We start from the raw sequence: 60,948 nt of genomic DNA on the forward strand, positions 1-60,948 counted from the left end.
GCACGGAGTGGCGAAGTCTGGCTGGTCTCAGCTCTCAGCCCTCCTTCCTCCATTTCTTGAGAGACGGGATTGTAAACACACCTCTGCACTTGGCAGTTTCTATGCCTCCCTTCTTTCTTTTTTAAAAAAACAAGATCATAGAGTTGTTCCTGCGGTGTACTGGATAGGATCAGAGGCCAAGATAAAATCATAGGTCATAAGAACCAAAAGATTCTTTACTGTATTAAGTCACAAAAGACTAAGACATATTTCTTCCTTTTTGTTTGTTAGTTTGTGTATGAGACAGGGTCTCACAATGCAATCTTGGCTTGCCTAGAACTCAGAATGCAGTCCAGACTGGCCTCGAACTCAGCTCTGCTTGTCTCTTGCCTTCTGAGATCTGGAGTTAAAGGCCCGTGCTACCATGCATGTGCTTTGAATGTAATCGTGTTTGTGGGTGACTCAGAACATTACAGATTTGCATCTGGGAAAGAAAGCTGAGCTCAAAGGTCGCACACTCTCAGGCCTTCAGCGCAGTTCCTTCCTATTTTAACATTCTTTCTTTTTTTTTTTTCCTTTTGTTTTTTTTTTTTGGAGACAGGCTAGATCAGGCTAGCCTCGAACTCACAGAGGTCCACCTGCCTCTGCCTCCCCAGTGCTGGGATCAAAGACTTGCACTACCACTGCTGGGCTATTTTCACATTCGTATATGAAATATCTCTATATCAAATGAATTATTCAGGCAGTCACTCCTGTTATTTTAAAATATATTTACTTATATATTTTTTTGAGTTGTGTCTCTATCATCTTTGTTTTCCCTCCTTGCTGTGTAGCCCAGATAGGCCTTCAACTTGAAACAACCCTGCCTATGCCTCCTGAATGCTGGGATTATAGGCAAGCGACACGATGGTAGACAATCTCAACAGCAAACTTTGCATGCTGTGCCAGCAAGAGACTTCAACAAGATTACGGGATGGGGGCGGGGGCTTCTTTCCCTTCCCACATCTCCTTAATTTTCTGTCATAAAGCACAATAATGAAATATTAGGACAGGCAGCACGGAGGCAGGAGAGAATGTCTGACCCGTGGTAGAGCCTGACAGCGGAGGTTAAAGGTACACGGTAGGCTTCCCACAGCCCAGGCATCTGCTGCTGTGAAGAAGGCAGGATCTTACTTAGGCCCCGGTTTGCTCAGGTGGGTCAAACTCCCGACCCCAATTTGCCTTTCAATAAATGTCCCAACCCTTTTCCTCGGAGGAAGGGGTAGGTTCTGACCTGTATTGCTTCATTAACCGAACACACCTTCGAAATTAGCCTGCAGTAAGAGCCAAGCAGCACTGCTCTGCCCACTAACGTGGTGAGCAGGAGAGTTCTGGTGACCAAACACACCTGCGTGGCTTTCTGCTAGTGAACCCCCTTTCTGTCAAAACAAGCCCTCGGGCGGCCTCCTGTCCACCCTAGCCTGGCAGGTCACTCTTAAGAAAGGCTGAGTCTGTACTGCTAAGCCATCTGGGAGGATCTACGGGCGCAGGCGCCCCCTCCCTAGTCCCGCCCTCCCTCCTTCCTGGTCCCCTCCTTCATCCTCCTTTGCCTTCACCTCCTCCTCCAACTAGGAGCCTCCAACCATTTCTCTTGCCCTCCCTCCTCCCCTTCCCCAGCCCCGCTCCTCCTTCCTCCTGCGACCCCGCCCCTCCCCCTGCTCCGCCGGGCTCCTTCGCCGGGCGGCGGTGCGCAGACGCGGAGCCGAGTCCCGCTGGGCCGCAGCCGGTGGCCGGCTCGCCGTGGGCCCGTTCCCGGCTCTCCACGCTCGGTTCCTCTCGCTCTGCGGAGACTGGAGGACGGACCCCGCGGAGCTGTGGCGGCAGAATGGCGCAGACCGCCATGTCCGAGACTTACGGTAAGACGCGCGGGTTTGCGTACGTGTTTAGAGGGGCAGGCCTTGGGGTCCCGGAATGTTGGGGGCCGGGGTCAGGGTCTCCAGAGCCGGTGTCTAGAATATCGAGATATCCTGCAAACCTCGCGGTGTCAGGAACCAGGCAGAGATATTTAGAGTCTTGGGTGGTTTAGGGTTGGCTTGGGATCCTAGTAATGTCAGCAGCTGGGATCCTGAGAATCTGGGTGTTAGGAGCCAGGTGGAGACACTGAGAATCCTAAAGTGTCAGCGGCTGGGAGGGATCCTGATATTCTTGGGGTGTCAAGGTCGAGCTGGAACTTGAGAATGTCTGGGTGTTTCAGGCTAGGCTGGAATCTTGAGGCTCTAGGGGTATCAGGCGCTGGTCTGGACTCTCTGGCCAGCAGGTGCCCCCTGCTGTGATTCTACCAAGTTCCCTCCCGCTTTGACCCTGGTTTCACTCTACATTTTCCTCCTTGGATTGTTTAAATCTCTCAGGGTTGCAGGAGCCAATTTGTCGTCGATTCTTGTCCTCCTCCCTGCAGCACCAACCGCAGGGATGAAGGCTCAGGGCCACGCCTGCGTTTTGTGTCTCTAGGGGCAGGGTTGTGGGCCTCGGGAGGGTGGGGTGGGGGTGTTGGAATTCCTTTCTTTGCATTGAGATTATAATGAGTTTTAAGTGGATGAATGCTGTCTCTTTTCTGTAGACCCCTGGCCTCGTGTATTTTCCCTCCCTCCCTCTCTCCTCCCGTCCTCCCCTCCAGATATGGTTGCATTATATTACCTTTATAAATACAAATATATGGTCCTCTGATGACCACAGGCCTTGGATATGGAGACATGATTTTTTCATCTTTTTTTCTCCTGCAGCACCCAGCCATTCTCAATGCACGTGCTGGGTGCTCCCCCTCCCCCAGTCGAGGCAAGAATAAACAACCACTACTATGTATGGTTGGCCTGTGCCTGCCAGTCCCTCACGAGACTTGAAACTTTGACGTGGTCTGTGCTCGTCGTCCGAAGGAGGGACTCGCACGGAAAAGCATGACGATCTGTCAGGTTATCTGCAGTTTGTGCCCCTGCTTCCTTCCTGCCACAGGGTGGGGCCAGGGTCTGGCCTGGAAGGCTCTACTCGGTGTACGAGTGCCATGGAAACTTCCCCAAGAGTTTGCGGTCCAACGAGGAGTGGATTTTTAAATTCAGCTGTGACCTTAATGGATAAACAATTAAAAACCAGGCAGCAGGTTCTGAAGGATTCAGCATGGCTGTGTGAGAAAGAGCTGACCTAGATGGGTTAGAGAGGGGCAAGTGGACAGGCAGACCTGGGATGTAGGCCTGGGAGTGTGGATTGGGCATCCGGGCATCCGGGCATCCAAAGGGTGAGGACTCAGTTGAAGAACTTTGGAGTTTGAGAGGGTGGGACGCTGGAAAGTGTGTCATGAGGCACACAGCAGCCTGGTCCACTCTCTCCTGGTACCAGCAATCATCTCTTCCTGTGGCCATGAAGCATAATGCCTGCCCCTGTAAGTTTAAGGTACTCTCCAGGGGGTGACTGGCTTTGTCAGGGCCACAGGTGGTCTACACATGCCTCTGTGTGGTGTGTGTTTCTTCTGCAGAAAGCCACAGTAAGAAACCCCTCCAGCAAAATACACCCTGTAGCTGATTGTCATCCTTTTCTTTGAGTCGGGTAAGGAGTCCCAGGGCGGGGGAGTAGAGTCCTCAAAGAAAGCTTCTCACTCGAGGTGGTGGCCAAGTGAGGCATGGGGACAGCACAGGAAGCAGCTTTATCCCTTGGTTCTCTCAGGCAATGGTAGATATAAGACTGCACACACACACACACCTTGCTTCACCTCAGATACAGTTAATTACGGTTTGCTCACCATAGCCCTACTGATTAAACTTTGATCATGAAGCTGTGACTGTTAGTGTCCTTTCAGGGGCTGGAGATAAAACTCAGTGGCAGAGAGCTTCTCTAAGCAGGTGCAAGACACCAGGAGCCACACACAAAATGCGTGTGTCTGTTTATTCACTTACTTATTTTTATTTTATGTGCATTGGTGTTTTGCTTGCATGTGTGCTCGTGAGAGGGTGATCTTGGAGTCATAGACAGTTGTGAGCAGCTACATGGGTGCCTGGAATTGAACCCAGGTCCTCAGGAAGAGCAGTCAGTGCTCTTAACCGCTGAGCCACCTCTGCAGCACCTGTGTATATTTATCTCTTCCCTTATTTCAAGGTATTTTCCAAATATGCCTTTAGTTTCTTGTTTGTATGTTTTGAGACAGGTTCTTTATAGTTACAGATGGCTTAGAATTCACCATGTAGCCCAGGTTGGCCTCACACATACCCTGCCTCTGCCACCTGAGTCCTAGGTTTATAGACATGCATCCCCATTTCCAGGGTTTTTACTTTTTAATTAAGTCTGAATCTAATATTTGCTTTCAGTGGGGGAACCATATGTGTGTATATATATAATATATTAATATATAATGCATTACATATTAATAAGTAGAAGCTTATCTTTAGAAAGAGGCACAATCCCTAAGGTCCCTAAGGCTACCACCTTAAAAGTCACCCAAAATCAAGACAAAGACTGTTACTCTCCCTTGTCATTGGCTGTATTTACAAAGTATTGTTCCCCCAAATTAAAACAACCAGGTCCGCTCCTTCCGGACATTTGCCTGTTGGCTGGCGGAGGAATGTTTGCCTAACCTTTAAGCTCCTTGTGTTGGGACCAGGTTCTCTTTCTTCTGTGAAAGAGAGGCTTTGCGAAGCTTGGTGGAAGTTGATGCAAACTAGGGGGCAGTGCTTCTGGCTTCTGCTCACTGCTGCTAACTGCTGTAGACCGGCTGCTACCCCTCGCACTGGCTGAGGGATGCCCAGCACCTTCTTGACCCGAAGCCCCAAACTCCATGATCACTGCTTCAGATCACATAGTACCATAGTGCGAATTGGAAGGTTCAACAGGTAGGCTTCTGGTTACCTGGTCTCCTTGCTTCGACTGAGGCACCTAGGGTGTTAGTAAAGCATACCTCCTGGCTTGCCTGTGGTGGGTTTCTAGAGGGGGTGTGGGGGGGTCTCTGTACAAATCAACAGACTAATCGCTTGATAGACTCATGATCCGATGTTATTATTGCCAACCTGTCTCTTCTTGTACGCTCTTAGTTCTATCTGTTTCCTGGCCTCTATTTCCATCTTCCCTGTGAAACTAAGCAAAACAAATCCTCCTCCCTTCAGCTCTCTTGGTCCCAGCAAACAACGCGGACACTGAACTCACCACCTGAGCCCTCCTGTCTAGGGAGGGGGTCCTCCTAGCTATTGTTAGAGATACAGCGCACTGTGTTCAGTGAGCACCAGCAGGGTCACCCCAATGCTAACCCCATTGTCAGCAGCCTGAGACCCAAGAGCTTGGAAACTGGGCTGGAGAGATGGCTCAGCGGTTAAGAGCACTGACTGCTCTTCCAGAGGTCCTGAGTTCAATTCCCAGCAACCACATGGTGGCTTACAACCATCCATAATGAGATCTGACACCCTCTCCTGGTGTGTCTGAAAACAGCTACAATGTACTTACATATAATGAATAAATATTTTTTTTAAAAAAAAGGAGCTTGAAAACTATCCTTAAGTTAAACTAACCTTTACCAAACTGCTGCTCACAGAAATCGCTAAGCAGCGTATGTGGTGGGAAAACGCCAGGGAGCTTTTTTTTTTTTTTTTTAAACGTCAAGTGCTAGAAAAGACTGGCATTGAGGGAGAATTTGAGACAAGTGTGAACGCACTATGATCTATGCCATGTGCTGTGGGAATGTCTCCTGAGACAGAAGTCCGCTCATGTGGCTGGTCCCATGGTTGCTTCTGTCATAGTTTATGTATGCAACATAGACTATTTCACCTAGAAAAGGACACACAGCACTCTGATGTCGGACATGCAATGCTAAGATCAGTGTTTTCTGCCCATTATTCATCCTTACTCTTGTGTGTGTGAGGTTTCAATTGTGTCCTTAAAGTCACACTTAATTCCTAGCTCTGGACCTGTATGCAACCTTCCTTGGAATGTCTTTGGGATCTTTGGGATGTCGATTGAAGGTGGAGTCGTGCTGGAGTACTATGTCCCAAACTCAGGGACTCTGTCCTAATGAGACCAGGGAAGCCTGGCCACAGACACACCCAAGGAGAGTAGGTTGTGGTAATGAGCCTTGGGTTGGAGAGATCCAGTCTCCAGCCAAGGTACCCTAGCACAGATGGCAACTAACTACCAGGAAGAGGACGAGGCAGGAAGCACCCTTCCCTGAGCCTGCAGAAGCTCCATCCCTGCCACACCTCACGAGGCCTCTGGTACTTTCAGACAGCAAATGTCTGCCACGTTAATCCAGCTGACTTAGGGCCCTTTGAGATGCAAACCCTTGGAAGCTAACTCACAAGACATAGACATCAGAAGATGATTCCTGAAGACAGGTAGGCTTGATAAGGCAATTTGGATTGACAAGGATATCCCAAATTAAAATTTGTTTTCAAAAGACCTTCATTGATAAGGCAATATTAATTTTCTGTTAGAAGAATTACCTAATTGCCTTAAGTCACAACTGACAACACATTTAAACAGTTCAAGCAGACACCAAAAAAAAAAAAAGAACATTTATTCGATTCAATATTATTTTTATTTATTTTTTTGTGAGTGTTTGGTTTTGGGCTTTTTCAAAACAGGGTTTCTCTGTGTAGCCCCGACTGTCCTTGAACTCACTTTGTAGACCAGGGTGGCCTTGAACACATTATAGATCCACCTGTCTGTATGTTCAGAGTGCTGGGATTAAATGAGTGTGCCACCATGTCAAAGTTGTATTTTTCTTTTTCACATTCACTGAAAACTGGTGAACATTTCAAGGAGCAGGGCTGGGGCTGAGGTGGGAGGAACACCTGTGATCCCAGCACTTAGAAGGCAGAAAGAGAGGAATCAGAAGCTAAGGGTCATCTTCTGCAAGGTGCATGTGCATGCGTGTGTGTGTGTGTGTGTGTGTGTGTGTGTGTGTGTGTGTGCGCACGTGCATGCGTGTGTGCGCATGCGTGTGTGCGTGTGTGTGCGTGTGTGTGTGTGTGTGTGCGCACGTGCATGCGTGTGTGCGCACATGTGTGTGTGTGCATTGTGTGTGCATGCGTGTGTGCGTGCGCATGCATGCGTGCGCGCGCGCGTGTGTGTGTGTGTGTGTGTGTGTGTGTGTGTGTGTGTATGAATATGCTACATGTGTGGGTGCATCTGATCTCCTGGACCTGGCGTCACAGGCAGTTGTGAACTAGGTACTGGATTGAACTCTGGTTCTCTGGACGGGCAGGAAGTGTTCTTAACTATTGAGCCATCTTTCCAACCCTGAACATTTCTTCGAAATGAGAAAAGGCTTATTGTTTCTGGAATTTCTTCTCTGAAGCTCTCCGAGGGGAGTGGTCAAACTTGAGCTGGTCTGTTTTGATCATTCTCAGTAATTCTAGGAGAGCACTGCCCAGTTAGGGTGGTTTGTTGGAAGCCTTTGGAGGGCCCGAGTCCTGGCCTATTGCCTTAACCCCTGTTGCCATGACAGAATTTCTGAGATGGGACAATTTTGCTTGTTTGTTTGTTTGTTACGATTTATTTTTTTTTGTGTGTGTGTGTCTGAGTATTTGCCTGGATGTATGCGAATATTCCGTGTGTGCCTGTTGCCCGCAGAGCTCAGACGATCTGAGGGGATCTGTTTCCGCTGATGGACTGTCTTCTGTGCATTTGAAGGATATGTGACATTTGCTACTTGGTGACTGCAACTGTGCAGTAAAATATAAAATGACACAAGACACATATTACAGGGTAGAACTGGGTGTCATGGGCATTGCCAATGACCCCAACACCTCTGAAGTAGAGCTAGGAGGGTAACCTGGGCTCCGTGAAACCCTGTCTTTAAAAAAGATAAAAGAAAAGGAACCATGTTATATAACAGGACATAAGGGAAGGAAGCATGGTGTACTTATAGGTTGGTGGTTGGTTGGTTTTAGGTTTTTTTTTGCTCTTTTTTTGTTGTTGTTGTTTTGTTTTTTGCTTTTGTTTTTTGAAGCTTGTCTACGAGTTCTAAGGAGCTGGGTGTGTTGGCACAGCCTTTAATCTTAGAACTCCCAGGGCAGAAGCAAGCAGATCCAGCCAGATCTACATAGAGACTCCTGTCTAGCCAGGGCTTCAAAGTGAGACCTTGTTTCAAAAGCAAGAATTCCAAAGGTAGTTTATGTTGTGAAAGACTCGGTCAATACAAATTGGTGTGTGATGATGGTGAATTTGACACGTACTGCTGCGCCCAAACAAGTCCCGCCTCCAACAGCATGTCACAGCACCCATTGGCTGAGTCTTGTGGCTGTTTCTACTTCCTCTGGTTTTGTTTATTTTTGTTGTTACTTTGTTGTTTAAAGGCAGGGTTTCATACTGGAGAAATGGCTCAGTGCTTAAGAATACTTGCTGTCTTCCAGATAACCCAAGTTCAATTCCCAGCACCCATATCAGGTAGCTCACAACCTCCTGTCAGTCCAGTTCCAGGGGCACCCAACAGATCTGGCCTCTACAGGCACCATATTCATGTCCCACCCCACCAATACACACGTGTGCGAGCGAGCGCGCGCGCGCGCGCGCACACACACACACACACACACACACACACACACGTATGATTTAAAAAACAAAAAGACAGTGTTTTATGTAGCCCAGGCAGGCCTCAAACTGCTTTGTAGCCCAGGCTAGTCTTGATCCTGATCCTCCTGACTCCACCTCCTGAAACATATGACAAGATTGAGCCACCATACCTGGCCCCATCTTCTCACAGGTACAAGTGTGCTTTGGCTTTTTAGCCTTATGGAGTCAGTGATATTTAGATGGAAAAAAGGGACACTATTCATAAAGTGCTCATAAATTATGAATGGGAGGTCTATTTTAGAGAGATGTTTATCATTTTCTTTTCCAACATAAATTTTTAATCATGCAGAAAAGCGAGTGGAGGTTTAAAAACAAAGCATTTTGTCATAGCTGGCTCTGTACGTAGAGTGTGCATTTAGCAGCCCCCCTGGCTTCTGGTGTGCCTGCTATAGTGGTTTGCTGGATGCTGAGAAAGAAAACGCAAGTCTGAGCGCAGTCCATGGGTCCTCTGCTCTCGCTCAGGATCAAAGTCAAACCTTCTTTCAATATTAGAAAGTAAACTCTCGTCTTTGGGAACAGAGGGTCCAGGTGACCTGTCTCCGTCCTCTGTGCAATCCATGGACAGCCAGCCAAAACAGGCTTTGATGTGAATCCATTTGAGAAACAATGCTTTTGCTCTCAGAGAAGATGAAACAAAAAAAGCCAAAAATAAATAGACACTTGACGTGGAGGCCTGGTTTTATTATTGTGTTTGTGACAGAAATCAGACAGTCCCATTGTGGTGGTGGAAACGGAACTAATAAAACCTGTCCTGTAGATCGAGTTTCCTGGACTGGGGAGATCACGTGGGCACCTCATGTAGCCTGAAAATAGGCAAAACAAGTCTCCCTGCCGAGGACACAGGTCTGGAGCCAAGGGCCCTGCCAAGCCTTAGAGCAGAGCGTGAGAGGACCTGGTTCTGCAGCCGCCAGCTTCTGGGGTGCTCCTGGAGAGACTGTGAGAGTCAGATGGGGGCGGGGTGGCCGAAGAAGTAACAGGGTGACAAGCCAGGCCTTGGGTACTGATCCAGGGGCTGCGGGGCACATTTGTGCTCAGGATGCAGCTCAGAACCCCAGTGGAGAACACCAGTGCAGTCAGTCGCTGGCTTCATTGTTACTGTTTGCAGGATGACTCCCCTTTGTCCCAGCTCATGACAACCTGGTAGCCTCTCATTCACCCCGGTCTCCAACGCCCTGTGTAGGCAGGGGTGACCTTCAACTTCTGAGGCTCCTGTCCCTACCCTCTGAATGCAAGATTATAGGTGTGCACCACCCCGCCCAGTTTATGGATACTAGTTATCAAACCCAGTGTGTTGTGTAGGTAAGGCAGGCTTGCTACAGTCATAAAACATTACAAATGTTCTGGTCCATTCTTCAGGAACAGTTCCTGCTCCTTAGTTAAGAGTGCTCATGGACAGACTGTTTCTAGTTGTTGCCAGGCCTCAGCTTTCAGGTCTGGTCGAAACCCTTCTGACATGAATGATGGTCCTCTGACCACTGCTACACTGAGGACTTTCCCAACCTGAGAAGCAGGTATGTGCCTTAGTCATCTTATCTGTGGATGGGAGTGAAGCCATATACTTCTTGCCCAGTGTACTGATACCCAGAACTCAGACCCACTATGAGATATGCCTAGATCCCACATGCAGCTGGATGACCAAGAGGCTAGCCTTCATCACCCCTACTGATGTGACCAGATTTTGTCGACTAACGGTGAGCCATATGGATCCAAGGCTAACTATGCTCAATGGTGGGAGTGCACAGTGGTACCTCAGACCCATTAGGCCTCTAGAGCATGGACACGGTCCCTCTGTCCAGTATACTGTTTGGAGGACACATGCTTTCTGTGTGAGCCTGTGGTGGCCTGATCATAGAACTCATCACAATAGGAGGTCAGACTTTTCAAAGACGATGAGACCTCAAGTCCCTGCCCTCAGTGGGTCAAAGCTGACACCCCAGGAGCCAGCTCCCCGTAAAGGAAGAGCTGAGAGCCAGCTGACTGTTCTCTGTGTGGCATGTGTCAAGGCACCTCAGGCCAGCCCATTGACTCAGCCTCCAGTCAAGCTAGCTGTTCACACTGGGTGGGGTAACCCACACCTGTAATCACAATACTTGGGAGGCAGACGCAGAACCCCAGGCTACATAGTAAGACCCTGTCTGAAAAGGAAAAGCTATTCAGCTCTCTCCCTCTTTCTCTCCTCTCTGTCTCTCTTTTTAAGTGAACTATTCTGAAAATCATCTTGACAGATTATTTGCCCTTGTTTCTTTATAGAGTTTGCCAGGTTTCATCCTTCCGTTAACCTAATCAACTTCAACAGTCTACTCTTTTTTTTTTTTTTTTTATTTATTTATTATATGTAAGTACACTGTAGCTGTCTTCAGACACTCCAGAAGAGGGAGTCAGATCTCGTTATGGATGGTTGTGAGCCACCATGTGGTTGCTGGGATTTGAACTTCGGACCTTCGGGAAGAGCAGTCGGGTGCTCTTACCCACTGAGCCATCTCACCAGCCCCAACAGTCTACTCTTTAATACACTTAAGATTTGTTCCTGACTGAGGGCGTCCATCCGAATTGGGCGTCGTTATCTTTAGCTCACTGTGTCCTGCACTGGCGCTGACCTCTCTCCTTTTGGGCTGCCTTTCCCTCAGGAGGGCAGCAGACGCTGCATTTTCCTGAAATACGCGTGCCCTTCATGCCGAGCCCTGCCAGCTCTTTAGGTTGTTGCTGTCCGCAGACATTTGGGCTAGCCGTCATCAGAGTCATCTGCTGGCTATCTTATCTTGCTTTGTCCTCAGCTCCTGACTGACCTGGTGACTGATGCATCTGTACAGAGGACTGGCCAGTACCTCAGCCTCACAGCTGTGTGGGATCATTTCTGGCCACCTTCTCTTCTCCTGCTTCAGGTGTTCATTTCCCTGGCTTTACTCTGGGTGCTTTCTGCCCCCTTCCCATCCCTGACTGCATCCATCCTGAGGTCAGAGTTCCTGGCTCTTCAATAAGCCGTGGTCCATACCCTTCCCAGATACCCCGCCCTTCACTCCCAGGTCCAGAGTCTGCATTTGCTGCCACTGTGTCTCTGTGTTGCTAGAAGATGTGCTTTGCAACATCCTGGCCCAGTCTTCTACCAGATCTGCTGCTCTAAGGCTGCAAGCTTTGTAGGGGCTGGTGGTCAGGATTCTGCCCCACCTCAAGGGCACAGACTTCACCAGGGGGCCTTTCATGGTCAGCCTGTGAGGGAGGCTACTGTGGCCTCAACCTTGTTGGCTCACAGGATTTTCCAGCTGGATCTGCCACTCAGTATCTCAAAATAGACTCTCCTTGCATCCTTTGACATCCCTTCCATTGGTCTTCACATCTCAAACTCTAAGCATGAAAGCAAGGAAGCCCTAGATCTTCCATCCTGCCTACCCAAAGCCAAGCACCTGTTCGACCAGAAGAGGGACCCTGGAGGGTGCACAATTCAAGGGCCTCCATCCCTCTATGGCCTGCGGAAATCTCAACTTCAAAGTGGCAACCTGAAGGGAACACTAAGCAGGCATTGTAGAACTTGTGTTCAAAGCTCTCTACTGTGAGGCTGGGTGTCCTGGAAGGGGGCCACCATGTTTGTGTCTCCTTACTGCTTTCTCCTTCCTTGGAGGAAGTGGGCAGCATTCCTGGGAGGATCAGGTCATTGTCTCCTGAAGTCTAGTGCTGGCAGAGTGCAGGTGGTGAATACACGCTCTCTCTCTCTCTCTCTCTCTCTCCCCCTCTCCCTCACTCTCTCTCTCTCTCTCACACACACACACACACACACTTGCATGCACGCACACTTGCACATTGTGGCACTCCCTCATCTTGGGGGTTGGACATCCAGTTTCTGATCAGTTTTATCTTAGCATCGAGTTCCACTACGAGCTCAGAAAAAGAAAATAACAGGATCCCAAGATACAGAGTGGGGCCATGATCTGAGTCTGAGAACAGGACCAGAGTTAAAGCAAAATGGGGTCACAGCGGGCAGAGCTGCACAAGCAGAGGCACTGTTGACCAAGCAAGCCTGAGGTCGTGGGCGCTGGCTGCCGAGCACAGTGTGCAACGCCAATCCGTCATTTCTACTCGGCCCCGACTGCAGACCGTTCCGTGCCTTGGTTCATGGTCCTGCTGTGGGTCTGCTGAGGTCTGGGGAGGAGATGGGGCACTGAGTATCATGTCCTCTGGCTGCTGTGACTTTTTCTGCTCCGTGGAAGGGTGGCTGTGTCTACGCATGGCTGCTGATTGCTTGGTAGCTTTCCCATCATCCATCTGACATTTATCATATGGAAAGTTAAAAGCACGCTTAGCACAAGGCCCCATTTTAGCATTCCTATTTTGGGATACAGACTCTTCCCTGCCTTCGAGCTAATTCCTCCCTGAAGAAACCAGCATTACCTGTGAGTGTAAGAGCCGTGGGATTTTTCAAGAGGATCCTGGAAGGAAATACCCCGAGAATGGAAATTTATCCCACCATGACATGATTTGGGAGGGGACAGAGCTCTCTCTCTCTGTCTCTCTCTCTCTCTCTCTCTCACTCGCTCTCTCTTCTCTCCAGCCATGTAATAAATATTCATAAACTATAAAATTCTTCATCTCAGAACCCCTGTGCTGTTCCTTCCACAACCCCTTGCCACATTAGCAAACATACCCCTCTGCTCTCTGCCTCCTTTCTGTTGATTGGCCGGTAGGTGGGTGGGTGGGTGGGTGGGTGGGTGGGGGAAGGTTGTTTCATGTATTGTTGTTGTTGGTAGGGTCTCACAGATCCCTGGTTAGCTTCTAAAGCCTTAAATAGCTGAAGCGACCTTAAATTCCTGATTTTGCTGCATCCACCTCTGAGTGCTGATGGCTGTCCCATCCCGTTCTCTTTACAGCTTCTTGGTGATTGCTCGGGCACAGCATCGTGGTACTCGGTGTCACTGTCATACGCTGTGTAGTGTCATTGTCAGATGTACAGCGTCATCCGATGCACGGTGTTATTATTTTACTAGATAAGTGAACGGTAGACCCCTTCCTTGCTTTCCTGTGTATCTGCCTACCTTCCCCTGCTCTTAATGTCCCTTGCCTGTGGATTCAGCTGTGTGGCACATGTGTGCAGTGCCTTTGGAGGCCAGAAGAGGGCATCGGATTCCCCAGAAGGTTGTTACCGGCCTTAGGAGTTCCAGGAACTGAACACTGGTCCTCTGCAGAAGGAGCAAGTGTTCTTAACCCTCAGCCGTCTCTCCAGGCACCATTTTGTATCTCCTGAACATCCCCACTTCTCACTAAGTCACCTGAACGTCCCCGCTTCTCATTAAGTCATTCTAGTAGGATTTCTACAATCACATCAGGAAGAGTTGCCCTTTTCCTTTCTTTTTTTTAAAGATTTATTTATTTTATGTATATGAGTACACTGTAGCTGAACAGATGGTTGTGAGCCTTCATATGGTTGTTGGGAATCAAATTTTTAGGACCTCTGCTCATTCCGGTTAATCCCCTGCTTGCTCTTGTCAGCCCAAAGATTTATTTATTATTATACATAAGTACACTGTAGTTGTCTTCAGACACATCAGAAGAGGGCATGAGATCTCATTTCAGGTGGTTGTGAGCCACCATGTGGTTGCTGGGAATTGAACTCAGAACCTCTGGAAGAACAGTCAGTGCTCTTAACCACTGAGCCGTCTCTCTAGCCCACGAGTTGCCATTTTCCTAAAGCCTCCATGTGTAGTTTAGAGCCCAGAAGAAGGAAGGCCTGTTGTACTTGCTCATAACTATGTTATCAGACTCCAAAAACTTGTGACTTTTGAAGGAAGAGGGACACTGGGGTAAGTAGCTGCTGCAGCCATGGCTCTGCCCTCGCAGCTAGGATCTCCCCATGTCCCTGAGGGAGTCTTCCTTCCTGCTGACCGCACCACACCCTCTGTCCACCTTGTACTCGGGTATGCATGCAGCAACTCCCCTCCATGGTTCAAGGTTATGTTCATCCTGACAATTTCTTTGGTTGTTGCTGCTGTTTATCATCACTGTGTGTATATGCATGTATATGTGTATATGCATGTATATGCATGGGGGGAGGGCATATAACGTGTTTCCGTATTTGCACCTTTACCTGGACTCCGAGGATTAGACTTGGGCCATCAGGCTTAGACAGGAAGCACCTTTCTCTGCTGAGCCACCTTGTTTTGAAGCAGGGTCTTACACTGTAGCCCAGGCTAGCCTTGGACTCTTAGTGACCCTCTTGCCTCTGCCTCCCAAGTACTGAGAGCCCAGTTGTGAATTATCATACTCAGCTGATTCCTTTAACGTTAGTGTTCTAAAGACCTCAGTCACTGTGCCTTTTGGTGTTAACTTTCTCTCACAGATGTTTGGTTTCCCTTTGTCCACCTCACCTTTCAGGGTCCCCTTGTGTGTTTGTTTTGTTGGTGGTGGTTTGGTGTGATGAGGGTGTGTGTGTGTGTGTGTGTGTGTGTGTGTGTGTCTCGCTTTGTTGCCTGCTGGTAAGTTTCCTACAGTTTCCACTCCACTCATTCTCCCTTCCCTGTCATCTGTTCCTCGATCTGCCTTGAGTACTGATTTTATTGTTGTTTTTCCAGGCCCCTGTACATGGCAGGCATGTGCTACCACCTAGTCCACGATACATGCCCAGCCCTCTTCTCTCAGTTTTTAATTATGAAACAAAGTTGTCCAGGCTGGATTTGAACTTGTGATTCTCTTGCCTCATCCTCTCAAGTAGCTGGGTGAAAAGCCTGGAGCACCAGGCTCTGAGAGAACTTATGTTCAGTGGTTATCATTTTTCTTCCCAGGCCATCTAGACTATTCGACCCGTTCTCTCAAGCCTCCTGTTCCTTCATTTTTCACTGTGTCTTCATGTTATTTGCCATCCTGATGGCCCCTTACCAGGCTGCTCTTTGGCAGGGCCTGAAGGCGGGGTCTGCACAACAGTGAGGCACTGAGGTACATCCCCACCCCAGTGTCCCTGTTCTCTGTGTGTGAACGCCAAGAACTTCACACAAACGGGATCATTGTTTGGCTTATGTCTCTTATCATAATGTCCTCAGGAGGAGTTTTGTAGTTTTTGGTTGCAAACTTATCTCAGAGGGCTGTGTGTGTGTCGGGGTGGGGGAACCTCTGCGTCTCTAGTAAAGGTGTCGTCCTTCCGAAGCAGTCTGCATTGCTTTCGGGGTTTTTATTGTTGACTTCCTGACTCAGGCTTTACTATCTAGAGTAATTACAGTATTGGCTCATAATTCATTTTCCAAGGGGACAGTTCCCATCCTCCTGAGAGGAGCGAGTGGGTTTCCCAGTTGTCTGGGTACTCCAGACCCCAGCCCCACCCCAGGCTGCACCTGCACTGTTCCAGCAAGGCACCGTTACTCCTGGCTTCCTAAACACTCTTACCATTCTTGGATATTTGGCCAAAGTGATTTCAGACAAAATGCTTTCTGTTTATAATCTCTTAGCTTTCTGAGCTTCCGTGTTCTTGCATTGAGATCATGTATCTTTCCCGTCCTTTCTCCATCACGGCACACTAATGTGTCCCCCTCTGGCCCGGCGTGGCAATGGTACAGTCTGGTACAGACGGTAGTTTATGGAGGATAGTTCAGCAAATCTGAACCAAAGTCCATGCTCAGCTACGTGAGTCCAAGGTCCAGAGTCGGGGATTGTGTGCTGGAGTCTTCAGTGTCACAGTAACTCTGCCTGAATGTCGCCAGCCTCTGTGCCTTCTCCCACCACACTCAAGGCAACAAGACACCCAACATTTGATTCTTTTTTTTTTTTAATGTTCTCTTTACATCTTATATAACTTTATTTCCTAAGAGAGGAGAATGCTGAACAAAGACGAGGCATCCCAGTTCCCTTAGCCTGGCGATCGTAACCACCTCATCTTCAGTTTCTTGGGGTGAAAATGCTGTTTGGTGAGAATGATTAGGCTTGGTTTTCCTTGTTTTGTTTTTTTCCCCTGTGGATAGGAATACACACACTCTCTCCTTCCTCTCTTTCTCTCTCTCCCTCCTCTCCACCCCTGCCTCCAGGAGAACCCAAGTGCGATTCCTCCAAGCTCACGTAAAAGCTGAGTGTAGTAGTGTAACACACGTCTGGATCCTGGTGTTCCTACATGGAGATGGGAGGTGAAGATAGGAGGGAGAATCACTAGTTCTCAAGCCAGCTGGCCTGACACATGCTGCGTTAGATAAAAACCAACCCTGTCTCAAACAAAATAAAATGCAAGAGCCAGCACCCAAGACTGTCCTTTGACCTCCACAATGTGTGTCATGGCACAAGTATATCTGCATTCGTACGTACACATCACATATTTCATATGTATACTATAAAGACTGAAATTTTGTATATACATTTCAGTGGTGTTAAAGTACACTCACACTTCTTAATACAGAGGTGACCACCGCACATCTCTAGAACTCTCATGTTTCCAAACTGATGCTCATGCCATGAAATGAAGTTCTCATTTCTATCCCAGCCAGGCCCTGGAAACCCTCACTCCACTTTCCATCTACTGTAAGGGCCTCACGTAAATAGAATCATCAGTATTTGTCATTGTATGACTGGTTTATGTCACTTATGTCCTAAAGGTCATCTGGTATAGCAAGTTAGAAACATGTTCCTTCTTAAGGCAAAGTTCCATTCCATTGTATGGACACATTTCATAGACTCATCATATGGACACACTGCATGAACACATTGTATAGACACACCATGTGGACACATTGTATAGATACACTAAGCTTAGTTATTTTCATCTTATATGTGTGTCTTGCCTGTGTATATGTAAGTGCACACTGTCTGTACACCTGATGCCTCGGAGGCCAGATGAGGATGCTGGATCCCTTGGAACTGGAGTTACGGATGGTTGTAAACTGCCATGTGCATGCTGGAAAACAAACCTTGGTCCTCTGCAAACACAGCCAGTGCTCTTAACCAATAAGTCACTTCTCCAGCCCTTACTATAACTTGTTTTTGAAGCAGAATTAAAGTCTGTTAAAAGATACTTTAATATACATTTTATACATAATTATTAAGAGAAAAGCACTCGGGTAGAAAGAAGAGCGAAATCTCCATGTCATGCTTTAAAAACATATGGTGAGAGGCTAAAATTGTTCTAATGAACTATCCCATGGTTTTCTGCAACCATTTGGACATCATTGGAGACCAAATAGACGTAATCTCTGAGTGATGGTTATAGTTCTAGAAACTGGTGGCAGGGCCATGTCAAAAACTAGCAGCTGTCTCAGCTGAATGCAGGAGAGCAGGCATGGCTAGGGTCATCAGTACGTGGTCCCATTTGGAAGAGGATGTGCTCTGGAGAGAGGAATACAGAGCAGTTCTGGGCAGGGAGGGGCTTGCAGCAGATTAGGGTTACTTCTGGAACAAGGATCCAATGATGTGCAGCTCCCAGCCATGCAGAACTAGAGTTCTTACTAAAGAGATAGCAATTGTTTGGACAAGGTGGTAAGTGCCTTTAATCCCAGGTCTCATGTGAACAGGCAGATATCTGAGTTGAAGCCAACCTGCTCTACAGAGCAAGGTCCAGGCCAGCTAGAACGATATAGCAAGATTCTGTATCAAAAACAGACCACAAGCTACCTAACACGTCTTTAATCTCAGCACTTGGGAGGTAGAGGCAGGCAGATCATTGGGAATTTGAGGCCAGCCTGGTCTACATCGTGAGGTCCTGTCTTAGAGTAGGGGATGGATGAATAGAGAGAGGGAGGGAGGGAGGGAGGGAGGGGGGAGGGAGGAGTTGAAGTGCTGGGGATGTTGGCACACTTATAATGGTGTACTTAGGAGACAGAGGCAGGAGAATCAAGAGTTCAAGGCCAGCCTCTGCTACAATGAAAGTTTTCAACCCTGACTTTCTGAAACTATGTAATTAACAAATTCCATCTTGGAAATCTTTTATTCCAGTCCTGTAAAAAGAATACCCCAGGGGCTGGAGAGATGACTTAGCAGTTAAGAACACTGGTTGCTCTTCAGGGGTCCTGAGTTCAATTCCCAGCAACCACATGGTGGCTCACAACCATCTGTAATGGGGATCTGATGCCCTCTTCCGGTGTGTCTGAAGACAGCAACAGTGTACTCACATATATATATATAATAAAAAAATAAATCTCAGGAGCTGGAGATGTATCTGAGCAGTGGTTCTTACCCTGTGGGTCTCTGTCCCTCTGGGGGTCCATTGACTCTTTCACAGGGTCACATCAAATATTTATATTACTTTTCATAACAGTAGCAAAATCACAGTTATAAAGTAGCAATGAAAATAATTTTATGGTTGGGGGTCCCCATAACAGGAGGAACCGCACTATAGGACTGCAGCATTAGGAAGGCTGAGAACCACTGTCTCAGAGCGTAAGAGCATTGGCTGCTCTCGCTGAGGACTGGGGTTTGATTTCCAGCTTCTACACAGCAGCTCACAACCATCTGTAACGCCAGCTCCAGAGGGATCTGGTGCCCTCTTCTGACTTCTGCAGGTACTGCACACACGTGGTGCACAGACATTTAGGCAGACCACTAAATGACCCTGTCTGTATTGAGTAGTGGGCATGCAGCCTGAACTTGACCTCAGCTGCTTTCCAGGAACCACAGCCAAGGGATGAAGTGACACTCAGCCACGCGTCCGAGAACTCACACGTAAACGTGTAGAGAGGGAAGAAGCAGGCTTCCATCTCTAGGCTGATTATGCTTGCAGCTGAGAATGCGTGTTCGTAGTGGCTAGCAGGGACCAGTTTTATTCATTGTCACAGTTAATTTTTAAACATCACATTCATGAAGAAGTTATCAAAGGAACTGTTTGAAGGAGCTCTGAGCTTATCAGAAGCACAGGGACGTGAAACCGGTAAATAAGGAAAGGCAACGGGCGTCTCCACAGAAGACTCAGTTACCTCTTTTATCATATCAGCAACTGCCACTTCACCATAGTTTACGAATGCATTCGTGGCTCCCTTTAAAGTTATTTCTTATCTTTTCTTTGCCTTTCAGATTTCTTGTTTAAATTCTTGGTCATCGGAAATGCGGGAACTGGCAAATCTTGCTTGCTTCATCAGTTCATTGAAAAGAAATGTGAGTAACACCAGGCATCTTAACAGCACATGTGAACCACCCGCATGCACGTGCTTCTGGGAGAGCTGGGCTCGCTGGCACACAGCACGGACTTGCTCACGGGAAAGCAGAACTTTCCGAGGGGAAATTCCTTTTTAAATGTATGTGCATTGGTGTATCGCCTGCATGTTTGTCTGCGTGAGGGCATCAGGTCCCCTGGAACTGGAGTTACAGAGAGTTGTGAGCTGCCCCGTGGTTGCTGGGAATTGTACCAGGATCCTCTAGGAGAGCAGCCAGTGCCCTTGACCTCTGAGCCATCTCTCTGGCCCCAAGACTTCCCTCTTAAAAATTTATTATTTGAAAATTTCATACATGTATATTTTGATCATCTCCTCCCCCATTTCCTTATCTCTTCCCCTCCCTCTAGGACCCTCTTCCTAACATACCCCCACCCTCTAGAACCTCCCCCTGGGACCCTCTTCAAAGTAACCCCCCAGCACCCCAATATCACGGACTTATTTGTGTAGTCACTTATTAAGGTCACTTGCATATTTGTGTGGGGTCATTTACAGGATCATGGCACAGGCAGCTTACCAGTGGCTACACCCCTGAATCTAAACAACTCTCCCTCCCTTAGCTGCCATTAACTGCTAATGTCTCCTCAGCCGGTGCAGCCTTGCCTAATGAGCCCCTCACCCTTCTAGGCTGGAATGCTGATGGGCTCGATTTTGTGCAGGCTTTACACAGGCCACATGGCACCGGTGCTGTGAGCTCGTGAGTGCAGTGGCCACATCATGTCCAGACATGTGTAGTTCATAGCGCTCCTCCCCGCCCCATGGCTCTTATATCTTTCCCCTGCCCTCATTCCCCCATCCCAACACTTCTCTGTGAGCGACCCTCAGCTCTTATTCTCAGCACTTTGAGCAGCTGTGAGTCTGCGTTAAAAGGAAGGTTCTCTGACCAAGGTTGTGAGCAGCCCTAACCTCAGAGTATACATGTAAACAGTTAGAAGGCTCTTTAACAACACGTCCATTTAGCAACACAACTATAGTAAGTTCCCCAACTAAGCCCTCTAAACTGTTCAGCATGGGCTCTTGACCAGGATTGCAGAACCATTATGAATTTTCTCCTTTGAGGCAGGCCTCAGATCCAGTCTGAGTGGTTGGTTCCTCCTGTAACAGTCACGTTACTGTTGTACCAGTGGCACATCCTACCGGGTGGTCAGCATTGTAGCAGCAGGGTCTACTGCCGGGTAAGAGGACTTTTAAGCAGCACTACGAGGTTGTGGTTTTTTGTTTTGTTTTTAAATACAAGGTCACATTATGTAGCCTTGGCTAGCCTGAAACTTGCTGCATAAACCTGAATGGCCCTGAACTCAGAATGGCCATTCACCCAGTGCCTCTGCCTTCTGAGTGCTGGGATTAAAGGATTTGGCACCATGTCCATATAGGTTGTATTCTTAAACCTTTACATGATGGCGTTTTTATTAAGTTAGTGTTTCGGTTCAATGGCAGCTTGGTGTATACTGTTTTCTCACCCTTACCCTAAGATGGTGAGCCCAGCAAAGGATTCTTCAATAGGACTCTGTTTGCTGGTAGAGTAGCCAGATAGACATCAGAGTGCAGTTGGGTGGGTTGTAGCCTTCAGTTGCCCTGGGTGCCTCCAGTGCCTCTGAGGCCCTTTGTCCCTATCCTGTCCTGCTCTGCGGGCCAGGAAGAAGAATGGAAATGACCCAGCTAGCGGGGGATGTCTGTTACAGAGGACGCTGGACCACAGTGCCACGTGCTTACCTCGGCTCACAGCATTTAGGGAAGGGAGATCCGATCTTTCTTCCACACTGTTTTAAGACTGTGGAAGCCTGTAAGTTCGAAAACCCTTAGAAAACGTGAAACTGTGGTCATGGTGTGAGGAACTGTGGAGACCTGCTCATTAGGGCAGTCAGAGGCAGGCTCAACACAGACCTGGCTTAATAAATTACATCTAAGGAGGGGAACCCCTCAGGTTGGGGGAGGGAGAGAGACAGAGCATCTTGGCAAAGAATGAAAGACATTTCTGGAATTTCTTCCATCAGGACCCATCAGTGCTGAGCTGGTCAGATCCTCTGCCCTGCATGTGCTGTAGCATGGCTTACCAACAGCATCCTCTGAACCTTCACTTATTTTTGATTTTTGGAAATGGTTCACCTCTCATCCTTTAGCTCTCTGGCTGCCCAGGAACTTCGTACACAGCCAAGGTGGCATCGAACTCACGCCTCGGCCTTGCCTCAGCCCCCCCAGCTGCTGGGATTGCAGGCATGAACCAGCAGATGGCACCCTTCCCGTGTGCACAGTGCCTGCTCGTGGTCCTTTCAGGCTTGTTAGCACACTGCACTGCTCCATCTCTGAGAATAGTTAACAGCCAGACAGGTTGCATATCCGTTCCTGCCTGTCCCCAGAGCCTCAGAAGCAGCACACTCACCTTATTCAGTCACAGCAGCCTCCGCCCCATTACTGCTCACCTTACTTATTACTCACCTTAGTCGGCCTGGATTACTGCTTAGGCCTCCCTCTGCAGTTTGCTGGGGGGGCCGGAGGGGGTCCTTCCTACCTGATCACACACTTGAATCTTTCTGGCGCAGGCTGGATTATCTGTCTAACCTCTTGTCCATCCAAATATTCTTTTTTTAAAAAAGCATTACCATGCAGCACCCCTGGTTGCTGAAGCTGTGTCCAGGCATGAGCTGAGCTGAGAGACAGCCAGTGAGGTGCAGCGTTCTCTCGAAGTCATGGCTTCCTCACAGCTATCCTGTACTGATGGCATGCCCCAGATGAGTTTAGAAGAGATAGGACTGGTTTCTCCAATAAACCCACGGAAACATTTGCTGTGCTCTGCTAGAACTAATGGACACTTGGTAATACACATAGGAAAGAACCAAATGGGGAAAAAAAAAAAGATTTGTCCAGACAGACCCCAATCAGAGTGCTATGGTCAGGTTATCTTTGGGGTCTCCTCTGCTCCAGAATAACACTTGACCACCTTGCTGCTGATCAAGTGCCCAGCTAGTTACCAGGCACATGCCCTACCACATGGCAGACCGGTTCCCATCAGGTTTCTGGCTGCTGGTGCAAGTCTTCTCGGCAGACAGTCTGGGATCTCAAGCTCAGGGCAGCCTCTTCCAGTAGCCATACCATGTGTTAGGAGACAGAGGAACTCTATTGTCTCGGTGAAAACAGAAATCGTGTCATATGCTTAGTACGGCCCATCAGCTGACTATTAGAGAATGGGCGGTTGAAGCAACCCGCCTTTTCACCTGCCAGGCCCCTGCCTCCCCTCCCCCAAACACCTCCCTTTTTACTGTTTTTTTAAATTAGTTTTCCAGCCCTTGGTCTATCTTAACGTTGCTGTTTAAACCTTGAACTGTTGCAGTCAGGTTCTAAAGTGTAATTATTTGTTCTTTGTTTTTCTTTTTAGTCAAAGATGACTCAAATCATACCATAGGAGTGGAATTTGGCTCAAAGATAATAAATGTCGGTGGTAAATATGTAAAGTTACAGATATGGGACACGGCCGGCCAGGAGCGGTTCAGGTAGCTTTCCTTCTTATTTACTGATAATGGTACTTGGAAGGCTTAGCCCAACTCCTTCACTGCGTGTGGTCTCAAACCAGCATGCACACGTAACTCAAAATCTGCAGCTCCATCCGGACGCTCTCACGTCTGAGGGCCCTGACTGGATCCCAGATACCAAAACAAACAAACCATCACTAGGGGACTAGACTCTCAGAGGTAGCAACTCGGTCAGGAGGATGCGGTACTGGCACTGGGTATCCGTGTAGTTGGCTTTTGGTTTCAGTCTGTTTGGCATTTTGAGCCAGCATCTCGCTGTGCAGTCTAGGTAGACCTCATGCCCACGACCTTCTTGTATCAAGCTCTGTATGCCAGGATGACCGGTGCGAAGCACCATCCGGGCTATAGTATGCCTTCAGATTAAAATCAAGGCAAAGACAAGGCAGGTGGCTTTTTCCCATATTACACGTCTATGAGGGATTTTTAAACTGCCATGGAGGGTTTTATCCCTTTACACTGACTGGAGCAGGCTGTGACAGTTGCCATGGATCCTGCAGGACAGGTTCACACAACTGGCACTCAGAAAGACTTAACCCCAGACCACTGCTAATCAGGTTGTGTGGTCAGCATCCTGTAACAATGAATGCACAGTGGGGTGTGAACATTTTAGCCACGCATTCTGCAGAGTACACCAAGTCACAGAGTCAAGATTCAGTGTGGAAGAAGCGATAACCCCCACCCACCCACCCTCCCACACACGCAGGCTTTTCACTTTTTAATTAAACTTGGGGATAGAGTATGGTAGTACCCATAGTCCTAGCTACTTTGGAGGTTGAGGCAGGAGGATCGCTCTAGTCCAGGGGATCAAGGCCAGCCTGGGCAATAGAGTGTGAGACCACAGGTGATGCCAGAGCAAATGTTATTCTGCTAGTATAAAAACTTAACAAGATGGCTCAGCAGCTAAAGGCTGGGCAAGCGTGACAGGCTGAATTCCATCTCCCGACTATGCAAAGGTGGAAGTACAGAGATGACTCCACAAAGTTATCTGACTCCCACATACATGACGTGGCACCCACCTGCGCCACCCCAACATCATACACACAATCAAGTGTAAAAAACTAGCAGGGAGAGAGCAGTTGGTTTTACAGGGGAGAAAATACTAAAAACCAGTTCCTTGAGAATGTGAGGTGGACAGAGACCCAGTCCTCAGTAGAGCAAGGAGAGAAGAAGGATGTTGTGTAGGTCGAAGTAAATGTGGCCCCTGGCAGGGATCTAGGCTGTTCCTGTCTTGGGCTTTACCTGGGAAGAAGGGAGGGAACAGCATAGGGCACCTGGGGGTGGGGGAGGGGACAGAGATGTGAGGGTCTCCTGGTGCCTGCTGCCCACAGAGAGCTCAGGACATTCGGGCCACATGCAGACCCATGAACCTCGTGACCTAAAGAGCTGCTCAGCAGAGCTCTCCCTGTTTTGGAGAGAGCGCCCTGCGTGTCCTGGCTCTATGTGGTTCAAAAGGAAGCATGGTTTCTATGGGGAGAAGTAAAGGGCCTTGATTGTTAGAAGCCCCTGTCATTCCTTCAGGTCTGTGACGAGAAGCTACTACAGAGGTGCAGCTGGGGCACTCCTTGTCTATGACATCACCAGGTAATGTCACCTCCCCGTCGCTCAGGCTACTTGGTGTTCTGCATCCCTGTGTTGGCGAGACATATGATTTAGTTCGGTCTAGATAGGCAGCATGGCTGTACCCAGGGGGATCATAAAGGTCTTTGGTATGTGTGAGGTGCTGGGACTGAAACAAGCCTTTGGCCTCATCCTTCACACTGTCTGAGACACGCTCCTCAAGGTCTACAAGGCTGTGTGCCTTCTCAGACATAATCAAGAGGTTGAAGATACAGACTCAGGCTCAAATCAGTGGGCTCAGAGCCTAGCTCCAATGACTTTTCAAACTCTACAGGCCTGGACTTCATAAGGGTAAAATTCTTGGGTCGTAGAGGTGGTTAAATCAACTAATGAAATACTGTTGCAGTTGTAGTTACTGGCTACATGTAACAACTTAGTTTTATTCCTGGGTTGCTCTGGCCACATTTCAAATGTTCCATGCCCCACATGCCTGGTGACCACAGGACTGGCCAGTGCAGCTCCCAGCACACTCCCGTCTTGAAAATCTCATCAATCCACTGACCTCAGAGTTAGCAGCATTGTCCTGGAAACACGTGATCCAAAAGGTTCCACCAAGGGGCCCTTCCTGGGAGGAACCTGACCTAGGAGAGAACAACATGGCTGCCTTCCTCTTCTGAGAGGGGGTGACACTCCTGACTTCACCCTCCTCATTCCCCCCGGTGCCATGAGAGACTCAACCTGCCAGGGTGTGACATCACTTGTGTGGGTCCTTAAATGTGGGAGCCAACCTGCAGATCTGAGCTGGTCCTGGGTAGACAAAAGCCAGGAAGTCCTGCATAGTGTCCCTAAGCCCCAGGAGGTCCTTGCAAAGTTGTCGTGGTGGATTCCTATGGGTCAAGGTGCTCACAAGTCTACAGGTGACCATGATTAGTGTTGCAAGCCAGGCACGTATCTTGCACATACTCGGGGTTCAGGTGCATCTGTGAAGGGAAGGAAAGCCCTTTTTTGAAACCCAGAGGGTTTCATTGTAATAGAAGCTAAACATAGCCCATGAGCCTATTGTATCACCAAGCATTCGGGTTCCCACGTCACCTCTGAGGCCCAGTTGATAAACAGTGTGTGCATGGTGAGGATGACTGGAAACAGTTGCTAGTTTTATAAAATACATGTATCATTTCCACAATCTTATGTCACACAGCCGAGAAACCTACAATGCGCTTACTAATTGGTTAACAGATGCCAGAATGCTGGCGAGCCAGAACATCGTCCTTATCCTCTGCGGGAACAAGAAGGACTTGGATGCCGACCGGGAAGTCACCTTCCTCGAAGCCTCCAGGTTCGCACAAGAGAATGGCAAGTGACTTTTTCCTCTAAGAGAGTCTCTCAGGGTGGTCTGGGCACAGTGACATTTGGGGGTCTTAACCACCTGGTGGAGTTTTGAGACGAAGCTATCTTATGAAACTGTGGAGTCTCTACTGTCAACTTAGGCTATTTCAGCATAGCTTAGTCTGTGCCCGTTGTGCCGACAAAGGTCAGTGGGTTGAGGAAAGCAAGGGATTTACCATCTGCAGGGCTTTTATGTCTCTGGTATGTTAGCCATCTTAGAGTGGCACGTTTTTTAATGTAACCTGAAGCATAATTGGTAAAGTCATCCTCCTGCATAGAAAGGAAGCAGATGAAACAGCCAGCTAGCTTCATTTTCTTACATTAAGTCATTCATTCAACGGCAGCAAACCTCTACCTTGTTTATTCTTTTGAGACAGAGTCTTTTTATGTAGCCCTGGCTGTCCTGAAGCTCACTCTGTAGACCAGGCTGGGTAACAACTTTATTAATGTCAAAACCGCATTGCAAAATTGGCAGTTGCTTGCAGAGATAACAGCATTATAAACATTTAGGAAGAGCCTTAATTCTGAGCCAGCTGAGACTACTCCATCCTTAAGTCCACATATGGTTGGAGGCAGACAGAAACCTGCTTTCCCATCTTAACAGGGGTTTACTAAGAACTAAACATGACCCAGGCTTGGTGTTTTGGGCTTGCAATCCTTGTACTTAGGAGGCAGAGGCAGGAGGATTTCTGAAATCTTGAAGGTAGCCAGGGCTATACAATGAAACTGTTTCAAATGGGGGGAGGGGAAATAGAGGAAGAAAGGTAGGAAGAAAGAAAGAAAAAGGAAAGAGAACCAATTAAGTCTACACATGAGATGTGTGGTCCCAACCTTCCTAATGCTGACCCTGTAATACACGACAGTTTCTCATGCTGTGGTGACCCGACCAGAAAGTTATTTTCGTTGCTATTTCACAACTGTAATTTTGCTACTGTTATGACCCTTAGGCAACCCCTAACCCCTAGGGTCAGGACCCACAGGTTGAGAACCATTGTTTTAGGATTAGCTGTTTGTATGGTTCTCTGTATAGCCCTGGCTGTCCTGGAACTCACTCTCTAGACCAGGCTGGTCTTGAACTCACAGACATCCACCTGCCTCCTGAGTGCTGGGATTAAAGGTGTGTACCGTCATCCAACCTCCACCCTGCCTCCCCTGCTCCCCCATCCCTGGCATTTTAGAGCTATTTAGAAAGCAGGAGGTGTTTAGAATGATCAGGAAAACCCTCCATTAGTACAGACCTGTTAGTACAGGCTTATAGCTGTGATGTACCTGCCAGCAGGCTTTCCCCTGCTTTCCCCTGCTCTGGAGATAAAGGAACATGAGTCTAAGTAATACAGCAGGGCTAGAGAGCCGGATCAGTGGGTGAGAGCACTTGTTCTTACAAAGGACTCAAGTTCGATTCTCAACTTAACCACCACGTTGGGCACCAGGTATCCATGTGGTGCTTAAACATCCATTCAGGCAAAACATTCATGAAAAACTAATAAAAATAAATCAAGTGGGACTACAAAACCTCCCCAATTATTATTAATGATCATTAGTATTAACGATTAGAGGAGAGCCAAATTAGTAAAAATTATCTAGGATGCCCAAATGTACACATTTTTAAACTGAATATAAATTAGAAGCTGTGGGCGGGGATGGCTTTTCTTGGACAGTGGGGCTGTGGCTGGCTGGGATGGACATGGGTCCTGCTCATGTGCTGTGTAGTGCAGTGATTTGTCAGCACGTAGATCACTTGGAGAAGAAAGTTTGGCTCCAAGTCATGATTTTAGCCAAACAGCCCCAACTGGCGTAGTAACTGCCACAGTGTGCTGCCTTCATCCTGTCAGCTCGGGGGTCAGGGCACAACAATGGCTATTCTTCAGAAAGGGTTGGGCTCCCATAACTGAGCACATCAACACACCCGGACCAATACCCTGTGATCCCAGCACTTGGGAGGCATGGTCAAGAGAGCCAAAAGTTTAAGACCAACCTCAGCTACATGTAACCTTATCTCATAAAAACAGACAACAAAAATATATATTTATGTGTATTAATTTTACATTTACAGAAAGAGAAGGTTTAGGTACTGGATTTTGCATGTTTCTACATGAGAATCCTGAACAGGCTTGTCAGCACTTAAAAGTCACTGTCATTGGGCCAGCAAGATGGCTTAGAGGACAAAGACACTTGCCTCCAAGCCCGAGGACATCAATTTCATCCCTGTGGCCCACATAGCGGAAGGAAGAAAAGTCTGACCTACAAACTGTCCTCTGACCACTGCGCCCACACCATAGCATGCACTCCCTCCTAGAATGAGAATCTGCACTGAGATTTTAAAGATCACTCTCTCTCACTCTGCTAAATGTGGCTCCCTCTCTTCTTTGATACCATTTGTAGAGCTGATGTTCCTGGAAACCAGTGCACTGACTGGCGAGAACGTCGAAGAGGCTTTCATGCAGTGTGCAAGGAAAATACTTAACAAAATTGAATCAGGTACCAGCCTTTCCCTGGCCTCATCTGTGGGTTTTGCCCTGTAGCTCACCAGTGCCCCCTGCTGGCTGTGATGAGCAAGGCTGTAGTAAAGCTCTGCTATATAGCAAGTCAGTCATGCTTACCTGAGAGAAGCAAGCTCCCAGGAGTCCCTGGTCAGGGGCAGGTGTGCGCTGGGTGCTATCAACTTGAGTTGTTACACACTAGTAAGTGAACATTGCTATTGCTGTTGCTTAGTTTTAAGTTCATTTTTTTATGCATAATACTGTTACATGATTCCACTCAAACATCGAAAACTCAGGCTCAGAAAGCACACATTTTTCGTGCGGAGGATCCAAATTCCGTTCCGTTCCTAGCACCTATACTGGATAGCTCATAACCGTCTCTAATTCCAAGAGATCCAATGAATGCCCTCTCGTGGCCATCTTGGGCTCCTGCACACAGGTGTGCATACACACATTTTAAATAAATCTTGAAAACTCCAGAAGCCCCTGAAGTCACTAGGAATGTTTCATGCCCTGTACTTGAATGAATACTTCATTCTTGTAGGCACTGGGGTGATAGCATATAAATGTGAGGACCTGAGTTTGATCCCTAGCACCCGTGTAATAATCTGGGTGTGATAGTACATGCTAGTAATCGAGGCACTGGTAAGGCAGAGTCAGGAAGACCCCTGAGGCTCACTCGCCAGGCTGTGTTGCCAAGTTATTGAACCCCAGGTCTCAGAGAACCCATGTCTCAAAACAGGTAGAAAGCATGCATGTTGAGCTCTGGCATCCATGTGTTACACACCTACACACGTGTTACACACCTGTGCACATGTGTTACACACATTTTAAAACTAAGGCATTTCTTTTCCAGCCCAGTGTGGTGGCGCACACCTTTGGTCCCAGCATTAGGGAGGCAGAGACAGATAAATCTCTATACTCAAGGCCAGTCTGGCCCACATAGTAAGCCAAAGCTAAATAGTGAGTCCCTGTTTCAAAAAACAAAAAATATTGTTAGTAGATATATTTTTGCTCTCCACAATGAAGACACAAATGCATGGGACATCACACTTTGCCCTTTACTTACCGTGTGTGGGGAACACAGAGTCACAGGCATTTTCCTGGTCCTCAGGTGAACTGGACCCCGAGAGGATGGGCTCTGGCATCCAGTATGGAGACGCTGCCCTGAGACAGCTGCGGTCACCTCGGCGTACACAGGCTCCAAGTGCACAGGAGTGTGGCTGCTAGGCGCCCCAGTGACACAGGTGGATGTTGGGGGCCCTGCATCCTGGCAGGAAGGAGGGGCTGTAAAACTGCAGTAGGAGGTGAAGAGGAGGGGAGGAGAGGCCCTTAGGAATAGTCAGAGGTCATCCCCACAGGACTGGCCCTGCAGGAGCTCCTCCCCCAACCATTCAGAAGCAAAGACCGGGCTGACAGGGAGAGCCCAGTGGTCGTGCTGTAGCCATTCTTCACTCAAACCACGGAGTGCACTCGACCTAACCGGAGCATCTCCAGAACTAGCAAGCTCTCCGCTAAACTTTCAGTAGCGCCCTCTCCCATTTACCATAGTGGACATTTTTGTTGGGGAAGTTGAGGCAGGAACTCACTCTCCAGCCCACCTGGGCCCCTACCTTAGGACAATCCTCCTGCCTCAGCCTCCCTCCCAAGCCCTGGGATTCCAGGTCCCCATGCCCAGCTCACAGGCTGGCGAGCAGTGTGAGCCAGTGTTGATGCAGTCAGGTCTGCCGGGCTCTGAGCCGTTTGGTCTTTACAAGCACAGGAGTATCTGAATCACGCTTAACGGTTCTCAGGTTCAGCGGTGGGTCCTGGAGTACAGCCGCCGGAGCCTGAAGAGGCTGGAGTTTTTACTACCATCTTTTCTACTCGGCACAGAAGTAGATCTTCCTGGGGAACGGTGTACGCTGGCAGCCGGGGCTCAGCAGCCATTCTGCGAACTAACTCAGCGGACAGTACCTTTAGATGCCACATGTATGCAGACCCCTGCCCCACACGTACCCTTCACGTTCTGTTAAATCCAGCTTGTGCTGCCCACAGCACGTTCCCACAGCACAGAGCCGGTGTGACATGACAGAACCCTGCACTCAGTGAGCTTTCTTTTTAAACTCCCAGGAAATGCAGTTGTGAATGTGAGAGAGCGTGCTTTTCTCATTGCGCGTTGGTTAACTCCCAGGAGATGCAGTCATGAACGTGAGCGTGCTTTCCTCCTTGTGTTGGTTATGCGTATGACCCGGTATGAAAGGACTCTGGTGTGAACAGCCAGTGCGTTTCTTATTTAATCCCTCTCCCCCCACCCCTTTTACACTGTTTCTGTGATCCACACCTGAAATGCTAAACCCACAGGACTCATTAACACCTGGAAATAAAGTGGAACGGAGTTTCTCACGCACAGTACACTGTCCTGCTCTGTGCAGTCGCGTGAGCCTGCCCAGGCTGCTCGGCTTCCACGCCACCCTCACCGTCTCCCGGCCAGAAGACACACTGTTGACCGCAATGCTTTTCCTGAAGCTCAGTGTAGGGGCATCGACCGCCACCTCTTCGCATGGGTCGTTGTTTCGTGGTCATTTTCAGGAAACTCACTACCTCTAGGACAAAGGATATTGCTTATTAAGAAATCCTGGCCAAGGCTAAAGTGCTTTGGTTTGCATGTGCAAGGCCCCGGGCTTGGTCTCCAGCAAACACCTCCATACCACACACCTACGGTCACACCTAGGTCAGACGTGCTGATAGCACACCTATAATCCCTGCACTCAGTGAACTGAGACAGCAGAGGGCGCTCATGAGTTCAAGACCAGCTTGAGCTTAAGAGACTGGAGTACGGTGTATGGGGTGGGTACCTCATAAGAGGTGAATCTCACAAAATATCTTTGTAGCTCTTCCTGAATACGTAAATGCCTTACTGCATACAACTATCAAGTCGACCCGCTTCTGTTTTCAGGCAGGGTCTCACTATGTAGCCCTGGAACTTGCTGTGTAGACCGGGATGATCTCAAACTCACAAAATCCACCTGCCTCTGCCTTATGAGTTCTGGGAGTAAAGGCCTGTGCCGCCACACCAGGCAAAGCTTTTTTCCCCAACAAACAGTGTCTCCTGAGCACTGCTTTGTGCACATTTTAATATGCCGAAACTTCATTGCTATCCTATTCTGCTCTCTTCTATTTAAAACGTTGTCCAATTTTGAGATTTCTGGTTGGCAATTTATGAATATGCTACTTAGTGTCCACCTCAGCTCTGGTCTTCTGTCACCAACTTCACAGTAGAATATAATGCATGATCTCACTTGCTTTGGCTGGCCAGGTCTGTTTATACACTAGGACTGCTGTCTCAGTAATGCTGTGTCCCGGAAGGGCTTGCACGGCTCTGGCTGGGGGAAGCAGCCTCTGCCCATTGGCACATGGTGGTCACTGGGATCTCCTGCATTGTGGCTGATCCTCACCTGTCATCTCTAGTGCTCATGGGAGGTGCAAGCCTCCAGCTTACTCTGAACTCCTCAGTCCTCCCTATCTGTAGCTGACCCATAAGACGCCCCAGCTGGACCTGGCCACACAGCCTCAGCCTCTGCCTCCGTCCCAATACAGTAGCTGCTAGGACACCTTCCGTTACCTGCATCAGTCCGTGGGTGGGACGCTCACATGTTCTGCAGAGTCAGATGGGTCCCGGGAAGTCTTGGCAGCTTTGCAGTGTGGTTGGCATGGAAACACCAAGACATGGTATACACTGATATGTTTGTTTTGGTTTGCATTCTTTTTTAATGCTGTTCAGCCTCTCTGAACCTGCTCTCTTTTAGGTAAAACATTTTTAGTATTAAATATCTCACTGTAAAATTTTTGAATCATTTTAGTCTTTTCAGAGTTCCCCCCTCCCCTTTAAGAGAGGGTCTTACTCTAGCCCAGGCTGGCTCCACACTCAAGATAATCCTGCCTCAGCCTCCTTATGCTGGGATTATGGTGTGTGCCAATATGACCAACTCTAGATAAGGAATTCCCAGCTGACTTTTTTTCCCCACTAATGATCCACATTCTCTGGTCTCTATGAAGAATTTGCCATCATTCAGATTGTCAAAGAAGGGTGTGGGTTTTCTTTGAGCACCTCATGCTGTCTTTTTCGTTCTGGGCAGTTTGATGACAATGTGTCCTAATGTGGCCTCTAACCCAAATCCTGCCTCTGCTTCCCCCAGGATCACGGGGGGGGGGGGGGGGCGGGGGGGGCGTGGCTCAGAGCATTTCTTTGGGTCTTTCCCACGTATGGTTCGCTCAACTACTTTCATCAGAGCAGGAGTTTCCAGATGTCATTCATTCTGAGCCTTTTAATGCCTTCACTGTTTTGGTCACCTTCCATATCACGGGTCCCCTTGAGACTCTTTCTTCAGTTTCTCTCTTGTTGCTACACTGGTGAGTATCTCTCTTCCATTCCACCACTGTGTCTATCCAGCTGTGCTCGCTTAGTTTGTTTCCATTTAGGGATCATGTTTGATGGTAAAGGCTTGCTCTGTAACCCTGATGGACCCAAGCTGACTTCAAACTCACAAAAATGTTCCTGTCTCTGCCTCCCCCATTCTGGGAATAAGATGTACAGCAACATCCCATTTACATGGCTCTTTATGACATCCGTCTCCTTACTGACCATTCAGTCTAGGCGTTGAGAGCATTTCCATCGCTCACTAGAGCTACTTGGATGCCTGCACTGTATTTGCTCTTTCCTCTTGAGTCTCCCCATTCAGACACCGAGTGGCATGGCCTTGAGGCTCACTGAGGCTTAGTTTCCTTTGATATGCTAGCTATGGCCAGGTGACCCAAGTGAGCAGCAGCTCTGAAGAGGAAGCAGAGGCTGTCTCAGTATCCTGAAGTGCGGGTGGCCCTGGAAATAAGCTTAGCGCAACAGTGGAAACTTTCCCTCAATGCAATTTTGTTACTATTTAAGAAACCCAGGAGCTGGAGAGATCTCTCAGAGGTTAAGAGAACTGACTGTTCTTCCAGGGGTCCTGAGTTCAATTCCCAGCACCCACATGGTGGTTTATATCCATCTATAATGGAATCAGATGCCCTCTTCTGGTGTGTCTGAAGATTAGCAACAATGTACTCATTTACATAAAATAAATAAATAAATCTTTGCCAGGTGCCTTTAATCTCAGCACTTGGGAGGCAGAGGCAGGCAAATTTCTAAGTCTGAGGTCAGCCTGGTCTATAGAGTGAGTTCCAGGACAGCCAGGACTATACAGAGAAACCCTGTCTCAGGAGAGGAGGGAGGGAGGGAGGGAGGAAAGAACAGGAAAGGAAAGGAAAGGAAAGGAAAGGAAAGGAAAGGAATCCAGGATGCAGGATATACTGCAGAAATGAGTGCTGACAACTTCCAGCTTCCATCCCGTGGGACACCCACCAACTCCCACTGCCTAAAGACCCCCACCAAAGGTCCATGGAGTTAAAAATGCATAGACCAAGCCGGGCGTGGTGGCGCATGCCTTTAATCCCAGCACTCAGGAGGCAGAGGCAGGTGGATTTCTGAGTTTGAGGCCAGCCTGGTCTACAAAATGAGTTCCAGGACAGCCAGGGCTACACAGAGAAACCCTGTCTCGAAAAACAAAAACAAAAACAACAACAAAAAAATGCATAGACCAAAACAAAACAAAACAAGCAAAGCAAACGAAAAAACCTGCTTCTTGTAGAGATTTTTTTAAAAAAAATCTTCAGATACTCTCAGTTACTTAAAAGCTCTTGTACGTTCCCACCGATCAGATTTTTCTACAAAGGTGTTTAAAGGTCCATAATTACTGCGGTCCCGGGATGCTGTCCATGGTGCTGACTTGGGTGCTGCGCGTGATCATATTCGAGAGGCCTAGCAGGGATTGTCCCAGGAGCTGAACATCCATCTCGTGATATGAGTCCTATGTCTGATGTAACTGTGTCTTGTACAAACCTGGATAAAGAGAGAAGATGTCTATAAAGATAAATGATGGGTGGGCCAGCACACAGACCTTAATAAACCACTAACTCACCTCCTCTGTAGAAGTGGGTAGCAGAAAAAAAAATGTAGTTCTGCCAATCTAAAGCCTGTTTTGAGGGCTGGGTATAGAATTCAATTGGCAGAGTAACCACCTCACATGCATGAAGCCCTGGGTTCTTGCATCCCCAGAGCTGCAGTAACTAGGTGGCACACACCTGTTATCCCAGCAGTTCAGAGGTAGAGACAGGAAGTGCAGAAAGTTCAAGGTTATCCTTGCCCATTTAGTTCCAAAGCTAGTCTGGGCTACGTGAAACCCTGTCTCAGGAGGAGGAGGAGGAGGAGGAGGACCATCATCATCACCATCTACTATGGTGGCGGATACACTTGAGAGGTAAATGAATCTACATAGTGAGTTCCGGGACAGTCAGGGCTACATAAGAAAGACACCGCCCCCCAACCCAAATCCATTTCAAATTCACATGCAAGTATTTTGAAATGACCCACAAAGACCTTACCTGGGTCAGGAACTGCAGAATTGGCCATGGGACAGCACTGGCTTAATCCAGAAAGTAGATCATGCAGCTATCCTGGTTTTCTTGAGGAGTTAACTTACCAGGAAAGCAAACTCTCACCCTCGCCTGCACTGGGCCTCCTGCTTGCTCCTCTCCAATTAATATTTCCGGTGTCCTCTGTGTCAGGAAGTCCTGTTCCATTTGCAAAGTCTTTTAAAGATGTTTTTATCGCTGCTTTGTCTCCTGCCATGTGGAGACCCCAATGCCTCCTGCGTGCCAAGCAAACACCTATCTCACCCTTGCTCGCTCTCCTCTCTTGCCATTTAGTCTCGCTCTTGTGAGGTTAGCACAGACCTTTGAATTAGCAGGCAACCCTCAGTGAGACACAACTGCAAAGATGTTGCCTAGCAGCTGAAACGGGCATGTGCCGCTGCACTGTGAACAGGTAAGATGCCTAAGGTTACTTGCAAAAGTGTATAAACGTGTTAGGAACTCTCGGGGTAGGGAGAAGAAGCGGGCACAAGACCAACCCAAGTGCTCAGACATCCTCTAAACGCACAGTGTAAGAATACATTTCTATTTTCTTCTCATTCTCGTCATTGTAGCCAAGCTGGGCATCTTTAGTTCAATATTCTGTTTAATTCTCAAGTAAAAGTAGCACAGAAAATGAAAACGCTTACAGAAAACGGTTTTAATTAAGACCTTAAAATCAGGTTTTTAAAAAAGACTTGTATGTCGTTTATTTTAAATATGACTGGATTCTCAAACATTTTCAGATGTTTCCAGCATAGAAGTTAATTTTAAATTATTTCACTGCTCCTAGAATAGGAAAAAGTTAAAATCAATTAATTAAAATTCTCATAGGTTCAAAAAGTAATCACCGTCTTTTTTAAAGGAGAAAATTTGAACCCTAAACATTAGGGACTCAGGTGTGGGGAGTCACCACTAATTCATACTGACTTTATTTGCGAGGTATGAACATTGAATGTTCTCCAAAGTCCTGATCGTTTGTGCTCTGTGTAAAAAGAATGCGGCACATGCCTTTCATCCCAGTGCTTGGGAGGCAGAGGCAAGCGGATCTCTGAGTTCGAGGCCAGCCTGGTCTACAGAGTTCCAGGACAGCCAGGGCTACACAGACAAACCCTGTTCTGAGAAGGGGAGGGGCGGGTAATTTGGTAAAGACACCACCAGGCATCTCAGCACACCCCGGCCTGCACTTCTACACACGTATGCAAAAGGATGCACATCTGTTTTCTGAGCAAGTCTGATGGCCAGGGTTGGGGGGGGTCCTGTGTCCCTCCCCCACCTGTCTTTCTGAGATTGCCGGGTGCTGTTTGACGATGTAGGGAATGCAGGCTTTCAAGGCATGGCTTTACAAAGAGTGATTCTCAACAACCTGGGCTACTGTGCCAATCACCCTGATTACGCAACATTTGGGGACTATGTAGTTAACACAGTTATCACTAGCAAGGCTGTATTTGGACAACATGTAGAACTTACTCTTTAATTAAATATACACCTCAGAGGGAGGGCTCTGTACATGAATGGGGACTGTACAAAACTAGGCAAATATTTTAAAAGTGGTTTTTTTTTTTAGAAAAAAAAAATTCTTTAGTGTGCATTTTCAAAGCTTGATACAGTTTTCAGATGACATCGTGTGACAGTCTCACGTGGAATGAAGTCAGTCTGCATTCTAGAAATTATCATACTCAAGAACCCAAAGTAAAAATATCACGGGAATGCTCAGCCACACACCCAACACTGGGTCTTACCCAGCAGGCTCAGAAGCTGCGTGGGTGCAGGCAAAAGAGCTCCCCATCTCTCCAGAAGAACACGGTGCTCATCCTTCTGGGAGTCTCTTCTGCACGGCGGCCAAGGCACCCATCTCACGGAAACACGTGTTCTTTAAAACCTCTTTTTTAAAACCCTGACAGTGGTTCCCTATTAAAGGAAGAACGAACATTACCATCAGGCCAGCACCTGCCCGAAATTCTCCCACAGTATGGCAGCAAAGATCATCGGGCCAGCGATCAAGCAGCCAGGTTTTCAACCTAGACCATCAGCACTGTGCACAAAGCCGTCATTAAGTTCTGTAAAAGGAGGGCATGATGCAGGCAAGGACACCCTAACGGTGTCTGCTGGTCCCATCCCCACAGGCCAAACAAACCCAGTTCATTAAATGTCACTGCAGATTACAACTTCTCAATATCTTCATCCGCTATCTCTCTTAGAAGAGAGGAATGGCGGTCAGACTTAAGCAGCCAACTGCAGTTAAAGGAAAGTGACTCAAAAGAAACGTCATCGTTGCTCTGAACATGCTCTCTGCGTGTCGCTCACTGGAATGTTCCAGAACTATTAAACTATGCATTAAATGAACGTCTAAGGGATGACTTAGGGAGAAAAGGTGACCCTCGCTCTGGCCAGAAAATCCTGAAGTCTCACTGTCTATATGAAGACGAGATGAAACAAAACCTATCAAGTGTAATCGGTCCGCAGCCGCCAAAGCTCTGGCTTTTCAGAACAGCCCGGATCTCCATACCTGCCTTCCTTGGCTCCGTGCATGGCGAACTGCACGGTGAGTCCTGAACAGTGGACAGGACACCCTGCCAGCTGTGGAATGTGGAGCTGATGAAAAAGAGCAGCTCTGACTGGACTACAGGAGGGGTGGGTGGGAAGCGCCTAGAGCCGGTTAAAGGCACTCGGTGTGGGTATCTCCAAAGAGCAAAATCTTTACAATAAAAACTCTTACAAGAATATCAAGACTTGGGGACTTGTCTTCATAAACAAGCCAGCATCTATGGCTTCCATGGTCTGTCCCACTACTAAGGCAGGTGACCAACCATCATGAGAGCAAAACCATCTCTTGGAATTTCCTAAGGGGGAGGGGCTTGCAGGAACAGTTGGTTTCTTCCACCCGTGTGTGGTCTCAGTTGCCAGTCTTTGTTTTCCTTTTCTTGTGTGAACACTCGAAAGAGGATGGCCCCGGGGCTACGCCCTCGCTGAGTAGCACCGCATATACTCTGTCAGCCATGGGTTCTCGGCAGACGCCGGCTTTACCCTCTGGTTCTTTTCCACGTCCACCGAGTGAGCCCGCTGCCTCTGGGCAGCCAGCTTCCTTTTCTCCACCTGTCTTCTATTCTTGGCTCGAAGTGCTGATTCATGAATCTACAGAAAGGTCAAAAATAAAGGTAGTAGCTAAGTGGGTTAGAGCTGATTTTTAAGAATATCTAACTAAAAGTCTGGGGATATGGCTTGTCGCAACCTAGCACACAGGAAGTCCTGGGTTCTATTCCCAGGCATGGTGGCGCACACCTGTAACCCCAGCACTTGGGAGGTAGAACCAAGAGCCTTGGAAATCTCAGCGCCAGCCTGAGGTACAGGAGACCCTGTCTTATGTTGCCAGTCTGATTCCCTGAAGTAAGGAGTCAAGCCCCACCAGTCTATGGCATCAATGCTTGCTTCGAGGTGTAAACTGTCCCATCGCCACCCATTACCAACAACAGCAAAGCTGAGCAACAGAAAATTACATTTGCTCTTGCAAAGGACCCGAGTTCAATTCCCAGAACCCAAGCTGGGTGGCTCACAACTGTCTATAACTCTAGCCCCAAGGAGCTCTGATACCTCTGGCCTCCGGGGGCACCACTGCACTCATGGATGCAGACCCACATAGACACATGACAAAAAACAAAAAATATCTGTTAAGAGGTAAAAGTTTACATAGAGGGCTGGAGAGATGGCTCAGTGGTTACGAGCACTGACTGCTCTTCCAGAGGTTCTAAGTTCAAATCCCAGCAACCACATGGTGACTCACAACCATCTGTAATGAGATCTGATGCCCTCTTCTGGTGTGTCTGAAGACAGCTGCAGTGTACTATGTACATAATAAATATTAAAAAAAAAAAGTTTAGATAGAAATGGTAACCAGCTAACTTGCATCTAATCTAGGACTAGCTTGGGAAAACTCTTGTTTTTAGGGTTGGTTTGTTTTTTTATTTATTTATTGAGACAGGATCTCTCGTGTAGCTCTGTCTGGCCTGGTACTCACTACATAGATGAGACTGGCTATAAACATCAGGGATCCTTCTGCTCTGCTTCAAAAGCAATGAGATGATATGGGTACCACCACACCAAGCTCTAGAAAACTGTAGGCACTCCTAGACGTTAAGCAGGTCAAAGAGTTAGTTAGTTATCTAGCATGCTTTAAAATACTACACTAAGAATGTGGAGGACAGGGCCGGAGAGATGGCTCAGGGGTTAAGAGCACTGACTGCTCTTTGGAAGGTCTTGAGTTCAAATCCCAGGAGTCACATGGTGGCTCACAACCACCCGTAATGAGACCTGGTGCGTCTGAAGACAGTTACAGTGTACTTAGATATAATAATAAATAAATCTTTAGGCTGGAGCAAGCAGGCTCGACCAGAGGGAGCAGAGAGGTCCTGAATTCAAATTCCCAGCAACCACATGATGGCTCACAACCATCAGTACAGCTACAGTGTACTCACATACATAAAATAAATAAATAAATCTTTTTTTTAAAAAAAGATTTGTTTATTTATTATATGTGAATACACTGTAGCTCTCTTCAGACACACCAGAAGAGGGCATCAGATCCCATTACAGATGATTGTGAGCCACCATGTGGTTGCTGGGATTTGAAGTCAGGACCTTTGGAAGAGCAATCGGAGCTCTTAACCACTGAGCCATCTTTCCAGCCCCTAAGTAAATCTTTTTTTGAAAAAGAATGTGGAGTACTGCCAGGTACGGCCATACAAGCCTGTAAAATCCCCAAAGTTGGCAAGAGAATCAGGATTCCAAGGTCATCCTCAGCCTGTCTCTCGTTTGTATATGTGTATGAGTGTGAGTGTGTGTGTGTGTATGAGTGTGTGTGTGTGTATGAGTGTATGAGTGTGTGTATGAGTGTGTGTGTATGAGTGTGTGTGTATGAGTGTGTGTGTGTATGAGTGTGTGTGTGTGTATGAGTGTGTGTGTATGAGTGTGTGTGTGTGTGTATGAGTGTGTGTGTGTGTATGAGTGTGTGTATGAGTGTGTGTGTGTGTGTATGAGAGTGTGTGTGTAACATGTCAAGGGAGTTTATTAAAATGGTCCCAGGGACTCATGAGAATCCTCTGTTAACAGCTCCCTTGTCTCAGATTCCACCTCAGATAAACAACATCTGCCACCAACATGCTACTCCGGGAACTCGCCTGGCATCCCAGGGAAACCAAGTCTGTCGTTCCTCTTCCTGCCTGTTCTTAAAGGCGTCCCTGGCATTCAGCTGGTGCTTACACAGTATTGTTTCATGGCTACCACTAAAGGTTCTCGTGTCTAAGATGTCTCAGGCCTTGAGAGAATGATAAACCAAGGCCGAGCTAGTGGCTGGAGCTCGGGGGAAGAAAACACAATGACTGACAACTAGGAAAGCATCAGGCTGAATCTCGTCTGAAGGGAAAACAGAAGTCCCTAGTAGACGCCAAGTCGTCAGAGGAGCTGAGGAGAAAGCCTTGGTTAAGGACACCAGGCTACGAAAGCTGAGGGAATCTGATGCCTCCCCAGGGGATAACTCCTGCTCCCATTATCCCTGTGGCCCAGACCACAGAACTCATACACCACAATGACAGCTACCTCTTCCTGTCATCAGACCTTAGCCCTGGCTGTAGCCCCAGTTAACCAAAGTCCACTCCATCTTTCTAGGACCAGAGACCCCTTCTTTTGGCTTCCATGGACTCCCACATAACCCAAGGACTTCCAGTGGCGCTGGGCACCGTAGCCATAGGAGAAATGCCCCCAAGGCAGCTCAGGGCTAGTCTGGCCCCGTTCAAGGCACACCTCGTGCACAGAGGCTGACGCGCAGACGTTGTGTGTCTTCTGGCTTCCCATGTCCATCTGTCTCTCTCCCCAGCCATAAAGAGCAAACGGGTGCTTGTTCTCTTTTATCTTGCTCGTCGATCTCTGTGGGCTTCTGGTGGCTTTCTTACTTCCTCTGGCACATAAGGCACTAGGCTGTTGCCGCGGTCCAGGGCCACTGGGTGCCCCATCAGTCTCTTTTGTCTTGTGTTCTTCGGGTTTCTCTTCCGTGTCCTTTTTTGGTGGTGCTTTTGGAAAAAAAAAAGGGACAAGATGAGATGGAAAAACTTTAAAGTTCAAGTTCATATATATATATACACATACATACATATATATATATATATATATATATATACACACACACACATACATATATACATATATATGACTTAAGTTGAAAAATAATGTTTCATCAAGTCAGTCACATGTTTAACTCTACAGGTTTTACTTAAACCAGCTATGGAAACAAATTACCAGCATTAAACCAAAACTATTCCAAAGCACCCGTGATGCCCATCCACAGGAGTCACCATCGCTATCCAAATGAGCAGCGTTTCCGTAGCAGGAGCTCCCTCCACAGGCCCCTGAGGGCTTCTCTATTGGATGCTTCCTTTGCGGACAGACTAGGCTGTCCTTACTGGGCAGCTGCTGAAGACTGGCTTCTAAGTCACTCCCTGGAGTTTGACCCTTATGCCTCTGTTTCGATGTACACTGAGGAAGCCCTCCTTATCTGTGCCTACAAGGAGGTGGCTGTCCAACTGAGTCCAAGGACTCTTGTCACACAACAGAATGTGGTCACCACAGCCACTCAAGTGTACCCTTTACAGCATCCCCAGAGACATTGAAACAGGAGCGACCTCATGAGCCAGGGCCACAGCGTTGGGCTTGGGTATGTAATATCCTCGGAGGCTCATGGGTTTGAACACCTGATCCCCACTGGGGGTATTGCTTTAGGAGGCTGGGGAGTCTCTGGGAGGTGGAGTCTTGATGGAAGAGGTGAGTCACCACAGAATGAGTATTATGGGTTGTAGCCCAATCCCAGTTTTGACCTGATTTCTGTTTCCTGAACCATCAAGCTATAAGCAAGCAGCTTCACCCTAGCCGCCGCCGCCGCCGCCACCGCTGCAGGGAACTCTGTACCTTCCCTACCCTTTCCAAGAACCGAGACCCTTCCTCCCTTCAGATGCTTCAGTGATGAGAGAGGGAAATGGCGGGTATGGTGGGAGGGGGCATTGAATGATGTCAGCAGACCTGGGGAGTGGAGGGTACTTGGGGGGGGGTGGTATATATGTGGTTGCCCAACCTGAGGTCAACATCAGGTATTTAGGAACATTCCAGAATGTCCAGATTTCCCTTACCTACCTTTTGACATTTTAATACCACCGTCCTTTATAAGACATGATTTGTGCATAAATCCTTCCTGAGCCTGTTTCCTTCCCTCCTACACACACACACACACACACACACACACACACACGCACACGCTGGAACACGAGCTCCATGGGAGTGAGTCACCCACTGCTCAAGCATGGTATACATCCCCTCCTCCATCAGCTGCTGCAGAGCTTGGGTCTTCTTGACTGCTACACAGACTGCTGGAACAAAGCTGGGTCGCCTCAGAGAACAGCCCCGATGCCCCGATGCCCCGATGCCCTTGGCTGGGCATGTGTTCCGTACGCCTTTACAGGAGAGTGTTCCCGGTGTGGGCGATCCAGACGGTACGCCTGACTGTAGGAAACCTTCACATCTGCCTTAGCTTCGGCCTGAGCTCTAACAACCCATTCCTTTGACTGAACATCTTAAGTATCACGTGACACAAGCCACACCTGGGGTCTGACACCAACACCCTAGGCCGTCCCTGCGGGGAGCTTCCGGGGAGAGGAACACCAGGTTCCACTTACTGACGTCCACACACTGCCTGAGTACACTTCTGCACGCTGGACCCTTACCCTTCCTCCCTTCAGTATAGGATGACGCAAAGTGGGAACCGCAAAGTCAAAGCAAAGAGAAAGAGTAGCCTGGGACAGGACCTGTGAGGTCAAATCTGGAGAACAAGGGAGTGTGTGTCACCTGAGTTCTGAATCTCTTCACCTCCTCTCCTCCAGATCTCCCAGGAAAGCCGGGAGAGAACAATAATGCCTTTCTGTGAGGGAAAAGCTTATGCTGACCAGAGAGAGACTCAGAGAGGGACCGTCCTCTGAAAGGGAAGAGGGGATGTGAGAAGCTCTAAGGACAAGTACACACACAGTCGACAGATACAGGCCGGGAGCAGGAGGCACCAGGGGAACAAAGCCTTTCTGTGCCAACCTTGGATTGGAGGTTGGGGGTGATGATACCTTAGAAATCATGGGTAATTGTGGGGGATTTTAAGCTCAGGAATGATGTGGCCTGGTCTATATTTTAGGATGGGTTGGTTAAAAGAATAGGGCCAAATGCCTGCCAGGAAAGCAGACTGCAGACCAGGGTAAACAGACATGCTGGCACCGTGATGCCACTGGGGTGGGGTGGAGGTAGGGCAGGGGAGCCTGACTGGTCTCCATGGATGTTCTAAGCAGATGGTCCTTCCAATCTATGAACCCGAGGTATCCTAGGCATGAAGGAAGGATGGAACAGCCAGACAAGCTGCTGGTAGACACCCACAGGCACCTTGAGAGAGAAGCTGGGACCAGGGTCAGAGTACACAGGACTGCCCAGGAGAAACGTGGAGCAGGAAGTCAAAAGGGCACTGTTGGATCCCCAGGACACTTATTTAATGAGAGAGAGAGAGAGAGAGAGAGAGAGAGAGTGTGTATGTGTGTGTGAGTCAGTCCAAGAGCAAATGAAGGCTGTCTAGGAAAGTAAAAAGAAACCAGAAGAAAACCTGAGGAAGTGCCATATTCCACAGCAAAGTCAGTGTACTGGGACTGAACCCTGTAGCTTACCCATGAGGCTCTGGGGTGGGGGGACACTCAGGTCAGGGGTCAAGCCAAGTGCAGAGCAGTGAATCAACCCTTTTTTACCGTAGGACCCCAAATAGCTCAGTGAAGTACAAAAGCCACTGCCCACCTAGGGTAGGGACCTAGGAACCTAGACAGAACCCCAGAGTCCAAATGACTCCTACAAATAATTTTCACACAGCATTACCAGAGTACCACAGCGTGTCACAGAAGATAGCCCAGCACCCAGGAAGAGAAAACAATGCAGAGACAGCCAGCTGGCGCCATAGACTTAAGAACTTAAATTATCACCTACAGACTGTGAAATAATGGTGCTCGCACTCTGTGCTTAAGAAAAAAAAAAAAAAAAAGCAAAAAACAAACGATGCTTGAAAATTATTCCCAGCAGGAGACAAAAGATGGACAAAAACAGAAGAAATGAGATAAAACGTATCACTGTGATTTTGATATTTATAAAACTCTCAAAATCGTGCCTGGCACATGGTAATTAGATTTAAGTATATGCTTTTAGGATCCTCTTTGAAAGAATGATGTTCAAAATGAGGATGTTTTCAGGCAAACAAAAGCAGTATTCCCCACACGATACAGGGTAGGGTTGCAATGCTTTTCTCACCAACCAAGGGGACGGTCAAATTAAAATAAATCCAGGCTGGAGCTGCCCAGTGCAATAGCCTGCAGCCACGCGTGGCTATCAAAAAACAAACTCTAGAAAACTAAAAGTAAGTAAGATGACTGTGCTTCTCTGTTAGGCACGTCACGCGTGGGTCAGCCATCCAGTAACGCCATGGCAGCTGCTCTATAGGGAATGCGCCCGTCACCACCGAGCAGTTTTGAAGAGTCAGGTTGTAAGGGGGGAAGCAGAATGCAGTCGCGTAGAGAGAGCTGGAGCATTCCCATCAAGCAGATGTGGAGCATACATGAGCTTTTCACAGCCAAAGCCGTAATAGGGACTCTTCCCTCGTTTCCAGAACTGGACTTCCATAAAATGAAATTACAACGAACATATTCTCACAACCATTAGGGAAATGAAGCTACAAACACAGACACAACTTTCAAATCCCTTTCACTTTTGAGCTGAGTTTTAGGCCAGCTTGGTACATGATAATCACATATAACTATATGCTCTTAAAATCCTATTTGAACAAATATTTATAGAGTAAAGCCCAACCTCAAAACAGCAACAATAAGAATTTCCATTTTGGATCATCATCACACACAGATAGAAGAAATGGCTCAGGGGGTAAAGAACACTTGCTGTGTGAGCCTGAGGCCCTGAGTTCAGATCCAGCACACACGTGTTGTGGATGGACCTGATGCTGTTTGTATGTTGACACTAATTCCACTCTCCTGGGAGGGGCTGCGGACAAGGAGTGAGTCATCCTCAGGTGACTTCTTGTGAACCAATCCCCTAATGAATAAAGGAGCCAACCACTGGGTGAGTAGGTGGGACTTCCAGGTTGGACAGGAAGCAGGAAAGAGTTAGGTCTTTTTGGATAGAGATAGAGTGAGGACAACAAGATGTAGCTACAAGTGTCTCCTGGTTTCAATGGCGGATCCGTTAGGATTTGCCACCTGAGGATTTAGATGTAATAAGGCTTTCCAGGTTAGGATTTTAGTTGTTGCACCCAGCGACTGAGTTACTGTTGTTTCTGAACTAAGTTTATGTTGTGTTTTCCTTCATGCGGCACCTCATCTGGGTTCAAGAGAGAAAGGTATGGCATCAAAGCATGGGTTTGTCAGATGTGCCACAAAAGTCATGGGGAATTTGAAGCATGGGGCTGGCGTGGTAACGACCCACCAGTGGGAACCTAGTGAGCTGGGTGGAAAGATTTTGCAGCTCTGAGTCAGAATCTCCATGAGATAAAAACATGTTGGCCATTGCCCGCCAGTGCATGGCCAGCCAGGCCACTGGGGCAGAGAGTTGCTGATGCAAGCACAGGAATGTGCCTTTTTTTAAAAAAAAAATATTTCCCCGCAGCACACACGTGAGGAGTCTGGTACACACTGCTCCCGTAACTCAGCCCTGGGGCAGGGATGAAGAAGAAAAGGACCTCTGTCTGCAGCTCACCGGCGCCCAGCCTAGCTCCAAGTTCAGTGGGATGCAGACGGAAAAAACACACCAAGTAGTTAGCACCCCACACTGTGCGTTTCAAAGTTAAAGTGGTAAACTTTGTTTTCTATGTATTTTACCACACGTTATTATAATCCCACTTGGGAGATGGAAGCAATCGAGGTCAAGGTCACCTCAGCAGGATACTAAATTTGAGGCCAACCTGGGTCAGGAGGTAGCAGGTGACTGTAATCCCAGGGAGGTTGGTGGAGGACCTTTAGTTCAAGGTCAGTTTGGGCTATGTAGTAAGAGCCTCTCTTAAAAAACAAAATCAGTGTATGGTGGCTTTAATCCCAGCACTTGGAGGCAGAGGCAGGGGGATCTCTGAGAGTTCATGGGCAGCCTGGTCTACAGAGTGAGTTCTAGGACAGCCAGGTATATGTAGAGACCCTGTCTAAAAATTCCAAGAGAAAAAAAAGCAAACAACAAAACCAGTCAGGCATGGTGGTGGTAAGCCTTTATCCAAACACTCAAGAGACAGAGGCAGGAGGATCTCCGTGAGTTTGAGGCCAGCCTGGCCACATAGTGAGTTCTAACCTATCCAGAAGTACATGCTATGACTCCCAAGAAAAGAATCCACATAGATAAAAGTTCTTTTGGCACAAAAACAAAAAACAAAACTAATAGAAGTTAGTTTGGTAAAAACAAAAAACTAAACAGATTCACAAACCTCTCACAAGCCTATTCAAGAAATGGGCCAGACATTGTGGTGTCTATCTTTAATCCTAGCACTCCAGAGGCAGGTTCATCTCTGTGAGCTCAAGGTTAGCCTGGTCTAGCTAGGGATACACAGAAAAACCCCATTTCTAGATAGATGAAGGAAAGAATGGATGAATAATTGAAGCAGAGGCTGGAGAAATGGCTCAGCAGTTAAGAGCATTTTCTGCTCTTGGAGAGGACCTGTCTTCCACCACCAAATCAGGTAGCTCCTGCGATTCCATCTCCATGAAATCCTATTTCCTGTCCTCCATAGGCAGCCGCATGCACGTGTGCGTAATACACACACATACATATGCACATAAGTAAATAATAATAAAGCAGCGGGCTCTGTTTAAATGAATGCTTCAATCTCTTCCTCCACAAAGTCCCACTCAGTAAAGGCCAGAAGGCACAATGACAAAGGCCAGGGGAATCATTGGTACCACAGAAAACATTCAATAAAATATGGAGAGAAGCAGGTAAGACAGAAACACAGACTCAGGTCAGCCAGAGGAGGCCAACTGCCTGGAAAGCAGCCTAAGGCAAAAGCTGAGCCCCAAAAGGGTCCACTAGGCACAGCATTCTCAAGGCCAGGGCAAGAAGGCCATTGGACTTCTTTCCAAAGGCCCAGCACCAGCCAGCCCCCACCCCAAACCCTTCTGAAAAGCAATAGACTCATCTACTAAGAACTGGGTTAGGGCACCCCAACTCCACACTTGAGCAGACTGCTGTAACTTCCAAGGAAAGCAAGCTGAGAGGGAAAGATACTGTCTGGCCCACGGAGAAACTGGAAAGGAGGGGCCCTCCATCAAGCTCCGTTTTATTGCCTGCTGTCCCAAAGACCATCTGCACGCTATAAGGAGGGCCCAGCATAGGAGGACGCTTGGCAAGTGTTGATATAGCAACAGCTTAGCTGGTCTCTCAGCAGAAGCCAATGATAATACCTATCAGACAAGGTGTGCCAGCCTTGGAAAGGGCCTACCAGGCTTCAGGAGCGCTGCTGATTTTGGCTGGATTTCATATTTGCAGCAGTGGATAATCTTTTCATAGTCGTCCCTCTCCCCCTCCCCATCCCCCCCCCCCCCCCCCCCCGTTGTCCAGGCACTCACAATGTAGACCAGGCTTGCTCTGACCTCACAGAGATCCACCTGTCTCTAGTGCTGGGAACAAAGGTATGCAACACCACTGTCCAGCCTTTTTCTTTCGTTCTACCCAAAGTGCCTAACCTCTCCTCCCTGAATGCCAGAGTACTGGCTAAAGATGAAGAAGCACAGGGTCCTGGACCTGGGATGCCAGCACAGCGGAAGCCAGAGTGATGCCTTCCTAACAGGACAGGAGGCCTCAGCACACAGAGAGCCTCCTCTATAGCTTTCATCCTGGGCTCCAAGCATGTGGCAGATTGGCTGGCTCCCCTGGGGCAAGAAGAGAGGCACCAACTGGGAAGGACACCCAGGGGACTCCCAGAGGATAAGTTTTAAATGCCCCAGAAAATACCCATGTCTGTCTCTCTCGTGCAGCCAATAGACAAGCCAATAAACCACTCGGGACACCACATCTGGGTCCCTCAGAGCACTTTCAGGCCCCAGCATTAAATATGAGCAGATAGGTCAGGAGTGGCCATCTGGTTACCCCTCCCACCATTGTGTGTGTGTGTGTGTGTGTGTGTGTGTGTGTGTGTGCATGTATGTGTATGGATATTAGAGCAAAACTTGCAGGGGCTGGTGAGATGGCTCAGTGGGTAAGAGCACCCGACTGCTCTTCCGAAGGTCCAGAGTTCAAATCCCAGCAACCACATGGTGGCTCACAACCATCCGTAACGAGATCTGACTCCCTCTTCTGGAGTGTCTGAAGACAGCTACAATGTACTTACATATAATAAATAAATAAATCTTTAAAAAAAAAAAAAACTTGCAGAAGTTGGTTTATTCCTTCTACCATGTGGGACCCAGGAATCGAACTCAGATTATCAGGCTTGGCAGCAATCGCCTTTCTGCACTGAGCCATCTCACTAACCCATGAGTACATATTTTAGCAAAAAAGACATGGAGATGGAAGCAGTATTTTACACCTGCAATACCAGCTAGCCAGGTTAAAGCAGAATGAAGAGTTCAAGGTCAATAGGAGAAGTTGTATTGATGGCTCAGCCAATAAGAGCACCGGCTCTTCTTCCAAAGGACCCAGGTTCCATTCCCAGCAGCCATATAGTGACTCACAAGTGTCTGTAACTCCAATCCCAGGAGATCTGATGCCCTCTTCTGGCTTCCCTGGAGACCATATCTATGCAGGAAAAGCACTCATATACATATTTTTTTTTCTTTTTACCCAGACAGGGTCTCACTACATAGCCTTGGCTGTCCTGGAACTCATTATGTAAACCAGGCCGACCTGGAACTCAGAGAGATCTACCTGCCTTTGCCTCCTGAGTGCTGGAATGAAAGGCTTGCACCACCACATCGGGTGATAAAATAAAATTCTGAATTTTAAAATGTTAGAAGTTTGATCCCAGAGGCAGATCTGTAATCCTAGTACTCAGAAATCTCAGGCAGGAGATTTTCTATAGTGTGAAATCGGTCTGGGCTACACTATAAAAACCCTGCTTCGATGAAAAGAGAAAAGAAGGGGGAGAAGAAAAGGATAGTGAACCATGAAGCAGAGGAAATGCCTTTAAATGGTGTTAGGAAATCTTGACTTGAAAGAAGCTTCCATGTTCAAAAAGCCCAGTACAGTGAACGAAGGAAGGCAGAAAGGCACCACAGTCTCTTGAGTCTGCCTAGGTGAAAAAGAACCTTCTGAAAGCTTCTGCCTCCCACCAAAAAAATAAAATAAAATAAATAAAAATGCAGAGACAACTCTCGAACCAGGTGGCTTCAGCCGTGAACAATGCTGAAATGGCCAAGATTAAGGCTCGGGACCTGCGCGGCAAGAAGAAGGAGGAGCTGTTGAAACAACTGGACGATCTGAAGGTGGAATTGTCCCAGCTACGGGTCGCCAAAGTGACAGGCGGCCGCGTCCAAGCTCTCCAAGATACGAGTCGTTCGCAAGTCTATCGCCCGAGTCCTCACTGTTATTAACCAGACTCAAAAAGAAAACCTCAGGAAATTCTACAAGGGCAAGAAATACAAGCCCCTAGACCTGTGACCCAAGAAGACTAGAGCCATGCGCCACCGGCTCACCAAGCACGAGGAGAAGCTGAAGACCAAGAAGCAGCAGCAGAAGGAGCGACTGTATCCTCTGCGCAAGTATGCAGTCAAGGCCTGAGATGACAACGACAATAAAGTGAGAGACTGACTGGCAAAAAAATAAAAAATAAAAAAAATTTTAAAAAGCTGAGACAAGAGGTAGAAAGAACAAGGAGTAGGCATGAGTAGGAAGTGGGGAAGGATTACTTTCCTAATTTTTGAACAGGTTGTTTTTAAAATAGTGTGCTTGTAAATTTCATCAAAAATAAAATGTAGTTGAAAAGTGCAGCTGTGGAATAAGGAAGTGGAGATGGACTAACAGGCAGGCAGCCCCTCATCTTATCTGCAGTAGACCAGCAATGACAGTTGTGTAGCATCGAGAAGCTGGGTTAAATTTCCCAGTATCCCAAAAATAAATCTGGAGGTTGCCTTCACCAGTTTTAAAAGCAAAACTGTAGTGAGAATTTTAGTTTCCTTTTAAAAAAAAAAAGGAAAGAAGGGAGGGAGAGAGAGAGAGAGAGAGAGAGAGAAGAGAGAGAGAGAGAGAGAGAGAGTTAATGCTATGTGAATATATTTTTGTTTTAATCCCAGGTGTGGGAAAAGAGCCCGCTTCACAGCAGGTGATTATGATTTGCCTCATGCACTAGCAGGGGTGTGATTTTTGCCAGCTGCAGACAGTTTAATTCTGAGGACTCTGGAGAAGGTATAAATGAGTGCGCCCTTAAAGAGCCTGGGGCAGCTGCTTCTCCTCTGCTGCTCCTGATTGCTGTTAGTCAAGTGGTTGTGAGCAAAGAGATGGGAAGAGACACTGGAGATAACCTGATAATGAAGACTGGACTTACCCAAGGAACCCAATGTCCCTAATCAGCAGGAAGTTGTCTAACGAGGTCTAATTTTCCCCTCCAACTCTTTCTCTTCTACCTAGTGTTCTGGTGTTGGAAGGGATTGGAATGAAATTAGGGTCAGAAGGGTGGTAGATAATAGAACCCAATAAAGTAGCCGCCCCCCGCCCCGCCCGCCCAAATAAGGCAACACAGGACAGCTAGAAAAGTACAGAATTCCTACTAACAAAGCACTTCCGCCTCCAGCATGGCGGGTGGAGCTTACAAAGCACTTTTCAGAGCCTTTTCTCAAATAAGAGAAGGAAGCCAACAGATCTCAATCATTTGAAAAAAAAAAAGTCTCCAGAGAGCAATACAGAATTATAAACAAAAAGAAACAAAAACAAAGAGGAAGGGGAGGAGATACAGTCCCCTAAACACACAAAGAGAAACAAAACTCTCTAATAACATCTCTTACAAGAAAAGATACAGTGTACCCACCGCAAGAACCTTCTGTGATCCCAGCTGTGGAGGATTCGGAGTTGAAGCCCCTTAGGCTACTTAGGAAAACTGTTTCCAAAACCGGGAAAACAATAAACTAGATACTTTTCCCATTTTGAAACAAAGTCTCATGTATACAGCTGACCGGTATCTCACTTCTGTCCTCAACTCAGCCTAAGTGCTGGAATTACAAGCATGCACCACCACGTTTGTGCTGAGGATGGAACCCAGGGCTTCACACATGTAAACAAGCACTCAGTCCACTGAGCTGCCAGGGTTTGAGATGACGCCAATGCTCAACTTGATTTCAGCATCACTCACTATATACATACACGTCACACAGTAAACTATAAATGTGTGTAACTTTTATTTAATAACTCTGCTTAATTTCAAAAAGAAGAAGAAGAAGAGGAGGAGGAGGAGGCTGGAGGGTCAGTGGCACAGCACTTTCCTAGTATATACGAAGTCTTGAGTTCCATTTCCAGCACCATAAAATTAACTCTCACCCCCCCCAAGAAGAAATAAGTGAAATAAAATAAAAATAATTCAATAAGACTTCTCAGAATTAAAGATAACTTTGGGGGGGCTGGAGAGATGGCCCATCAGTTAAGAACACAAGATGCACTTCCAGAGGACCCAGGTTCTATTCCAAGCACCCACACGGAGGCTCACACCCTCCAGTTCCAAGGGATACGACACTCTCTTCTGGTCTCTGAGAGTACTGCATGCACATGGTACATGGACACATATACAAACAAAACACCCATACACATAAAATAGAAAAAGAAAAAAAAATTAGAGAGTTTGGTGTAGGGACTTGCAAATGACCTATATCAATCCCTAAGAGTCAGGACAGACAAAAGATTCTAGCAGCCCCCCCCCCCGGGGGGAGGCAGTTATAAGTACAGATCAAGGGTCAGAGCTCTCAGAGATGGGGCAATGGCTCCAGATGTCTTAGAAACAAAGAGATGTCATCACAACCTCAAAAATTACGAGGGTTGTTTTTCCTCAAAATGCAACTTTTCATCCTTTCTTAAGCTGAGAGATGACCTCTACCAATGCGGGGGTGAGTCAAAACATGGCAGTCGCTCCCACCTATCAGGGAAAAGCTGGAAGTGCCTGATGCAATGCCAAGGACCCTCTTTAGACAACAATGTCAAGCCTGCCACAGGGCAGCAGGCAGGCCAGACAGAAGTAGGTCAGTGGCCCCAGGGGATGAGTAAAGGTGGGTGTGATGATGAACCACTGTACTTGGCTACATTGTGAGAGAGAGAAAAGGGACCCAGAGGAGCAAAGTGGGTCAGCCTGGAGCACCCATCCAGTTTCCATGGGCCCCATATCACACAGAATACGACAGCTATGAAGACTGTGTAGAAACGAGTGTGTCTGTATTAGGAGAACAGAAATAAAGCCAAGGTAAAACTGGGGGTGGGGTGGGGTGGGGGCAGCCATAAAAGTATATAGAAGTAAATACCAGCCAAGTGTACTACTCAGGAAACTGGGGCGGGAAGATGGCTTAAGCCCAGGAGTTTGAGGCCAACCTGGGCAAAACAGTAAGCCCTGGTCCCAAAAAAAGAATACAAATAAAAAGTGTCTGTTATAATACCAGCTACAGCCGGGCATGGTGGCGCATGCCTTTAATCCCAGCACTTGGGAGGCAGAGGTAGGCAGATTTCTGAGTTCGAGGCCAGCCTGGTCTACAGAGTGAGTTCCAGGACAGCCAGGGCTATACAGAGAAACCCTGTCTCAAAAAATAAAATAAAAAAATAAATAAATAAATAAATAAAATAAAATAAAATAAAAATAATACCAGCCACCCATTCAAGAGACTGAAACAGAGGATCATACATTTGAGGCCAGCCTGGGCTACAGAGGAAATTCAAGATTGTGGCTTAAGAGTGTGGCTTAGTTTTGTTTGAGACCCTGTCTCAAAACAAAAGATACAAAGGGAGCTGGGAATGGGGTTCAGTGGGAGAGCATTTGCCTAGCATACCCAACGTCTTGAATTCAATCTTCAGTACCCCAAAAAGGAAAATGGAAAAAGCAGAGGAGCGGGAAGCAGGTTACCTAACAAGTAGACAGCTGCTGGGGGGAGGGGGAGCACCATGTCATTCGTTTCATGGAGACACAAGATTCCTCATGTGAAAGTCCTTGCACCTGGGCAGTGGTGGCACACACTGAATCTCAGCCCTCAAGAGGCAATGGCAGGTGGACCAGTTCAGGGCCAGCCTAGTGTACACAGTGAGTTCCAGAACTGTCACATCTACACAGAGAAACTCTGAAAAACAAAGACTTGAAAAACAAAACAAAACAAACAAACAAAAACCCTTTCAGTGAAAATAAGGCAAATGTATTTTAGAGCAATGTGAATCAGTGGCTCACCAGTCTAGCATTATAATGCATCTGTCAGGAACATTTCTCACATTGACACTGGCCCGCAGGAGCCAGCAAAAGAGCTGCGGATGGAGAATCCCGAAAGCGGGACACATCTATTTTCCCTAATGCCTACACACCAAAAATTTTAGCAGGAATTTTGCAAATCTTTGGGGAGGGCTCTGTATCTCCATGGAAACCCAAATAATCATGAACTCGGCACGAAGCCCACTAAAGTGCTGTCAGGTTTTCATATGGAACACACAGATAGATAGCAGGTAACCTCTTCAAACCACAGTGGGAAAGGAAAAGCAGGTTTGCTCGTCCCAATAAAAAAAAACCTCACAGTTAGCAAGGGCTCAGTTTTCATATTAATACCTGGGAGACATGCTCACCGCCCCCACCACCTTCTGCCACTTTCCCTAATTTCTAACCACATCACTGAAGCATCAGAATGGTCGTCATAAGCGACCAGATGACACAAGGCGGCCCAGCCATGCAAGAACTGAGAATAGGCAAACATAGTAACCAAGAGCAGGGAAATCCGACCCTTTCAGACTCCGACCATGGATCCCAAGCTCCCATGGCTTTGTTTACAAAACTGAGATTAAAAACAAAGGGCCCATCATATGACTTTGAAGGTCGAATGAGAAAATACATATTCCTAGACCAGTCACTGAGAAATAACTTTTTCACCACTGGACTCTCAGAAGAGTTCAGAGAGGTGGCTGGCAACCATAGTGATCTACAGTTGTACTGAAGTACTGCCCTGAGTCCAGGCAAACCCCAGGGCTCTCTGCTGACAGCCCCACTCCGCAACGGCGGGAAAGTGGCTCACAGCGTATACAAAGAGGGGTTCGTCCACAAACAAACGCATACCATTCTTCAGAGACAGCGAGACCAGGCCTTCAAGGCGTTCACACTGACAACCATGACCCCATTATGACAGCTCGGGCGTTCTTAACTTCAGTCGGTCATCTTTGGAATGAAAAGCTCCTCTCGCCAAACAGGATGCGCAGAAACAAACAGATCCGCCATCTGGTGGATCGAGGGCTCACTGAGCGGGCCACTGCCTGCGACCAAGGACCCCAACCAGGGTCATATGAGTTGGAGGTCATAAAGGGCTCCGCCAAGAGTCACCAAATTAGGGAAACCTGGGGTGGGAAGGTGGAAATGCGGCCCGCACCTTCCCCGCTTAGTTCAGCAAGCGGATTCTGTCAACCCCAATTAAACCAAAACAGGAAGCGCTGAGAACGGAGCAACGCGCTGTGCCCGTACCTGGTAACACTGTGTCCTGCTCCTCCGCGTCCCGCAGCTCCGCGCCGCGCTCCCCCACCGGCTGCTCCTCCTCCCGCGCGGAGGGCGCCGAGGGCTCCCCTAACGCGCCCCTGGGGGCCGGACTGGGTGAAGCCGAGCTGTCCGAGGGGCTGTCCGGGCCCCAGGCGTCCCAGAGCCAGGGCGCGTGCGCTTGCTCCAGCAGCCGGCGGCCCAGGCGGTAGCGCAGCAGCTCGCGGTAGCACGGCGCGTATTCGTCCCAGCGCGGCTCCCGATAGCGCTTCATATACTCGCTCTTCACCCCGCTGCCCGGGGACATGGTGCCGCGCGCCGCCGACTGCCTGCTCCGCGCTGCCGCCTACGGGTGCGACGGACTCAGAGGCGCGGCCCGCCGCGCGGTTCAAACCCGGAGCCCCGCCCGGACTGGAGGGCGGAGGCTGGGGCAAGGAGGGGCGGAGAGGGGGCGGGTCTGTGACGGGTGTTTCTGGGAGAGGGCGTTCCTAGCGGGGGCGGAGTTCCGGGCTGGGAAGGCCCCTAGTTCAGGTAATAGCGGGGGCGGGGTTTCAGGAGGGATTCCAGGCGACGCGACCTATCTAGATGGAATGATAGGTGGTCACCAGGGGTCTGCTCCACTCGGTAGAGGTGGAGACCACCGGACTCAAGGTGACGGGACAGGGGATCTTAGGTCCCCAGACACCCTCCTGGGCGAGGAGTCGGGGACTCTAGGAGCAGCGTCCTTACCTCCTGCCTGTTCTATCCTCCGCTCTCCGGAGGTCAGCTGAGATCGTGGCGCAGCAGCTATAGCGCGAACAGCGTTTCTCCTTGCGCGTCCTCCACCAAGATGTCGCCGATGGAGCGGTGGCTCCGCGGTCCTACAGCAGCCGGAGACGAAGGCGCCGCCCTAGCCTGAAGCCTGCACCTCCCCGCGCGCCCGCCGGGCCCCCGCCCGCTCCTGCGCCCGCGCCTGGGGCGCTGCTGTGAACCCCCAGCTCGTTCGCCCACTCGCTACTGGGGGCCTCGCGAGGAGGCTTCAGCTCTAGATGCAACCTGAGCAACCAACACCTAGCCGAGGACCAAATCCTGTGTCCCGATTCCTTCCTCTTTTCACAACGCCCGGGTTCTCAGGCCTTAGTGATTTTTTTATTGTTGTTGTTAATGATGTTGTTGATGTTGCTATTTTAATACATTTCCCTCCTCTGCCCCCTTTTTGAGACAAATCTCATGTTACCAAGGCTGGTCTAGAACTCATTCCAGAGCCCAAGCTGGTCTTGAACTCCTGATCCTTCTCCGCCAACCTCACAAGTGCTGGAATTAGCAGGTATGAGCCGCCTCACCTGCCCTTGCCTTTTATAACTTACTAGAGGCCAACTTTTGTAAAAATAAATAAATAAAATAAAATAAAGCCTAGGGCCTGCTCAAGGACCTGGTGCAAATGTTTGGCTTGGGCTCTAATGGACAGGGTCGCAGGGTTGTTACTGTTGCAATCCTGCTCTACAGATGGCTTTTGTAAAAGGAAGCATTGATGCAATCGCTGCAGAAAGATTTGAAAGGACAGGCATCCAGGAAGGATCACACTAAAAAAAAAAAGAAAGAAAGAAAAAGAAGGAAGGAAGGAGGAAGGAAGGAAGGAAGGAAGGAAGGAAGGAAGGAAGAAAAAAAAGTAGGTCCCAGCGGGATGTTTCCAGGAAGCAGATCACTTTGGGATTTCTGCAGTTCAGTTGAACTATTCCCATGTGTCTACACCTGCCTGGACCCGTTCTGAACATAGGACGCTAAGGCTGAAGGGTGTTCACAGCCTAGGTGGCTGCTCTGAGAACCTGAACTGATTAGTCTGATGGTACTGTTTCTGGAGGAGACAGAAATGACCACAGCCGCTGCTGAGATTCCCACAGAGGCCAGGCCCCTTCCCCTCCCCGTCAACAAACCTCGGGACCTCCTCACTGCGTTCCCTTCTATTGAAGCTGGCCAGGTTGATCTTTGGCTTTAGCAATCAAAAGTTTATAAACATTTAGAGACTAGACATGGAGGCACACCAGTAATCCTAGTACTTCTGCAGTCTCTGAGGCTGCATAAGGCCTTGTCTCAAGAGCCAGGTAACGAGATTCTGAATAGTGTGGAAGGAATCTTGATGTACTGTGACCTGAGAAATCAGGGCTAAGGTTAGAGCAGTTCAGCCTTTGCTGTCTGACTGTAAAATTCAGTGGGTGGGGTTATACATGGTACCTGCCCATAACACAGCTCTCTAGATCTGAGCCAGCCTGAGGGCCATACTGAAGCCTTGCCTAAAAAAAAGGAAGGAAGGAAGGAAGGAAGGAAGGAGAGAGAAAGAGAGAGAGAGAGAAAGGAAGGAAGGAAGGAAGGAAGGAAGGAAGGAAGGAAGGAAGGAAGGAAGGAAGGAGAGAGAGAGAGGAAGGAAGGAAGGAAGGAAGGAAGGAAGGAAGGAAGGAAGGAGAGAGAGGGAGGAAGGAAAGAAGGAGAGAGAGGAAGGAAGGAAGGAAGGAGAGAGAGAGAGAAAGGAAGGAGAGAGAGGAAGGAAGGAAGAGAGAGGAAGGAAGGAAGGAGAGAGAGAGGAAGGAAGGAAGGGGAGGGAGGGAGGAAGGAAGGAAGGAGAGAGAAAGAGAGAGAGAGAAAGGAAGGAAGGAGAAAGAGAGAGGAAGGAAGGAAGGAAGGAAGGAAGGAAGGAAGGAAGGAAGGAAACTAGGCATGCAGTCTCATGGTAGAGCACTTGCTTACCATGATTCAAGGGAGGAACAAGTCCCATCCGCCGCTGATTCAGATTGTCACCCTGAGCAGGGTCACAGCCTGCCACTGCAGAAGCAGTGACTGAAGGTTACAGTGTAAGACAAATATGCGTGCACTCTCAAGAGGGCTCTAAGGCTCAGTATCAAACTTTATATAAATAAAATCAGAATAGTCATTCCTAACCTCGCTCGTGTCCGGTTTCCATCTTGAGTTGTATTTCTCTCAGCCCTTGGGAGGGGCTGTCTGACTTGAACCAGCTTGGCAAACCTAGTAAGACCCTATCTCAAAGTTAACAACAACAGAAGTATGATTTTCATTATTTGGGGGAATTGCTTTTTTTTTTTTTTCCTTGAAACAGTTTCTGGTCTGGTTTGGAACTCCCTGTGTAGACAAGGCTGGTCTCAAATTGATGGGCAATCCTCCTGAGAGCATGTGAGAGGCAGAAGCGGGTGGAGCTCTGTGAATTTGAGGCCAACTTAGTCTACATAATGAATTTAAGGACATTCAGGACTATATAGAGAGACCCTGTCTCAGAAAATATATTTAAGATATATATATATTTTTTTAAAAGTTTAATGTACACGGGCATTGCCTGTACGAATGCCTGTGCACCCCATGGATGCCTGGTGCCTGCAGAGGCCAGAAGTGGACATTGGAGCAACAAAAGACTGTAAGCCACCTCGTGGGTGCTAGGAGTAGAACCTGGGGCCTCTAGAAGAACAGGTAGTAGTACTCTTTTATTTTATAAAAGATATTTTATTTATTTATTTATTTATTTATTTAATGTATATGAGTGCTCTACTGTACACCTTCATGCCAGAAGAGGGCATTTGGATCACATTACAGACGGTTGTGAGCTATCGTGTGGTTTCTGGGGATTGAATTCTGGAAGAGCAGTCAGTGCTCTTAACCGCTGAGCCACCTCTCCAGTCCCAGTTAGTACTCTTAACGACTGAGCCATCTCTGTCACCACAAAAACAAACAAACAAACAAACAAAAAACACCTGAGAAAATAACCCAGAAGGAAGGATTTCTTTGACTCACAGGTTCACAAGTTCGAGTCCATGGATGCTTGGCTCCATGGTTTCTGGGTGTGTGCTGAGGCAGACCATCACGGTGGGGAGTACATGGTAGAGCAGGGCTTTTCATCTTCTGGTTGACCACTGGCAGAGGAAGCAAGAGAGAACTTTAAGGTCACACCTCCAGTGACCAGCCTCCTCCAGCCACCTTCCATCTTCCCAAGTGTCCACCACTGCCGGAAGTCATCAAGCTGTGTATGAATCCACCTGTGGATAAACCCCAGTGTATGGGATCCACTCACCTCCCAGAGCGCTGCCTCTAAAAACTGCAACACGGCAGCCCAAGCCTTCAGCACGTGAGCCTTTGAGGGCCCTCCTATCCAAACCTATCCAATGCTTTCTGGTTCAAAGATAGCTCAGCCCAGGATCTTAGTCAGTGTCCTTGGGGCTCTGCTTCCCTGTCAGGGACTTCCTTCACACATTTGCAGAGCGACCCTATCTATCTACGACACAATGTCCTACTACCCCCCACCCCACTCTGCCCCCTTCATCCCTCATCACCTTGGTTGGGACTGATGAGTCAAGCTGGGACATCGCAGTCCACAAGCATCAAGCCTTCTTCATCGTGCAGACCCAAAGGAAGGGCTTGTAACCTGGCTGGGCCCAGCTGAGCTATGGCATTGTCAGGGTCTCCTAGTCCCCAGTACCTGAGGAGTTGGCTGAGCTCTCAGATTGACCCAGGCAGCTGAATGAAAGCAAAGATCTTTGGGAATGGAGAGTTAGCTCAGCAGTAAGAACACTTGCTGCTCTTGCAGAGGCCAGTGTTAGATTCCCAGCACCCGGCAGGCAGCTCACAGCTGTCTGTAACTCCAATCCCAGGGGATCCAACATCCTCTCCTGACCTCCTCAAACAGCAGGCATGCGTGTAGTGCACATGTATACTTGCAGACAAAGCACTCGTATACATAAAAATAATAAAATAAATGAATCTAAAAAAAAATAAAGAATTTTTAAAGTCCTCAATGACAGCTCAGAGGTAATTGGCTGGCCCCTTCCTTGGCTATCTACAGCAGACACAGTAGAAACACAGTGCGGAGAGTGAAGCTCAGGACAGAGTCTGTGGCTCTGGGTTATCCCGATACCCTTATTTCTCCAGGAAAAATCAAGCTTTGAAATGGAAGCACATAGGAAGTCAGAGTCGGAATCTTCCCCTTCCGGCATGACCTGGACTCCTGGATATGCAACAGCCACAGATCCAACAGTGCCTGCATGCTGCCTCTCTGCATGCTGTCTCTCTGCATGCTGCCTCTGCATGCTGTCTCTGCATGCTGCCTCTGCAGCTCACCACTCCCCCATAGGGGCTTTTGAGGCTCAAAGGGAAAACTGCCAGCAACCTTCACTCCCCCAGGCTGAGAGGCACAGATGTTCTATGTGGAGCCAAACTCAGGCTCTGAGTAGACCCTGCCTCTTCTCGCCTGAGACGCCTCAGTTGGGGACTGATGCCCCCAGAGACCCTACGCCTCTGCTCTCCACAGCCTCCAGTCTCTTATCAGCCATGACACTCTTCCACTTTTCTCCTCTGCCCTGCCTCCTCTCTTCCTCCCTTGTGCCTGCCCTCCCTTCTCTCAGTCCCCCCTCTCCTTTTACCCTCCCCCATTCCATTTCTACCTCTCTCTTTGCCTCCTCTCCTCCAAAGCCTCGAAGCCTAATGCCTCTGCCTCCCGCTAACCATTTCCCCCATACCCCACTCTTAGATCCATGTAACAAAGAAACAAAAATGTCCCCAATTACTTTGACTGCTAGATAATAAGCTGTCAAATGAAGAAGAACAGTGTGATTACCATGGCAATTTATCAGAACACAAAATTCTGTGTGCAGCCTCATTTTGGCTGCACTTGAAACACCTGCTTTGAGAACGTGCCCAGATAAAGTTTCACTGCCGTCTTCTGTAATATAGACTGCTGCTGCTGCTGCTGCTGATGATGATGATGGTGGTGCTGGTGATGATGATGCTGGTGGTGCTGGTGATGCTGATATTGGTAGTACTGATGCTGATGATACTGGTACTGATGCTGATAATGCTGCTGCTTATGGTGGTGCTGATGATGCTGGTACTGATATTGATAATCCTGGTGCCGATACTTAGCTTGCTCCTCTTATCTTGCATTTCCTTTTTTCTTTTTTCTTATTTTTAACTGAAAATTGGGTTTTATACATGCAACATATTTTGATCATGTTCCCTCTCTCAAAAAGAAAGAAACAAAAAAAGCAGAAAAGCAAGAAACAAAACCTCCTCAAAAACAGAAAAATAAGAATCAAAAGGAAAAAGCAAAAGACCATTAAGATAAAATATAAAATGTCAGAACAAAGCAAAACGAAACAAAAAGT

General features: G+C 48.1%; 2 protein-coding genes, 3 long non-coding RNA genes and 1 pseudogene across 8 annotated transcripts; 3 read left to right on the forward strand and 3 right to left on the reverse strand.

Moving 5' to 3' along the window:
• Window positions 1-1,553: 1,553 nt before the first annotated feature.
• Rab4a (RAB4A, member RAS oncogene family) lies at window positions 1,554-30,999 on the forward strand. Of its 2 annotated transcripts, none has more exons than XM_006530773.4 (8): window positions 1,554-1,874; window positions 19,522-19,602; window positions 23,032-23,146; window positions 24,704-24,766; window positions 25,979-26,095; window positions 28,511-28,606; window positions 29,723-29,855; window positions 30,402-30,993. In XM_006530773.4, the coding sequence occupies exons 4-7, from the start codon at window positions 24,754-24,756 to the stop codon at window positions 29,836-29,838; spliced, it is 342 nt and encodes a 113-aa protein (XP_006530836.1). In that variant the 5' UTR covers window positions 1,554-1,874; window positions 19,522-19,602; window positions 23,032-23,146; window positions 24,704-24,753; the 3' UTR covers window positions 29,839-29,855; window positions 30,402-30,993. The 2 variants fall into 2 exon arrangements, with proteins under 2 accessions (XP_006530836.1, NP_033029.2); NM_009003.3 differs by having other exon boundaries at window positions 1,704-1,874; window positions 25,941-26,095; window positions 30,402-30,999.
• Gm51601 lies at window positions 25,155-29,767 on the reverse strand. Its single transcript, XR_003947608.1, has 2 exons — window positions 29,678-29,767; window positions 25,155-25,722 (listed from the first exon to the last, which is right to left on the reverse strand). It is a non-coding gene; the product is annotated as a predicted gene, 51601 (long non-coding RNA).
• A 4,681-nt stretch (window positions 31,000-35,680) lies between the features above and the next one.
• Ccsap (centriole, cilia and spindle associated protein) lies at window positions 35,681-55,917 on the reverse strand. 3 transcript variants are annotated; one of them, NM_028536.1, is made up of 4 exons: window positions 55,541-55,917; window positions 54,803-55,157; window positions 40,888-41,153; window positions 36,552-38,226 (listed from the first exon to the last, which is right to left on the reverse strand). In NM_028536.1, the coding sequence occupies exons 2-4, from the start codon at window positions 55,116-55,118 to the stop codon at window positions 38,050-38,052; spliced, it is 759 nt and encodes a 252-aa protein (NP_082812.1). In that variant the 5' UTR covers window positions 55,119-55,157; window positions 55,541-55,917; the 3' UTR covers window positions 36,552-38,049. The 3 variants fall into 3 exon arrangements, 2 of the variants coding, with proteins under 2 accessions (NP_001366218.1, NP_082812.1); NR_166592.1 differs by lacking the exons at window positions 54,803-55,157; window positions 55,541-55,917 and adding an exon at window positions 54,404-54,583 and having other exon boundaries at window positions 35,681-38,226; NM_001379289.1 differs by lacking the exon at window positions 55,541-55,917 and having other exon boundaries at window positions 35,681-38,226; window positions 54,803-55,176.
• Window positions 49,506-49,950, forward strand: Gm4342 (annotated as a pseudogene).
• Window positions 55,163-56,206, forward strand: Gm9901. Its single transcript, XR_388182.4, has 2 exons — window positions 55,163-55,342; window positions 55,578-56,206. It is a non-coding gene; the product is annotated as a predicted gene 9901 (long non-coding RNA).
• A 2,286-nt stretch (window positions 56,207-58,492) lies between these two features.
• Gm36896 lies at window positions 58,493-60,249 on the reverse strand. Its single transcript, XR_388184.2, has 3 exons — window positions 60,229-60,249; window positions 59,122-59,305; window positions 58,493-58,704 (listed from the first exon to the last, which is right to left on the reverse strand). It is a non-coding gene; the product is annotated as a predicted gene, 36896 (long non-coding RNA).
• Between the last annotated feature and the right edge of the window lie 699 nt (window positions 60,250-60,948).

The sequence above is a fragment of the Mus musculus genome, chromosome 8, assembly GCF_000001635.26.
Source record: "Mus musculus strain C57BL/6J chromosome 8, GRCm38.p6 C57BL/6J".
Classification (NCBI taxonomy): Eukaryota; Metazoa; Chordata; class Mammalia; order Rodentia; family Muridae; genus Mus; species Mus musculus.

What these genes read in the sequence shown, in the direction of transcription:
- Rab4a (NM_009003.3), top strand. Translation starts at nt 1,844, where the DNA reads ATGGCGCAGACCGCCATGTCCGAGACTTACG. An exon ending in CTTGTCTATGACATCACCAG is followed by an intron (nt 24,767 to 25,940) that starts GTAATGTCACCT and finishes TATGTCACACAG; the next exon opens with CCGAGAAACCTACAATGCGC. An exon ending in ACTTAACAAAATTGAATCAG is followed by an intron (nt 28,607 to 29,722) that starts GTACCAGCCTTT and finishes CCTGGTCCTCAG; the next exon opens with GTGAACTGGACCCCGAGAGG.
- Ccsap (NM_001379289.1), bottom strand. Translation starts at nt 55,118, where the DNA reads ATGTCCCCGGGCAGCGGGGTGAAGAGCGAGTATATGAAGCGCTATCGG. An exon ending in GCAGGACACAGTGTTACCAG is followed by an intron (nt 41,154 to 54,802) that starts GTACGGGCACAG and finishes TTTTTCCAAAAG; the next exon opens with CACCACCAAAAAAGGACACG. An exon ending in CGTCAGCCTCTGTGCACGAG is followed by an intron (nt 38,227 to 40,887) that starts GTGTGCCTTGAA and finishes ACCTTTCTGTAG; the next exon opens with ATTCATGAATCAGCACTTCG.